The sequence below is a fragment of the Stylophora pistillata genome, chromosome 14 (assembly GCF_964205215.1).
Source record: "Stylophora pistillata chromosome 14, jaStyPist1.2, whole genome shotgun sequence".
NCBI classification, from domain to species: Eukaryota; Metazoa; Cnidaria; class Anthozoa; order Scleractinia; family Pocilloporidae; genus Stylophora; species Stylophora pistillata.
Genome location: NC_142532.1, coordinates 5,114,343 through 5,175,290, shown reverse-complemented (window position 1 = coordinate 5,175,290; position 60,948 = coordinate 5,114,343). Strand labels below are relative to the sequence as shown.

General features: G+C 37.6%; 8 protein-coding genes and 2 pseudogenes across 9 annotated transcripts in view; 3 read left to right on the top strand and 7 right to left on the bottom strand.

Annotated features, from left to right (window-relative positions):
• Positions 1-1,603: 1,603 nt before the first annotated feature.
• LOC111327606 (alpha-2B adrenergic receptor-like) lies at positions 1,604-3,312 on the bottom strand. Its single transcript, XM_022931824.2, has one exon. The coding sequence runs from the start codon at positions 3,133-3,135 to the stop codon at positions 2,251-2,253; it is 885 nt and encodes a 294-aa protein (XP_022787559.2). The 5' UTR covers positions 3,136-3,312; the 3' UTR covers positions 1,604-2,250.
• A 2,717-nt stretch (positions 3,313-6,029) lies between these two features.
• LOC148716200 (melanocyte-stimulating hormone receptor-like) lies at positions 6,030-7,424 on the top strand. Its single transcript, XM_088745527.1, has one exon. The coding sequence runs from the start codon at positions 6,104-6,106 to the stop codon at positions 7,007-7,009; it is 906 nt and encodes a 301-aa protein (XP_088601653.1). The 5' UTR covers positions 6,030-6,103; the 3' UTR covers positions 7,010-7,424.
• Positions 7,425-8,634: 1,210 nt separating this feature from the next.
• Positions 8,635-11,280, bottom strand: LOC111319922 (melanocyte-stimulating hormone receptor-like; annotated as a pseudogene).
• Positions 11,281-12,234: 954 nt separating this feature from the next.
• Positions 12,235-14,509, bottom strand: LOC148716199 (melanocyte-stimulating hormone receptor-like). Its single transcript, XM_088745528.1, has one exon. It carries the CDS (start codon positions 14,396-14,398, stop codon positions 13,499-13,501), a length of 900 nt encoding a protein of 299 aa, XP_088601654.1. The 5' UTR covers positions 14,399-14,509; the 3' UTR covers positions 12,235-13,498.
• A 4,912-nt stretch (positions 14,510-19,421) lies between these two features.
• Positions 19,422-21,129, top strand: LOC148716198 (melanocyte-stimulating hormone receptor-like). The gene has a single exon (XM_088746018.1). It carries the CDS (start codon positions 20,033-20,035, stop codon positions 20,936-20,938), a length of 906 nt encoding a protein of 301 aa, XP_088602144.1. The 5' UTR covers positions 19,422-20,032; the 3' UTR covers positions 20,939-21,129.
• Positions 21,130-26,831: 5,702 nt separating this feature from the next.
• Positions 26,832-29,434, bottom strand: LOC148716197 (melanocyte-stimulating hormone receptor-like). Its single transcript, XM_088746036.1, has one exon. The coding sequence runs from the start codon at positions 29,357-29,359 to the stop codon at positions 28,454-28,456; it is 906 nt and encodes a 301-aa protein (XP_088602162.1). The 5' UTR covers positions 29,360-29,434; the 3' UTR covers positions 26,832-28,453.
• Positions 29,435-34,924: 5,490 nt separating this feature from the next.
• LOC148716196 (histamine H2 receptor-like) lies at positions 34,925-37,945 on the bottom strand. Its single transcript, XM_088745897.1, has one exon. It carries the CDS (start codon positions 36,912-36,914, stop codon positions 36,006-36,008), a length of 909 nt encoding a protein of 302 aa, XP_088602023.1. The 5' UTR covers positions 36,915-37,945; the 3' UTR covers positions 34,925-36,005.
• Positions 37,946-48,297: 10,352 nt separating this feature from the next.
• On the top strand, positions 48,298-50,750 carry LOC148716195 (melanocyte-stimulating hormone receptor-like). The gene has a single exon (XM_088744417.1). It carries the CDS (start codon positions 48,396-48,398, stop codon positions 49,320-49,322), a length of 927 nt encoding a protein of 308 aa, XP_088600543.1. The 5' UTR covers positions 48,298-48,395; the 3' UTR covers positions 49,323-50,750.
• A 786-nt stretch (positions 50,751-51,536) lies between these two features.
• On the bottom strand, positions 51,537-58,461 carry LOC111327599 (uncharacterized). Its single transcript, XM_088744419.1, has 7 exons — positions 57,765-58,461; positions 57,627-57,679; positions 56,972-57,044; positions 56,716-56,869; positions 55,416-55,553; positions 53,236-54,232; positions 51,537-52,416 (listed from the first exon to the last, which is right to left on the bottom strand). The coding sequence occupies exons 1-7, from the start codon at positions 58,018-58,020 to the stop codon at positions 51,706-51,708; spliced, it is 2,382 nt and encodes a 793-aa protein (XP_088600545.1). The 5' UTR covers positions 58,021-58,461; the 3' UTR covers positions 51,537-51,705.
• Positions 58,462-58,578: 117 nt separating this feature from the next.
• LOC111327598 (uncharacterized) overlaps positions 58,579-60,948 on the bottom strand; it is a 6,444-nt pseudogene continuing 4,074 nt past the window's right edge. Inside the window, exon 6 of the transcript XR_015995124.1 lies at positions 58,579-60,483. The product of XR_015995124.1 is annotated as an uncharacterized LOC111327598 (transcript). The remainder of the gene's footprint in view (positions 60,484-60,948) is intronic.

Genomic DNA, 60,948 nt, shown 5'->3' with positions numbered 1-60,948 from the left:
GATATTTTAAGGTATTTTAAGCGCCACAGATAATTTTTTTTTTTTTGAGTTCAGTAGTTTAGAAGTGCTCTATCATAATGTAATTAAATGAAAGCAAATCGATTGGTAATACATGACGGTGTTGGGGTCTGTGGGCTGGGTGGAGTTGTAAGCGACGTCATTTATTTCTTCATCGCAAAAAAAAAGTAGAATGAGGGTGAAATAAAAGATTTTCGAGGAAATGAGGGGCATTCCGGTGCTCATATTAGTAATTAGATGATAACAATATAAGACTGTCTAGAATTTTTTAGCATACCGTGTGGCATCAAGACATAGAAAATTTAGCTTTTATCCGGTTGAATGTCACCTTTCTATAAACAAATTTCTTGAAGGGAAGTACGTTTTACGGCCTCTTCGAAACATTCATTAGACTGTGGAGATTATTCAATGTCAACTGTTAACAATCTGTCATGCGCAGTACAGTCCCTCTTAAAAACTCTTCATTACGTGGCTTTTCATGAGCGATATAATTACCTAAAGGAAAGTAAACTTTTACAGTTAAATAAAAAAATATAGTGATAGCAAGGAGAGAATTTAATAAAGTTAAGAGACTGAAATGAGTGATTTAACCTCAGATACAGGCAGTTTCTAGCTGTTTGATGAACAATATATTGAATGCTATAAGAAGCTATACCGGCAGAGTGCAGTAAGAATTAGAGGCCATTCTAAAGCCCACACTTGTTTGTTTATCTGTCGTCAAATTACACACCAGAAGCATCTTAAGTTTTCAAATTTGAATAAAATGCTTTGCATCCACAAAAATTGGAAACATTACAGATTTGTCGATAGAGATGAACTTTCAAAGGCAAGCTGAGTTACTAAGGTAAGAATTAGGTGTAATCACTATGAGTTTTAATTTGCTAGAATGAGAAGAAGGGTGTGTTTTGGCACACTTTGTAATAAGAAAAAAATCTTGTCGCTCTTTGCAATAATGAACCATCATACTAAGTAACAAATTGTCGCAATTTGTAATAAGGAAGTTGTCTCTCTTTGTAATAATGGACCATCGCACTTTGTCACAAGATATTAAGCTGTCTTTGATACTTTGTAGGCAACACTTGTCGCTCTATTTAATAAACTTGATATAGATGGACGGAAGCTCGTGATCAAGTAAAGTACGCACTTGAATTGCCTAATGAAAGCTATCATTCCTAACAGTTATAATAATAGTAATAACATTAAATATAATTATAACACTGAAAATGATAACAATATGAATAACAATGCGACAGAACAATGAGAAAAAGTCATTACTGTTTGAAAATTATGCTTCAGACGTCATTAATCCTCTCGTTGAATTGCTGACAGGCTTTAATACCGCACGTGGGGGGGGGGGGGACTGAATTTTAAAAATGCCGTCATGACTAGAATTAGAAGGAAGACATTTAGTTCGCGTCATGCTATACCCCTTTCAAGGTTATAAACAGGTGCCTGCGAGTTGGGTATCGGCGAACCTAATAGTCTTGATGATATCCAATTCCCACATGTATGCCATATCATAGCTAGCCTATCAGATGATCCCAAACTCCACTATTTAAACAGTTAATTGCCTCACTCGGCCATGGATATAAATATATGTCTATATATTCAAATTTTTTTCAGAAATTAAACTTTCTTCTGTCAGCATCAAATCTCAATTTTTCTAAAAACATTTCCAACATGCAAATGCAAAGGAATTTTCAGAGGGAAAAAGGAAAAAAATTGCAAAGAGGTATCAACACTAAAAAAAGAAACTGCTAGATAAAGAATGTCAGATAAAGAGAACGCAATATCTAGCCAAGAACATTCAATTATTCGGTTTATTTGTTTATACAGCATTAGTTGGTAATACCGCGCGTGGGCATTTGCTTTGGGAATTCTTAATAACACCTTTTCTATTCCTTATCGTGATAAATCTTCTAAGTGTTTAGGGTATAAATGAATGGAAAATACTCGACCGTCTATCATTATCGACCGTCTATCTATAACCAGATGCCGTGACCCTTTCTTATTTTACAACCCTTTTTTATTTTACAACATGTCTCCATGTGGGGATCGAACTGTCCCCTCGACCATTATCGCCCTTAGCGGTTCATGAATAACTCTTTGATGTTTGTCTTTGTTTCCAAAGTATAATTTCAGTGTTCCTTCTATTCAGAGTACGTTATCTTGATGCACAGGGACTTAAATAATTTACTCTTATGAGGATTGAACTGTTTTAATTCTTCCGTTTTAGGACTGTTTACCCAATATCTTCTGCACTGTTTTTGTCACTGCTTTACGTAACGCGCCAATCCGCCAGCAGAACAAAACCGGGTTAATAGACGAATTCATGAAAACTGCAGTCGTTGCGAAACCCCAAGCACTATCCCAGTTTTCAGTTACGAGATACAAGGTCATAGCAATAGACATTGGCATATAAAAAACAACCATGACGATAAAGAACACGAACGAATTTAACGCGCTGGTCTTCAGCTGTTTGAAGTTAGAGAGATTTTCTGTGGTTGAAGCTTGCACCGCTTGCTGTAGAGTACTGATCTGAAGTTTTTGACGTTTGACTATTCTATAGATCCCAATGTAGGCGACAATTGATATCAATAAAAATAATCCCACACCAAGAGCTATGAGGAAGAAATACACTAGTGGATTTAAATAATAAACACCTGAAAGAAGGAATATTAAAAACCAAATTATTGCTATCGCGTGTACAGTTCTAGACTTTGTTACAAGAGATGGATAACGCATATGGAAGTGAAGGGCCAAAAATCGGTCCACACTGATGGTCGTTATGGTGCAAAGAGAAATCCCACATGCGGCAAAGGACACCGTGAACCACAGACTATCCAAAAGCTCTTTCCTTGTGAGTACAGATGCTATATAAAGAGGTTGAATTAACGTGCCAACTAAGAGATCGGAAACCGCCAGGCTACAGAGAAGCAAAATGGACGATGAACGAAGTGACGGTGTTTTCAAGATAGCAACGAGTACCAATGCGTTGCCAAATATGGAGAGAATCATCAATGGGACATTTAAAGCACAGTTTACGATGACGGTAATTTCGGGTTGTGAGGAGTTTTTTGCGACTTGTGAACCATAAAATCCTGCACCACTGGGCATGTTTGAGTCTTGGAGATCGCTGTTCTATTTCATGTCTTACTGTGCTCTAGTGAAAAGGAACTAATGCTTATCATTCATCTTTCGAACTCAATTTGGAGTGTTTTCTTGTAATATCACTCTGTCAAGTTTTATGACATTTGATATCTTTTTATGGCATTTGATATCTATTTATGGCAAAGGCGAAAAAAGTTGAGTGCCAGCGCAATATGCACTTCGAAAGCAAACCTTCATATCAATGTTTTGTTTCTCTGAATCTATTTTCTTTTAATAGCATTAAAATCTAACATTTCGTTTATAAACAGCTTACATTTTATTTAAAATGCATTTTTACACCTGGATTCCTTTCAAGATTTCGCCGTAAATGTCAGCAATTTTCTAATAGAATTATGACAATAGCAACAACCATTTGACAGAAACTGTAAGCCACACTGATTCAAGCGTACGATATGTTTCGTAATTAATTACTGTTTATTCAAGTCTATCACGAACTGCGATTTTTAACAGCAAATTTTATTACTTGCTTGTACCCATCAAAAGAATAGAAAATGACCAGAAATGAATTCTATTTAAGTAAGTCGGAATTGATTTTTAATATAACCACATTCTTGGTAAAGCTGGGTGGGAAACAGATCATTAAGATGATATCATAAAGTGATCACCGAATCACGTTCGAAAGAAGAGTTCCTCACCAATCCGCGTGATGGGAAGAGACAAGCCTTTCTTTTCATGCGAAGCCATGAGAAAATAAATATAACAATATTTTAAGATTTGAAGGACACCCTCTATAAATGCATCACATTTTGTTAAGTGGCATTAAAAAAAATGGTCTTATGTAGGCTTATCATCACTCTCATTGAACAATCAAACACTGAATCTCATCGTCCTGCGTGCAGTGAAGTTTCCTCTTTGATAACACAAACATTGTCAAATCTGATCACGTTTCAATGACATCTCAGCCGACATACTCACTTAGAGATCGAGTAATTTACACGATATTTGTTGTTGCAATTTCAAAAAATACATGTGATTTGGCTTTTCCGGAAGATTTTTATTCCAAATTACGATTTTTGTGAGCAGGCCATGCTAAATCTCTGTGTATGTCGATATTATAAAATACGCAGGTTTCCCTATGACGTCACACCATATGATAAACATACTTTCGATAGCTAGGCTCGCACCAGGATATTGTGAGCGTTTGACAAGACAATTAAAAGTAGCCACAAATTATGACCAGAACTGGTTGATGCTCAGGATCTGAAAATTTGATTCGAAATTCAGTCCCGGTCCAACCAGTTTGATTGCGCAATGATGGTGCAGTTTCATTTTTCAAAAGTCATACGAAAGGATGTAGTCATACTGAATACGGAAAGACAAATTTTACTTTTCTCGACTAACTGAAAACTGGGATAGGACTTCGAGTTTCCCTAAAAATGCAAAAAAAGAACTCGGCCAATATCCGGTCATCTTGACCTCACGCTTGGTTAATAACGCATACATACAGCCCGATCTTCAGAAGAATATATTACTAAGTATGGATACATCATTTTACCATGTTTTTATCTAATCATCATCATCATAATTTTTTTTCGCCTCTAAAAATTTTGGTTATAGCCAGAGAACAATGTCAATTAGTATGAGTCAATGAACTTTTTATTTGAAGAAAAAAGCTGCAAACGAAGGTACGGGGCCTAATCAAATGCATCTTTTTTCCTTTTTCTTTTTTTTTTTTTTTTTTCAAAATCTTTCTTTACAGTTTTGCTTTCTTTGTATCACATCTTTTATTATTTCTCTAAGGGCTGAAGAAATTTTTAATCCTTCTATCATAATTATTGAAACTTATCTTTACATTTGTGACATTAAAAGACTTGGATCCCACTATTAGAAGGTTAAAGAGGCAGGTGGGAAATGTCGAATTTGTAAACGAAAAAGAACTATTACAAATTTCCTCTTGTAAAGGGAACGCATAGATGGCAAAGAACGCATTGATGATGTCATTCCGCTATATTTTTTTGTATTATCGATGATTTCGTTAACAACTGGTCTCTTTCCTAATGTAAACATTGAATTTAGGATGCTGGTACTAAAGCTTAAATTTACCAACGCCTATATATATTGCAGATGTTCACCTGCAAAGGAAATGATTAACCACAAAGAACGCATCGACAATATCAGTTATATTAATTTTGTACTACTGGTGATGAACTAGCCTCTGTCCGTTCGTGAACGTTGAAATTTGTTTTTTCTGTCATTCAATTTTTCCAAGCTGTTATCCGATGGCCTCACAAAATTTTAGACATGTTAAAATGACGTTAAGACCACTTTTCACATGGTTCTTAAACAATATTTACCAGTCACTTTTGTTATGCTAAAAAAGTCAATGGCAGTAATAGGGAGCTAAGGTGCAAAATAAAAAAAAAAGCTTATAATTACCAAAACATATTGAACACCGACTCTCACGGGAAAAAAACACAAGGGTTGTTCGCTTGATTCAGATCGAGGATGTGACTGCTCTTCGCGTCTTGAGAAAAATGTAAACACCTGGAAGTTCATATATCTGAATTTTCTGTCGTGTGAATAATACTTTGAACTGGGAAGAGTGAACACACAGGGACCAGCAGCCGACAAATAATAAGAAAAAATTATTATTTATTCTTTTTGTCTTCCTATGTAAAAGGAAGGGAAAACATCTTTTCAGAAAAATAATTCGTTACTTTAAGACCCAAATATTAGGGCTTCAGCAAAGATCAACTTATCGTCGAAGTGCCAGGGCTTTCCGTCACCTTATTCACAAGCTAATTAGCATTTTGCTCAAGACAAAATCATGGACTTAATTGAAAATGAATAATTTTTCCATGATGTTTCAGTCATTTAAGCGCCATCTTTGATTTATTTTTGGCAGTGTAAGCTTTCGTTGAATCCAGATGGTCAATTTTTCTGTTAAAGATCGAGTAAAACAACTTCGTCAAAGATGAACAACGGAAACTTGAGCATCGCTAGGAATTCAGCTGACAAGAGAGTCCAATTTCAAGCGAACGCATCGTCATATGGAAATATAGTAGTTATAAACTGCGTTATAAACGGGCCAATGATGCTTGTCTCCATTCTAGGAAACTGTTTGGTCTCCATCGCCATATGGAAGACATCGTTTCTTCGATCTCCTTCCACAATGTTCCTATTCAGTTTGGCTATTTCTGACCTACTGGTTGGTTTAATAGTTCAACCAGTTTATATCGCCAATTCACTAACAAACGTATATTTTCTAGAAATCCTTACAGCCTTGATGGCGTTTGCTGCATGCGGCGTCTCGCTCGGCACAATGGCCGCCATTAGCCTTGATCGTTTCTTGGCCCTCCATTATCATTTACGATACAACGCATTGATGACTTCGTTTCGTGCTACATTGGCGTTATTGAGCACATGGGTGACAACTTTCCTTCTATCGTGCTTGATATTTTGGGACTCTTCGATTTACCTAGCTGCTACAGCCATTTTAATAAGTGCGTATCTGATAACCTCTGCTAATTTTTACGCTAGAATTTATCACATTGTTCTCAGGAATCGCGCGCGGATTCAGCATCAAGAACCTGGCAATCAAGAGCTTTCAGTCGGACAACTGTCTCGTCAGAAATGTTTAATCAGAAGCGCCTTCAGCACGTTTGTATTTTATATCTGTACTGTTATGTGTTATTTACCAAGATTTATATCGTTACCACTCACAGATCCTAGCACTTACAAGAACACAGCTTGGGTCATGACAGATACCTTGATATTTTTTAACTCAGCTTTAAATCCTCTTTTATATTGCTGGCATCTACCTGATCTCCGCGCTGCAGTTTTTAAAGTAGGGAGGGAGTTTTTCGGTATGAAAAACTAATGGAAAAAGATCATAACAATTCTGCTTTGGATGCATTCGCAAAGTGATGAAGACTGCAAAAAAAGGTGTCGTTGATTCTGAACTAAATTTTTTTTACTTAACTATTAATTCATTCATTTTTTTATGATATACTATAGTAAATTTTACATCCCAAAATAACGCAATATAGACGAGGCAAGGAAGGGTTGATGAGGAAGATATAATCCCTTAAAACAAATGTGTGAGGGCAAAACCACTTTGCTTTCAGGTGCAGAAAGTATCCCTTAAGCATTTTTTTGCTGTCGCTACGGTGGCAGTCTGCACAATTTTGAAGTGTATCGTTCCACTAAGGTTTTTGGCTCATTCTTTCATTCTGTAAAATGTCGAAATTGTTTTGGAAACAGAACCAACCAAAAATAAAACAAAGTGAGAACGATTTGGGCTACTATATTCCGTTTAGGATGTATCTATGAAAAGTTACTCTCACCTGTCTTATTTGTCAAATGGTGAGATCGAATAAGTTTGAATCATATGCGTGGCCAGTCCACCATCTCGACTTCGTCGAAATCTATGGTAAACATCACACATTTCGACTTGAATTTCTCATGGCCGAAGTAAACGCTACTAACAAGGCGCGTTTTTTGGAACGGAAGACACACCTAAAGCTACTTTCAATGACTAGTTTGTTATTTACTCCAACACCAAGTCTTTTTTTCAGCCATTTGTTCCGCTAACTTATCTGCTCTTCAAGGGCAGAGAGAGAGAGAAAGATCTACAAAGATGACACTTTTAGTTGTTATACGTTCGAGATCCACACGAAAGATTGGTGCTTACACACAAATAATTTAAACTTCGACTGAGTTTATTCTACTGAAAACTCCGTCTTTCATTAAAATCTTCGCCGTAAATGTATGCATGCATGCTTAGCTAGTCAACTTCATTCGTACCACACCCGCTGGCTGATGCATACTCAAAGATTGGAAGGGTGGAATAGTTGCTCAGCACGTGCGTTTTAAAACTAGATGCATTTCTCAGCTGTCGTCAACAAACAGCGACGTGAAGTCACCACAATACTCCTTGTCTAGAAGCGTTTTCACCGAATTGAAGAGAAATTATCAAAGTCTCCATGTGGAGTAAATGTTACTCATACGCTACCCTTAAGTCCAGGCGTTCCGCCGCAAGAAACGACAAACGAGTCCGCAAAAATCTAACTAAAAATGTACATTCATTTTTATTAAGTGGTTTTTCTTTCACAAATGCTTAAGAACGATAGTCCGTCAATATCGGACCGGGTTAAACAGGCAGGTCCACCGAATTTGGCTAAAAGTTGGCATATAAACGTGGTTAAGGGTTCTGATCACGAAATGGATATTTTAAGATTGAAATTTATTTGCGCGGGAAATTACGACTCATGATCATTTGGAGCCCTTCTGGGACATGGAAACGAGGGTGACTAAGAGCAATTTTTCAATGCCTGGGCTTCCATTGCTTTCTCATTTTTGTACCTTCTTTCATTATTGAGGAAATCTGCAATTCTTCCTCTGTGCATTGAAAAGTAAATTTCATACGTTATATACATTCGACTAGTGGTAAAACACGTGTTCCTAAAAAAGTCGCCAAAACAGCGTTAAAAGAGCTGTGCAGTATAAGTTTAAAAAAAGGTATTTAATATGTCATTTTTTATAACAACGTTCAAACTTAAGAACATACTAAGCTTATACCCAGGCTGAGATTCTGTTAAGAACGTACAACACAGATAAAGTATAAATAAAGGGAACAGAAATGATAGTGCATCACAGCAACAATACATGTTGATAGGTTTTTCGGCCACGTCCACATTTATTTATTGAAATCCCATAGTATTCATGATATTTCAAACGATAGTATTTTTTTAAGTATTTCATAATATACTAATGGTATTTCGTAGTATAGTATGATGACTAAAGTAATTCAGTAATTATCTGTAAAAATTGTCTGTTTAAAAGAAAGGTATTCGTACATGGCACGAAAAAACACAGACTTGAATCTTTGTGAGACTGTTTGAACTTTCATCTACTCTTATCTCTTTGATTCTTGAGTACATCTGTTGAATGTTGTTGATGATGGTGTGACTATGACTACCGCCATTCACAAATGAAGAATTCTTCGCTGGTAAAACTACCTATGATGCATGCTAATGTTTTAGGATTTATCATTTTCAGCCATTGTTGTGGAGACTGGTATAAGTTTAAGAAAAGGGAAACACAATTAGTTTCATTTTCATCAAGCCGGTGTGCAAAAGAAACAATTATTCCCTGAAATGGTGATTAACAATGGAAGATATTTACCCAGCGGCCAAGAAGCAATTAAATATCTACTATTTTCGCTGACACTCTATGGGAGTTAATCATTAATTTTTATGCACCATACGGGTGAATAACTAGCGGACCCAAAAATTACTTTCTTTCGGATTATATCCCAACATATGGTTGTAGATTCAACATTTCGCTATCTCGTGGATAAGAATGACTTCCTTATGCTATTGTTTGGACACTCCTGGCGCTATCTCTTCCACTGGGCTTTTTTCATGTCTTCAAACAATACTGCAGATCATCTGATATTCCATTTTCTATTTCATCTCCTCTCTGTTTTTTAATGCACAGTTCATCGAGATAATTTCATTTTTTAGAAAACAGTGGTGAAATGGGCGTTTTGGAGCCCTATGAATACCAGATGGTGGATAACACCTGGCTAATTGATTCCGAACTAACCGCGTGCGTAAAAAGCACTACTTATTTGTGTGGTACACATTCAAGCGCGAAGGCGATCCATTTAGTCAAGAGGGAGAAACACGATACCTCTCTGCCTTTTCTCCTTAAAAACTCTTAGTTCCTACGCGACGCTCCACATAAAATTTGTCCCACTGTTTTAGTTACTGCGATCCTAAGCTCTTTTAAGCGCCAACAATATATAACTGGATTGACAGAAGAGTTTAAAAACATAACAGTATCCGCAAGTTCCCACTCCTTCGACCAGAGCTTTCTAGAAATGACATTTAGTGAAAGAGAAACGAGTACTGGCAAGTAGCACACAATGATTGCAAAGTAGAACACAAAAGTGTTCATAGCGCTCCTTTTTAAACGAAGCATGTTCGTGTCATTGAGATCCAAGTTTTCCATTGCTTGTTGCTGAACATGAATCTGCATTTGATGCTGTCGAACTACTCGAAAGATCCGATAGTAAGAGTAAGTGGATATATATGAAGATGCAAACACAAATGGCGAAGGATATTCCCAGGAAAAAATAGTACCTTTTCCAGAAGTAGAATCCCGATAAAAGACCCACGCTAAGCCATATCAAGCCTGATATGTACAAAGCCCTTTGAATTGTGATTAGAGACGGGTATCTCATATGGTAATGAAGAGCAGCGAATCTATCTACACTCACCGCAGTTACTGTACAGAGCGAAACACCACACATGGTAAAATTGCATGATTTCTTCAAGGCGAGATCCGTTAAAAATTTTAAACTGTCCAGCTATGTAAAGAGGCTGTACCACAAGTCCAACAAGCAAGTCTGATAGAGCCAAACTGCAAAGCAAGATCGTAGATGGCGAGCGGAGCGAAGGAGTTGTTAAGATAGTCCCAAAAACTAAAGCGTTTCCCATGATGGCACTCAGCATCAACGGAGCATTTAGGATCCCGTTGACAAAAGCAATCGTGTTGGGATTATTACTTTCTTCAAATTTTGATGTCTCATTCTCCGCTGGTGTATTGGTCGTATTCATAGCTGGCAGCTTTATGAAATATCGAACTTCGAAAAGTTGTCTCTGAATTTTAATTTGTGTCTTTCATAACCTCGTAATTTTAAAGAACTTGGCGGCGTGTGGCACTGAAATATAAAGTTTATAGGCGAAAATCAATCAGTCATCTACACATGAAAATTGTGACATGTAAAATGACACGAGCTTACATTGTGCAGGCGAAGATCTTCAATTACCATAAATTACAGCTTGCTTCAATTTTACTCTTTGTTTTCCGTCAGGAAACAAAACATAGCTCAAAGGTTTACAGATTAATCTGTTTTAATTGCATGACATAAACCAAACGCTTGCGGTTAGATTTTGCGTTAAAGAAATCACACGCTTACAAGTTTTAACCAAACGATAAGAGACTTGTTTGGCTAACGCCCCCTCTGTTTAATCTTAGTCGAAATTTGAATGCAAACAAAAGAAAGGGAATATGTCTGCAGGCCGTTTTTCCCCCGTCGAGTTATTGTTTAAAACCCATTAAGAAACGTTCCAAATTTCTCGATAATCACATAATTACCTAATAGGCCAACATATGCTCCTCGGAACTGCCAAACCAAATGCTAATATTCCCTGTAGAAGGAGAAAGCACAAATAGCTACTTCTTACAATGAATATTGTTTTGCATCGAATAGTTTTGTATTCATAGTTTGACGGCGTTGTGTTACAGACGAGTCATGCTACAAAAAATGTCATGTGCATGCAAAAAAAATCAATCTCAACGTCATTAGATAAACAACAGAGTATTTATTACTGGCATAAATTACTTGCGCAGCTGAATATATCATATGGTTTGAAATATAGACCGCTCATTGGTGCTGCAATACGGGCGGTGCTACCCACGCACCTCAAGCCTGCGAGCACTGAAAGCGGACACTATTTATGATCCCTTAAAGACCCTCAGCACGCTCTCGTCGATCATTATTTTGAACAGGCCTGCGGGCCTTGCCATTCGCAATGACAGCTCGCTTACATGTTATCGAAGGCCAGGCTATGAAATCGTCAAGCTAAAAGATGACTGATTTAATGGCGCACATCAAGGTCTGGGAAATCTCACCTTTTAGTATTATCAGAATAAGATGTTAACGGTTTTTTATGAAAGAAAAGGAATTTGAGTGATACTAGGGATAAACTGGAGTACAAGAGGAAGATATTATGCATGAAGAAAAGTAACAGACTTCAGTAATTTCAGTAACCGCCTTCCGGTTAGCTCAATGGATAGAGCACCGGACTGTTGTGCGGGAGGTCGAGGGTTCGAGCCCCTGCCAGACCAACACTCAAGGTTTTAAAATAATTGAGAAGAATATGCTACCTTTCTATAAAATCAAGAAATGATGAGATGTTCTTGTCTTCTCGGATAGGGACGAATAAATGGAGGTCCCATCTCCCGCAGAGTTAGGAGACGTTAATTTCTCACGCACGAGATTACTGTGGCATGGATGTTCTCCCCTGGGGTGGGGTGGGATGGGTGGGTTTGTTGGAGCTTAAACCTCGCAGGCGACCTATGTCCTATTGTTTCTGCTCCAGTACTTTGTACAAATCCTCAAATACTAATACTAACTGTTGTGAGACAATAATGTTCCCTTACGTGAAAATTAGATTAGATGCACTATTTTGGATGATTCACATATCATACATTTGATTTCATTTTAAACATGTTATGTCAAACCAGTTTTAAGTGAATAAAAGTCAGCAGTAGAAAACTGAAAGACTAAATTTTACACAGGTGATCATAATTTTTATTTTCATTGAGCTAACTCTAAGTCAGCAAAAACTTAGTTTAAGCAGCTTCTATCTAGGAAATAGCTTTAAATTTTGCTTGATAAAAGCGACTTTAAAACGTTTTAGCTTTGATACGAATGGGGTCAGCCTTGTTAAGTATACTACGAAGGAAAAAAAAAGAGAAGAACTGGGAACTAGCTTCACCTTAGTCAGGGCAAGTTTTAACTGACGTTAATCATTTTTTTCATATATACTTATAATTAAGTATACAATTAAAGATAGCGGGTAAGTTCTCTTTATGCCGTCATTTTTGTATGTATGTAGAACTTTTTAACATGCATGAACACATCAACTATCCATATTTTGCTTTGCTTGCTTACTATCGGCTTGGCTCGGACTCAGCGAAACTTGAAATTGGTGTCGGACATCTAAATGTGAAAGACAACAGCTCTGCTCTTAATTAATAAAAATGTTATCTCCAGAAGAAAAACGAACAAAAGGGTTGGGATTTTAAGTTAAAGACAAATGATATCTGCCACATACCAACATACGCTAAAGAAAATAACTTCTGAAAGGAGCTTTGACAAACGCCCGCACAGTGAATTTTTCGCACAGTAAATTTTTGCTCTTTTTTTTAAATAAAAAATCTCGTGCTGCACTTGCCCCAGTTCTATTGTCAATGTTAATTCAAGCTAAAATGAACGCTTGACAGTTTAGTTCATAACTGCTTCCCGAATAGCACGTAGACCCCAGCAATAGACGTCACGGAGTAGAGCTGATAAAAACCCAATTTTTGTTTATGAAATAACAAGACAGAAAAATGAAATTAAGAGATTCGCGAATTTTTTTTTAAAGAGATCAATTTACACACGCCTTAAGAGCTTATGTCTTCTTTTTTCTTTTTCTTTTCTTTTGAATACGAAAAGTTAACAGCTACGTCATGTCAAATTCAATCGAAACCAATTGATTACCTGTTCAAATCGTACTTTTACAGTACACGCCTATATATTCATCACATGCACTTGATTGCTGTCCCTGATGAACAGCTTCCTCGCAGTCTGCATAACTGCTTCCCGAAGATCACGTAAACGCCAGCAATACAGGAATGGATTTATGGCCGAGTTCGTAAATATTAAAGTTGTAGCGAAATTCCATTCTTCCGGCCAAGGCCGTTGTGAGATGCCATGACGAGTCAATAAGATATACATAGGAAGATAGCACATGACCAAGATTACATAAAAAACGAAAGTGTTTACAAAGCTCTTTTTCAACCGCAGTATTCGCATGTTTCTGGCAGTGGGAGCTTGCACGGCGTTTAGCTGAACATGAATCTGCTGATGATGTTTCCGAACAACCACAAAAATATAGATATATGAAACTGTCGAAATTATCAGACAAGTTCCTGTCACAATAGCGATCATAAGGTGATACGCAAAACTGTTCCAAAAGAAGAAAAGCGACAACAGAAAATTTACAAGCCCAATGATAGCTATGGCTGTATTGATCCGCAACTTCGTCATTACAGCGGCGTATCGCATGTGAAGGAGTAAGGCCAAGAATCGATCTACACTTATGGCTGTTATGATCAACAAAGAAACTCCGCAAAATGAATATGCGGCCGTGTCCCATAGGATGTCCAAACAACGGTCTCTCGTGAGTTCCTTGGCAATATAACGCAGTTGTGTGATGAGACCCACAAGAAAGTCGGAAACGACGAGACTTAGCAGTATCTGCATTGATGGTGTACGAATACAAGGTGTCCTCATAACAGCAGTCAACACCAAACCGTTACCCAGAATGGATATGAGAAGTAGTGGAGCGTTGAGAATGGTGTTTATGATAACAATGTTTTTATAGCCGAACTGGCCTTCTTGTGAGTGACATACATCACTGTAGCTCATTTTAGCGATAAATCACAAATCCCTCTTGAGAAAGTGCTTCTTCAGTCCAAGTTACAGAACCCTACGCAATGTCTTCTTACTAGGGCGAAATCATGATAGTTTGCATGTTAAGTTTTGATGAGGGATCTTGCCTAATGGGCATTGTGTTTATTCAAGCTAAGGGTGCAGCTGGTTTTCACATTTTTTAGTAAGTGTTCTTTCAATTCTGGATTTCCAAGCCAACGGAAATTCTGAACATTTAAAATAGTTGATTTTTTGGACAATTTCAAAAACAGCTTGAACGAAAAGGAGAAGGTTGAATAATTTTTCTACTTATTGAAATTTGTTGAAATAAACTGTTTTTTGTCCCTTCGTGGCAGAAAATGACTCCTCGGATATGCAATATCTGAAAGAAAAGTATCTGGAAAGCTGTTTATATACCTTGCAGAGAGTTACTTAACAAGGAGTCGCTAATTTACGTGGCATATTCGATAAAGGAACTACAGGGGAAACTCCTAAGTTGTTTCATTTTATGTGGATATGTTCATTCTGACTGTCAGGACGCGAGGAGCATAATGAAAATGGTGGCCAAAAACATCAAAGTTCTACCGCAAGCAATAGCACATTGTCAAAGTTGGAGAAACACATTAAGCTAGCTATCCAATACATATCTTGAGTAGGATCTACCTGAGAGATAATCATGAAAATTCATATCCATCTTTTGTGAAAGTTTTAAAGGATATTGACGCCTCTTTGAACCAAAAGACACACATTTACATTACTCTTCAGACTCCATGCGTGCAATAGTCAGAATGCATTTTTATTTGAGCCAAGATTATTATTTGAGTTAATCTTTTGTCCTTTCACGTTATTAGGATTACACCTTTAAGTTAGAAAAAAAAAACAGTCGTCAAAAACGCATTGATTTGGTATATCCGTTATCAAGAGAACATGTTCTCGGGTTTTTAGTTGACGAGTGTTCTATTTACGCCGAAAAAAAACACATCAAAGCATAATTATCTTTCTGCATAAAATTACCCGTCATTAAGTAAGTGAAGCAAATATTCATGAATATCAAACGACGACAATTTCATTGATTAATTTCGACGGTCGTTTTTATCCCGGAAAATCCGTTATACGGCTAACAGTTTAATCTCCGTTTCTGGGTTTTCTTCTTGTTCTTTTACATGTAATCATCTTCTTTACCTAGATTCCCGCATCTGTCTTGCATCAATTGAACTGAATGAGAACAAACCACTCCTGTGCGGCCAAAACTTGAGACGAGAGAAAAGTGACTATTTATACATGTAAATCATGTCCTGGTAGGTTAGAGTAGAAGTCTAAAACCCTAGAAATTCTCTCTTTGACAACCGAGGAAAAATAATTTATGACATAGATATATGAACGAATTCATCTGTTTTCACAAATTTAAGGGCCAGCGGTCCATCCGCATACTAGGCTTTAGTCCCCTCGCATTAGTAGTTATATTTTGAGTTTTCGCGCGAAAAATGTCTTGTACTTTATCTTCGTATGATCGTTATGCTGCATATTGTGTCCGATTAGATATTTAAATCGTCAGGTATGTTTTACGTTGTCATTTCGCCGTTTTATTTCGTTCTGTTGTCATTTTATCATCGGTAGTTAGCTTTAATCTAACATAATTCTGCTTCAGAAATAACAGGTTACAAATAAATTGTATGGTTCGTGTAACCGTTTTGAAATTTTATCGGTGTGTTCGTTATAGCGTAAGTAAATAAGGCATAGCTACTCGCAATAGTGTTCTAAATGTATGGAGTCTCGTCCCGTCTTATTCTTCAACTTGAACTCAACTGTCTGATCAACTTTTATGTCATAGTAATCTAAGTAATGTTCTAAGTAATGTTTCCAATGTACCTAATTTGGTTTCAGTAAAGAACTTTGAATTTAAGGACATCTCAGTTGATTTTTGTGCGCAAGGAATTATCTTCTTTGAAAGTGAACAAGTCTTCAGGCCTCAAAGATATTCATACTCGTTTTCTAAGAACTGGGGCTGACGTCATTGCCGCACCTCTAACTTACATCTTGAACTTGTCGCTGAGTTCTGCTATCATACCCTGGTCATGGAAATCTGCTACTGTGATACCTCTTCATAAAGATGGTTCTGTCTCTGATCCTAATAATTTCAGACCCATATCCGTCTTACCAGTGGTGATGAAGATTTTCGAGCGAGCAGTTCACAGTCAGATATAACAGCATTTATCATCAAACAAGCTGCTCTCCTCCCATCAATCAGGCTTTAGACCCCAGGCCACTCTACGACGACTTGCCTCTTAGATGTTTCTGATTTCATATTGAAGAATATGGATCAAGGCTGCCTTACTTGTGGTGCGTGTGTTCTTGGATTTGAGCAAGGCGTTCGATTTGATTGATCATTCCATCTTGAAAACTAAACTTGCTCACGTTTGTATAATTGGAAACGCTTTACACTGGATTGATAATAATCTGTCTGGTAGAACTCAGTCTGTCTGCGTTAATGAAACCACCTCTGAGCCCATGGATTTGAACTCTAGTGTACCTCAAGGGTCCGTTTTAGGACCCTTGTTATTCCTTATCTTTATCAACGATCTTCTAAACTGTGTCTAGCAAAGCAAGGTTGTTTTATATGCGGATGACACAGCACTGTTCTTCGCCAACAGGGATGTAAAGATCATCGAACGTGTCCTTCAAGAAAAGCTTAGCTCCTTGAGCAATTGGTTCCGTGATAATGGTCCGATAGTTAACTGCTCCAAGACAAATGTCATGGTGTTGGGCACAAGTCAGCGTCTGGCTAAAGTTAGTAGGCCTGTCCTAAAAATGTCAGAATCATTTCTCCCGGTAAAAGACCTTTCTAAATACTTAGGAGTCATTTTTGATTCGAACTTGAACTGGCATGGACACATTGATACTATAGCTTCGAAAGTTTCTCGTAGACTTGGACTCTTGGGTAGAATTAGAAAATATATTAGCACTGATGTTTGAAAGCAATTGAGTAATTCGATTGTTCAACCATTATACGAGTATTGCGATATTCTATGGTCCAATTCAGATAAAACATATTTGAATAGGCTGTTAAGATTACAAAAACGAGGTGCTCTTATTATCCTTCAGCGTAAGATTGGAGAAGTAAGCTCTGAACAGCTCTTTAAGGAGTTACGTTGGTTACCACTAACTGAGAGTTGGACCTTCCACAAATGTCTTCAAGTTTTCCGCTGCATAAATGGTTCTTGTCCATCCTACTTATTGAATTTGTTTTCTCGTAATTTGGATATACATAGTTATTATACTAGGGGACGTAGTAATATTCATTTGAATAGGATTTCATCTAAATCAGGAAGTAGATCATTTTCTTATGCAGACGTTGAGCTTTTTAATGACTCACCAAATCATGTAAAGAATTCTGAATCGATAAGGAGTTTTACTTCAAACTATTGGTTTGAGAATTGATTGTATGTAATTTTAGCTAGTTGTATTTATACTTAGCTTTTATACTTATTTATTTATTTATTTAATTAATTCAATTTACTTATATGTATATTATAATTTATTCTGTACACAGCTTCAATGTTAATAAGTGACAACTTTTTTAATTCTGTGTACAATTAAGTTATTTATTTATTTATTTAGTTATTTATAGTGGGAACGCTAACTTCTGTATACATAAATTCAGTATAACTAATAACGTTCTCATTTCAAGGACACCTGTGTGTTCCAACTAATTTGTATCAAACTTTATCATTGTGACTGTTCAGTCGCTAATGGGAACCAAGCCAAACAGATCAGCGATAAATATCGGTTAAGCAGCGAGACCGATGTAAAGATGGCCGACTTTGACCGAATGGTGTATGTAGTTTTATTGTAGCGGCTGGCGTGGGCATTTGACTCAGCAACGAAGACAATCCTGAACAAACAGTCCAAGATGAAAAAGCCAATCTCAAGGTTTTATTACCTGTAAGTACACTAAGCTTCATGATTAAATTATAATAAAAGGAGACAGGTATTTATTTCATCAGCTCATAAAAAATCTATCAGCCAAAGAAATTAGCACCGATAAGAGTGAGTCACTTAAGAGAAGTGTAGTCGTTTGTCTCACGATGTGGTCACTTGGGATGTGGATCGCGACATTTCGGCTGCGTACTGCAAGTCTTCTTCGGGCGATGAGGTCGACTGAGTATGCGTCAACTATATGCTGCCGTGCTCAGTTGTGATTGGATAGAATTCCACGGCTGTAATAGGTGCATCTTTTGAATCAGGTTCCCTTTGTGGTCCGCTACCCTACGGCTCTCCTAATGTTAACGTTGTGTTTTCGAAGGGTAAGTCAGTTGGGAATCATCTTGCATAATTGCGAGATCGTGTTATAATTAATTACATTTTTTAAAAAAAAGCATTTAGCTTAGGGCTTTAAGAGAAATATTGCAAAATATTAAAAAATTTAAATCTATCAAGAGGAGTTGTTGTGCAGCTAAACGTAGGTATTAATAGCTTTTCTAAGATACCTGTAAGATTTTTTAAAGTCTTCAACGTAAAGAAAATTCTTTATGATAAAATAAAGGAGTCGATTTGTTCTCCAAAGTCCAACTCACGGCTTTCAAACTAATGAAATGATTTTTTTGTATTATTAAAAATGAGTAATTGAAACTCTACATAGCCCTTGCCTATCAATGAAATATTCAAATTTTGCTATCAAAATATAATTTAACTCCTTGGGTCCCTGACAGTTTCTATTGTCTTCTTCAGCTTACTCAGTTAGAGCAATTTCGTGGTCTCTGGCATGGTCTACCTACCAGATTGTCGACATCGATGATCCTTAACGATAAATAATCAAACGAAGTCTCTGACCAATAAAGTAATTTCAAGATCTCAAAAAAAAAAAAAACAGCTGAATTTTTTATATCAGTCTCTTCGGTTACCTTCGTGCATAACAACATCTCAAATATCTTTATCAATATGTATTCACTCTCGGACAGGTGCCATTTACTGAAAATCTTCCGTTTTTTAACTCAGCACGTAGCTGGCGCTAAATCCAAAGCTTGAAGTTGTTTATTTTCTTTTTAATGTTAGTTTTGACTCTAATAATCGAAGAAGAACGGTCGAAATATTTTTGCTTCAGTTTGTTAGATATTTAACAGGAAAGATTTTCCTATCCTGAAATGCCCTTTCAATATTTTAATCATTTTTAAAATTTTAATTCGACACTAAATATGCAAAATAAGCTTAGGGTAGGCTACAATGATAAATGTTTGTTGAGAGACAAAACATTTAAGTTATAGGTTGACAAGAAACTAATTTAAAACAATTTTCTCTAGGTAAGAGAAGACGCATTTTTCCCTATTTTTTTTTTAGCGAATAGTGGCGGGCGAAAAATTATAGAGACGCATAATTTCCCTGTAGTTACTCCGTGTTAATTGATATGCATTACGTTTGTTTCTATGGAAGGGGAAGACATGATGCAGATCGCTTCCAAAAAGGGAACAAGGAAAAACGTACCATTGAAACGTCAAAATCTGAAAGGGGTATCTTTAACAAGACAACAAAACTAAATTTGCAATTTATGTTAAAAGTATTTTTCTGCAGGCATGGTGAAACGCACCTCAAGAAGCAAAAAGATATATAACGCACTTTTTTTTGGAAATTAACGCGATGATGAATATTACGGCCAACAGAGAGAATAAGACAACAGCTCAATCGACAGTTTTTCATGACCAGACGACTCGCGAAATCATCGCCATCGTGAATTTTCCGTTCCTGCTTGCATCTATTGTGGGAAATGCTTTGGTGCTGGTAGCCATGAAAAAGATTACTTCCCTTCAACCAAACCCATTGACTCTTGTCTGTAGTCTGGCTCTCTCAGATCTACTGGTTGGTTTTGTCGCACAACCGTTTTTCATCGGCGGTATATTAACCAGAAATAATTTTCTACAAAAACTCTCAGGAGTGGTAATAGGCTCGGCATGCTCAGTGACGCTTTGTACGATAACTGCAATAAGTGTGGATCGACTTATGGCTCTCCGTTATCACATGAGATATGGTTCTTTATTTACCAAATCTCGAGTCAGATATACTGTGTTAACGATATGGTTGGTTAACATACTCCTCTCTGCCTCTTATCTCTGGATAGAACACATATATAAATTTATCATGGGTATTGCGACTGTAATCTGTTTAACAATTTCAGCATTCTGCTATATTTTGATATACAGAGTGGTCCGCCTGCATCAATCCCAGATTCTAGCTCAAGAAGTAGCAGTTCACACTTCTTCTTCTCAAAGAGACGGTACAGAGATGAGACGTCTGCGTAGAAGTGCGATAAATACTTTTATGTTTTTCATGTTTTTGATCATTTGTTATTCTCCAATGTATGTAATACTTTTTCTCTATGGATTGTTTATCATAGACTGGAAAATAGAATTCAACTTTTATACTACTTTAATGTTCATGAATTCTTCGATCAATCCATTCTTGTATTGCTGGCGAGTAAGTGAATTACGAAGGGAAGTCGTAAACACTTTAAGACGAATGTTTTGCAAACAGACAGTGGAAAGCTAGAACTTTAAAGATGAGACCCTATCCAGCATCTTCATGCGACGATGCAAACTGATTCATTTATGGAGATCCCGCTTAGGATGGCTCGCCTCTCTCGATGTAAACTCGGAATACAGGTTATATTATGCACTGTTGTCTTTCTTACCGAGCGAAAACGTTTCAATTCCACAGAATAAATAAAATATGTAGATATTTATATGACTCGACTTTAATGGATTTAACCCGGCGGTTTAGGATAATGAGCCAATAATTGCGTCTCGAAATGTTCGGAAAGAAACATATCTTCGGGGCGGATCGTTGAGCAAGAATAGGCCTCACATTTTGTCTGTAAATCTTTTTGCCTTGTAAATTGTACTTTTAGCTTGTGTAATTATTTCTTCCTTAAACCTTTTTTGACAAGTCATTTGACTGAAATATTTCGACGCATTCACTACCCGTCAACACAAATTGTGCTTCTTTTAAATTTTCTATCTTTTCTTGACCCCAACTGAAGAATTCAGAGAACGATGAATTTAAATAAAATAAAAAAAAATTGGTGTTTAAGTAATTATAAAGGGATTCTCGGTTTTTGCGTTTTGGCTACTTCTTTTTTTAGATCGGTTTTTCGGCTTTTGTGCCAAAGAAACTTCGGTTTTGGTGTTCATTGCGGTTTTCGGATTTTCCATCTTTTAGCATTTCATAAATGGGAATTATGTGAATAAGAGTGCTTTTTACAACTTGTAAAACTCTGCATGTGTTTAAACTTAATAAAAAACAAGAGAACATAATATGATGGCAGCGTTTGAATGGGCTGGACATACGGTTCTTGTGTATCGTGCAAACGCGAAAACAAACGTATTTGAAACTCTTGAAAAACATCAGACGTTTGCAATCTAAACCTTCAAAACAATTCGTTAATAGAATTGAATACAAACATTGGGAACCATCGTTATCATTAGAATATAACAAAGATATATTTTTATTCTGACCTCAGTTGTTTACGAATTTGATCATACATTATGATAACGACAGGTGTTCATCTTTGTTTTCAGACTTGAATTCTGAAATTTATCCTAAAATAACAACTTACTGTTTCGTGTATGAGCTTCCAAAGTCAAAGCGCAATAATTGGGATAAAATTGCTGATATAGGTACTCAAGTTTGACATTTTTCGGTTCTTCTCTGAGATACCGCATGTTTCAAGCAGATTGAAGCACCCAAGACTTAATAAACTGTACAATATTGTATCATGGAAACATAAGGGATCGATGGAGAAAAGAAAAGAAAAAAATTTCCTCATAATTGCCAACAGTTTAGCCCAGACTAGGAGTTAAAAACAAAAACAAAAACCTGAACATATATATCCCTGGGCATTGCGTATAGTTTTGAAATTGTTTTTCGTTTTCGTAATGATAAAACTAATACGCATAATCTTTTAAAAGTATGATGAAGTTTGCGCGGCACGAGTCGTTGTCTCCTTGGTAGCTCAAAACAAACAATGAATTCGCAAACTTCAAGTGAAGCTACTTTTTTTTATTTTTTATTTTTTGAAGCACACACGAAAGGGTTTGTCGCAAATGCAAAGCCCCATCTACCGTTACGTGTTCTTTAATATAACATTTTTTTATAAGTAATGATATGTAAATCCGTTTTTTCGTGCAGTGAAATATGTGGAGAAGAAAACATTAATCGTAGTTATAGGATAACCTCTCACTTTCAAGGAATAAAACATTTGCCTAACAGCTGGTTCATGGCCTCCTATGCTAACGGCAGGAGCAATATCAGTCAAGAGTGACTTCGGGATGCCAACTACACGCAGAACAAACAAATCAACAGGCAGAGATAACAAAATGTCCCTGAATAAAGAAAACACATCATTGAAACCAAATCAGAACCTTTAGCTGTAGTTAATCGATGCTGATCTGATCCCGAAGACAACAAGTTTTAAAGGCGAGGGCCACGTACTGAATAGCAATAACTATATTTAGAGGTTATTTCATGGTTGGTGAGCGCGTACGATATTTATTCAGAAGTTGTGTAAAACGAACGAACGAGCGCAGCGAGTGAGTTTGTTTTACACAACGGGTGAATAAAAATCGTACCAGCGAACTAACCGTGAAATAACTTATTCGTTATATACATACCGAGATTCATAAGCGAACAGAACTCAGAGATAAACATATCTTTATTTTCTTTCAAAGGAAAGCAACGAGCGGTCAAGCCGCCGTTCGGGAGTTGCACTGAAATGGCTTCCTTGTAAAATACTTCTTTACATCTAAATTATCAAGCGAAAATGCCGTTAAAAGGCAGAACTAGGTAGAATGAATTAAGACATCCTGAAAATATGTCGAAATAGTTCTATGGAAGTTCAAAATTTGAAATAAAGAAGTGAAAACCCGAAACTCAATTTTTTTGTTTTTGTTTCGCCTTTCAAAACAAGAATTTCGTTGAACAGACCGACATCGTGTTCGGTCTTTTTCTTGGTATTTTCATTTTCCTGTCCGTCTATGAGCTCTTCTACTGATGAATCTAGGCTCTGAAAACGGTTAGTCTGATTTAAAGCCATCTTTCTAAAGAAAAATACGCCTAAGCTCTTAGAAATGTGCTATTTGTCAGTCAAGAGGAGCGGCGAGCGAGCGACACGGTTTTTTTCACCAGTGAAAATAATGATATAGCCAATCAGAGCGTCGATACGTCGTTTTTCACAAGTGAAAAAAAATCGTATGACCAATTAGCTGGCTCCTCTAACGCGAAGAGACTATTTTTTATCTCGATGTTTTTGGCGCGTAAATCTCGGTATGTATATAATTAAATATGAACATCTCTAAATGAGAATAATTTCATCATCTACAGATACCTCTTTAACGAGCTGCAAAGTAGCTGAAATTGCTGACGATTGTCTTGTTCTCGTGTAATAAAGAATTTAGCTATTTTCCCATTAACATGTCACGTTATTTAGATATATTCTAATAAGATACATTTGATTCATCATCTTTTGTCAGCTTTTTTGTGTGGGTACTCGAAAACATTGAAGGGAAAATTAATCTGTTGCACGATCATTACAAGTAAGAGAAGTGGGTCGAATTGTTGAAAAATCAATTCATCTTCAAATTGATCTTTACTGATGTTCATAATTGATAAACTTGATATTTAGACAATCTGCATGGAAATTACTTGACGTTTTATAATTGCAGATGACTACTTCCTCTGTAGAAGCTAACTAAAGTCGAGAGGAGACTACAGTTGATTTATCAAAGTGGACTTTTCAGGATGGCGAGCGATTCGCACTCAGAAACCTTAGTCATCATAAATTGTATTCTGAACCTTCCACTGATTTTACTAAACATCGTGGGAAATGCTTTGGTTCTTATTGCCACTTCAAAGAGCCTTTCGTTTCAACTTCTAGGGAAATGCTCTCCAGTCTAGCAGTTTCAGATCTTCCTGTTGGCATCATCGCTCAAACAATCTTCCTGGCCCACCAGTTTCCGAAGGAGTCCTTTTTTAATAATCTTATTGTTCTGATAGTCTATCCCGTTTGTGGAGTTTCTCTGCGGACAATGACAGCCATAAGCATCGATCGATTTCTGGCCCTTCACTTCCACATGCGATATACAATGTAGGTTACTACAACCCGTGTGAGAATTTCGATTGCCATTATTTGGCTATAGAACTTCTTTTCGTCTGCTTTGTGTTACCTCTTTCCCTTTACATAATTCTTTTTAATGGCTCTGACGACAACCACGGCACCTGCATATTAACTTGTTTACTGGCATATCTCGGGATTTATTTCATTCTCCGCCATCATCAGTTGCAGATTCATGTCCAGCAGCAGTCAGTGGAAAATCAAAATGCAACAGAAAACGTTAACGGTGTCAGTATGGCGCGACTGAAAAACAGTGCTATGAACACTTTCGTATTTTTCATCTTTTTTGTTATTTGTTACCTGCTAATGTACGTTCTGTCAACTTTCGCAGTGGATCAACACAGGCGCAGTGGATCAACACAGGCGCAGTGGATCAACACAGGCGCAGTGTCAACATAGGCGCAGTATCAAAACAGGCGCAGTGGATGATTGAGTACGATTTTTCCATCACAGTAGTGTTCTTTAACTCTGCCATAAATCCATTTATATTTTGCTGGCGTCTTCGAGAGCTTCGAGGAAACGTTTCAAAGACATTGAAAAAGATTTTTAGAGAACAAACAGACATTTACTAAGCTACTGAACATGTATTTTATTATTTAATTAGTTATGCTGTTAATTAAGAAAGTCTTCATGAAAGAAGCGAGACAATTCCATATAACGTCTCTTTGTCTGTTGCTAACTAACTATATAGGTATCTTAAAAAATTCAGTGTAACTAATTAGTATGAAATTTTGAATTAGCTTTTTATGACTAAGATAGATTCCAGGAAAAACAAAATGAAATAGATGTTAAACGGCAGCGAATTGCTATTAAACTTTGCATGAGCATTAAGATCTAGTGCAATTTGGAATTAACTCTAGTCCATTTTAGTCTTAATTGATGCGCTAAGTTAGTTGGAAGCCTGTAGACGCTTCAGTGACAGTTTGTGTCAGGCTGCGAATTTCTATTCAGTTGTCATGTACATAAAAACTCAGAGGCATTTTGGATGATAAGATTCTGACTGCACGGCGTATTCAATTTTTCCTTCAAAATATGAAATTCGCAATGTGTACCAAATGAATACTTTACAGTTATAGCCTACATGTGATGTTTAGTCTGTATATCAAATTGCAGTATAATTCGAAGTATTGTAACACCACAATTATACAATAAAAACACGGTGTCAAAACTTTTTAATATGCCAACTCCGAGATATCTAATTTTCTTACAAAACCCAACTGAGCACATGGTTATTGCGCCATACGTCACGTGATTACAATAGTTACTTAGGGGGTACCCATGAGCAATCGCTTAACGCTATAGCATTATAAAAGAAGCTGCGCAGGTATAAAATGTAAATATTGTGAACAGGGTAATCTGTTTTTTCCAGTACGAATAATGTAAGTACCGTGTGGTTTATTGGGAAGATATTGAATTTATGATTCTTCTTTTAGTTTACAAATTTCCTTATGCTCATGCCCGTTGTATTTCTAAGAACTTTCCACTTACTGTAGGAGGTCGTTTCACTTTGATCTATTAACGACGGTGACGTCGCTGAGTCATCTTCTCTGACTGTGGAACCTTTTTGTCGCTTTTTATTCATCAGTTGACGTTTTCAAAAAAGGCTACGAAGACTGACTCTTTGAAGTAGTTATATATTGAAAAGGTTTAAAATCGACTACATCACAGTTCTGTTTCGAGATGTTCTCTCTTCGGAGGTTAAAAAATAAAATAAAAGGAATCAAGTCAGTGCATACTTAATAAGGTATTTTAAGCGCCACAGATAATTTTTTTTTTTAGCTCAGTAGTTTAGAAGTGCTCTATCATAATGGTAATTAAATGAAAGCAAATCGATTGGTAATACATGACGGTGTTGGGGTGTATGGGCTGGGTGGAGTTGTAAGCGACGTCATTTATTTCTTCATCGCAAAGAAAAAAGTAGAATGAGGGTGAAATAAAAGATTTTCGAGGAAATGAGGGGCATTCCGGTGCTCATATTAGTAATTAGATGATAACAATATAAGACTGTCTAGAATTTTTTAGCATACCGTGTGGCATCAAGACATAGAAAATTTAGCTTTTATCCGGTTGAATGTCACCTTTCTATAAACAAATTTCTTGAAGGGAAGCACGTTTGACGGCCTCTTCGAAACATTCATTAGACTGTGGAGATTATTCAATGTCAACTGTTAACAATCTGTCATGCGCAGTACAGTCCCTCTTAAAAACTCTTCATTACTTGGCTTTTCATGAGCGATATAATTACCTAAAGGAAAGTAAACTTTTACAGTTAAATAAAAAAATATAGTGATAGCAAGGAAAGAATTTAATAAAGTTAAGAGACTGAAATGAGTGATTTAACCTCAGATACAGGCAGTTTCTAGCTGTTTGATGAACAATACATTGAATGCTATAAGAAGCTATACCGGCAGAGTGCAGTAAGAATTAGAGGCCATTCTAAAGCCCACACTTGTTTGTTTATCTGTCGTCAAATTACACACCAGAAGCATCTTAAGTTTTCAAATTTGAATAAAATGCTTTGCATCCACAAAAATTGGAAACATTACAGATTTGTCGATAGAGATGAACTTTCAAAGGCAAGCTGAGTTATTAAGGTAAGAATTAGGTGTAATCACTATGAGTTTTAATTTGCTAGAATGAGAAGAAGGGTGTGTTTTGGCACACTTTGTAATAAGAAAAAAATCTTGTCGCTCTTTGCAATAATGAACCATCATACTAAGTAACAAATTGTCGCAATTTGTAATAAGGAAGTTGTCTCTCTTTGTAATAATGGACCATCGCACTTTGTCACAAGATATTAAGCTGTCTTTGATACTTTGTAGGCAACACTTGTCGCTCTGTTTAATAGACTTGATATAGATGGACGGAAGCTCGTGATCAAGTAAAGTACGCACTTGAATTGCCTAAAGAAAGCTATCATTCCTAACAGTTATAATAATAGTAATAACATTAAATATAATTATAACACTGAAAATGATAACAATATGAATAACAATGCGACAGAACAAGGGGAAAAAGTCATTACTGTTTGAAAATCATACTTTAGACGTCATTAATCCTCTCGTTGAATTGCTGACAGGCTTTAATGCCGCACGTGGGGGGACTGAATTTTAAAAATGCCGTCATAACTAGAATTAGAAAGAAGACATTTAGCTCTCATCATGCTATACCCCTTTCAAGGTTATAAACAGGTGCCTGCGAGTTGGGTATCGGCGAGACCTAATAGTCTTGATGATATCCAATTCCCACATGTCTGCCATATCATAGCTAGCCTATCAGATGATCACAAACTCCACTATTTAAACAGTTAATAGCCTCACTCGGTCATGGATACAAATATATGTCTATATATTCAAATCTCTTTTAGAAATTAAACTTTCGTCTGTCAGCATCAAATCTCAATTTTTCTCCAAAATTTCCAACATAAAAATGCAAAGGAATTTTCAGAGGGAAAAAGGAAAACATTGCAAAGAGGTATCAACACTAAAAAAAGAAACTGCTAGATAAAGAATGTCAAATAAAGAGAACGTAATATCTAGCCGAGAACATTCAATTATTCGGTTTATTTGTTTATACAGCATTAGTTGGTAATGGATATTAAAGCTAGCATTGGGAATTCTTAATAACACCTTTTCTAGTCCCTATGGCGATAAATCTTCAAAGTGTTTAGGGTATAAATGGATGGAAAATACTCGACCGTCTATCATTCTTGCGTTTTTATAACCAGATGCCGTGACCCTTTCTTAATTACAACCCATTTTTATTTTACAACATGTCTCCGATCGATTTCAAATTTTTAATATATCTGGGTTCTTTGGCATTACTAAGCCAGCTTTTCATACGTCTTGTCGGCTCAATTAGGAGCCAAATTGTCTAGCAAAAGTTACTGATTTGTGCTAATCGGTGGTACTTATGAATAACATCCTTTTAGCCGTCTTTACAGCGGCAACTCGAAGTTCGCGAATACGCCAGCAAAACAAAATTGGATTTAGGGACGAGTTCATAAACGCAAAGGTAGTCGAGATGGTCCATTCCGTTTTCCAGGGTGAATAAGAAATTCCAAAAAGAAATAATAAAACGTACGCTGGAAGGTAACATACCATCATGAAGATATAGAAAACGAACGTGTTCAAAGCGCTTTCTTTTAATCGCAATTTTTCCGTGCGATTATGAATGATACGACTCTGCGCAGCTTGTTCTTGAGAGCGGATCTGCAATCGATGGCGTTGGACGATTTGATAAATTTTAATGTAACAAAGCGAAGATATCGCAAGACAAACACCGGTAAATATTGCGGAAAGTAGGTGAAATAGAACCTTATCCCATAGGCGAAGTCCTGAACTAGTCAAGATAAACAACCAAATCGCCACAATAGAATAGATCACTCGGGATTCCGTCACAAGGTTTGCATATCTCAAGTGATATTGCAGTGCAATCAGACGATCCATGCTTACGGCTGTTATGGTTGCGAGAGAAATACCACATAAAGCGAATCCTATCATCGAAGAAAGATCGTAAAGAACTTGGTTTTCCTTTATGAGCTCATCTGCAATGTACAAAGGCTGAGCGACAAGACCTACGAGAAGGTCTGCAATAGCAAGACTACAGACCATAATCATTGGCGGAGAACGAATCGAAAGAGTCCTTATGATGGCGGCAAGAACCAACGTGTTTCCCAGAATTGATATAACCATTAATGGCGCATTTAGAGCACAGTTCACAACGACAAACGGCTTGGAGAGAAACCTATCTACGTTGAGGCTTTCTGATCCGTTTTTTGTGACTCTAGTAATATTTGCCATCTTCAAGTCATCTGTCTTCGCAATAATATAATGTTATTTCAAAATTGAGACAGCGAATCTACTACGTTAGGAGCGTTGGCGTGCAATTAAAATGAGAACATACACGGTAAATTAACTCTTGCGTCAATAGAATCGATTATAGGTTAATTCGTTTGGGTAAATTTGCATAAGATTAGCGATTGGCTAACTTCGAGATAAACAGATATCACTTCTAACTTAATCTCCAATCATTTTTAAGTCTATTGTCGAAAACAAAGACACAAGCTTAGGACTTGTAGCAGATGATCCTGTATCAGATGATCTAAACCAGTGGTTCTCTTCAGTGTAGATAAAGGATAATTTTACCACATTTTAGGGTTTATTTATTTGTTTACACAACATTATTCGGTAATGAAAATTAAAATTGGCTGTGAGAATTTTTACAACACCCATTTTTCCTGGGTTTGGCGAGTAATCTTAAGCGCGTCTTGGTAAGTACGTAAGTATATGCTAAATACTTGTTCGTCACCCACTCTGCCGTTTTTGTGTGGCTTACACAAACTGTGTAGCCATATTATGGCACGATCGGATCTATTTATTTACTTATTTATTTATTTATTTTTCCACGAGAGTCAAGCGCCTGTCACGGGGTCTAGTGTCGTACGGCGCAATAGTCTGGGTCAGCCATCTTGGTTGTAAGCGTAGTCTCGAGTTTTTTTCAGGCGATCATATCACGAGTTAGTTCTCACACAAACCAACACATCCAGACCCGACTTATGTTATACGTGCAGCTTGTGCAAGAACTTTTACGCTCTTAAAAGACAACATTTAACTGCTTGAATCTTCGGTACGGGTTGTACTACACTGAAACGAGTCACTGCACTCTCGCAAGCCAACAACTATCGGTTTGATATATCCGTGCGGGCTGCACCACTGACTGTCTGAAAGCGTTTGAAAGATTCTGAGGCCACCCTAAAGTGCCATAAAGAGAAATAAGTTGTATTGTAGTTGCATTCTCCTTGCTCTGTTGAGAATTCACGGAGGCATATTTCAAAACAACAAAAGTAACTATGGGAATCTCCATTAAACCGATATGTACCGGTCAAGGATTGGCTCTCATAAGCAGTTCGTGAAAACAAAGGATGTTTTATCACGTTTTAAGGATCATTTTTGGAGTTAAATGCTTATGATGTTCAATTCAAATGTATTTACTTGCCAGTATTAAAACAAGTTGTTGGACAACACAAAATGTGGAATGATGTGATGTTTTGGTTTTCACAAATGACTACAATGCCCGATTTTCCATGGCTTATAGGAACCTAGTAGTTTAATGTTACAACTGAAATGTTGTTAGTATTTTGTTTTCAAAGTAATGCCCTGAATTACTCAGACCTTAAAATTTCGTGACTTCCTGCACCCTTGGCAGTCTTCTAAATTCTACTCATGATAGTTCAGGTAAGCATTGATATTTAAAGTTGGAAGCAATACTTGTGTATTAGGCCTTTATTTGGTAGACTACAACTTCTTTTCCGTTACTTGTTTGGTTTTGGTTAATTTATCACAATACTGATATACATGGAATTAAAATTACACTCTTACTTTTTTCATGTATCACTAGTACAAAAGTGATAACTTTTGGTGAGTATATAAGTCGTCCCCGCGAATAATTGAATAATCGTCCCCGCAAATAATTGAATCAAGACAATTCAAAAACTTTATCCCTGATTATTTTTTTGATGACATGGCGTTGGTTCCTTGGGACATAATTGAGCACATAGACAATCCTATAAGGGCATGGGAGATGTGGAAACATTCTTTTTTAACAGTGGCCAACCTTCATGCACCAGTTAGGAAAAAGAGAGTTAGAAACACTAAAGCTCCCTGACTCACTCCTGAAATCTTGCTATTAATACGGGAAAGAGATAGAATAAAGCGAATCGCCACTATCACTGATGATCAGTCGAAATGGGCAGAGTACAGACGGCTTAAGAATCGAGTCAACCATTCTTTTAAGGCTTCCAAGAAGGATTAGTATCATTCTTACTTTGAGGATAACGTTGGGAAAGCAAAGGCAATTTGGAATGGAATTAATACACTACTATCGAGTCAGAAAAACTTTGCTCAGGCGACAAAATATAAATATTGGTGAAGCGGAGATAACTGACCCCCATGAGCTCAGTAACGCATTTAACAGCTAGGTATTTTACCGGGATAGGCCCAAGCTTAGCGTCTCAAATTAATCCCCCTCGGGTCAGCTTTCGTGATTTTGTTGAATCTCGTGACATTACCTTCGAGCTAAAATTCCTTACTGTTGATGAACTGTGTAAACTTGTGAATGATATCCCTGTGGGCAAGGCTGATGGACTTGATGGGATCCCAACTTCCCTCCTAAAGTTATCGTTCACATTCATTGCATCTTCTTTGACTCGTATATTTAATTTAGTTTTTTCCACTGGAATCATTCTCAACGACTGGAAGTGTGCTAGAGTAACTCCAATTCACAAAGTTGACTCGAGGGTTGATCCAGCAAACTACAAGCCTATTTCTATACTTTCTGTAATAGCTAAGCTCTTTGAAAAAACAATTTTCAATCAGGTATACTCCTATTTAAATGTGAATAACCTACTTTCTAAATATCAGTCTGGCTTTAGACCCATGCACTCTACTCTGACGGCTCTCATTGATATCTCAGACACTTGGTATCTCAACATCGACAATGGTTTGACGAATGCCATTCTGTTTATAGATTTAAAAAAGGCATTCGACACTATTGACCATGAGATCTTTTGTCAAAGCTGGAGTTGTATGGGTTTAGGGGTGTAAGCCTTAACCTTTTTCGAGACTACCTCACTGACAGAATTCAGGTCACAGTTATTAATAATGTAAATTCTGAAACTAGTCGCATACGTTGTGGGGTGCCCCAAGGTACAATCCTCGGGCCCCTTCTATTTCTATTATAAAATAATGACCTTCCCAACTGTGACCTTCTGTCAGATGTGAGGATGTACACCGATGACACTAATCTCACGTTTGCCTCCAATGACCCTGAAGAGCTGTTTTCATCCCTGACCCACGATCTGAGCAATCTGAAACAATGGCTTGACTCTAACCGTTTAAGTCTTAACGTCCTGAAGACGAAGTGTCTGTTTACAGGCACAAGGTACAAAATCTCTTCGCTCCCTAGTGAACATTGTATTTACCTTGATAGACACTTAATTGAAAGAGTCAATAGTTGCAAATGTCTTGGTGTTCAGGTGGATCAAACACTCTCATGGGAAGCCCATATCTCCAAGGTCGCCAGTAAAATTGCTAAAGTACTTGCTGCCCTTAGGCGGCTAAGACCGATATGTCCCCAAGGTACCCTGGTCACAATTTATAAGTCACTGGTTCTTCCACATTTCGATTATTGCAGCGCTGTGTGGGGATGTATCGGAAATGGCCTCAGACAAAAACTGGAGAAACTACAAAACAGGGCGGCACGTATAATAACAGGGTCTGGTTGGGATGTCAGATCTACCCAGATTCTTCGTGCCCTCAAATGAGAAAGCCTCACTGACAGACGTGCAAAACAATTGAAATCTTTAATGTTTAAAACTGCTAATAACCTTGTACCCGAATACCTGTCTGAAAAATTCACCCGCGTAAATACCATCCACTGGCATAATTTACGGGGCGCCCAACACAACTTGTTTATTCAGCGGCCAAATACTGAGGCCCTCAAAAAGAGTTTTCGTTATAGGGGTGCAGCAGCATGGAACAGTCTGTCAGTTGAGGCTAAGCAAGCCACTAGCTTAAATAGCTCTTACTCTTCTATTGTATAATATTAATAGCTTACTTTAAGATTTCTTCTTAATAGATTGTAGTTTTTGAGTCATAGTTGTAAAGTATTAGGTACTACATGTTGAGGGTTAATAAGCGCGGCTCTTTTGAAGACCACTTTTCTTTTAGTGATAAGGATTCCGTGATTAAATAAATAAAGTGATTGAAATAAAGTGATTGATAACTCATAGACACAACCATCAGTAGAAGAGATAGTCTAGTGTGTAAAAAAATTCGAAAAGAAAGGGTAACACAACGAGCCTATCTGTAATAAACAAAGGCTGATCGACAAGTCCTTCGAAAAGGTCTGCAATGGCAAGACCACAGAGCGTAATCATTGACAGAGAACGAATCCACAGAGTCCTTATAATGCTGGCAAGAACCAGGGTGTCACCCAAAATTAATGTAAGCATTAATGGCGCATTCAGAGCAAATTTCACAACGACGAACGGTTTGGTGAGAAAACTGACTATAAGTTGTGCTGTTCTGATCCGCGATTGTGACGTTAGTGGTATTTTTCCATCTTCGAGTCATCTTTCACAACACTAATGTCATTTCAGCATCAAGAGAACGAGCCTGTTAGGTTAGGTGTGTTCGAGTGCGTTTACAAAACATACACAGAATGTTTACTTGTTCGAACGATTGGCAAACTTTGAGGTAAACAGATATCCTCCTCACTTACAATTTTCGTTCTGAGGTCCAAAAAGTAAAACGGCAATTGTTGGACCTCTTGTTAATAATCTTGCATAGAACAATCTAAAACAGTTGTTCTCGTCAGTGTTTGTGTATGATTGTTAGATACATTTTGGAAATAATTTTCCCCCAAGTGAATGGTATATCTTGTTGTGTATATTAAAAAGACGTCAAGAAGTGGGGAACGGAGAAACACCGCCACGTCTCGTGTTTCTCCTTAAACACTTCTTCCGTGCTCTAACCGCTTCCTGCGTGCTTTACAACAGAACAGAGCACAGTCAAGGCTCTATTCGTTAAACAGAACATTTAAAGAAATATCATTTGTAGTTGAATGGTAATTAGAATACGTAAAAACATTTACAACAAAAACAAACAGTTCGTTTTCAGAGCCGGAAGGACTAACCATTATTATTTATAACATAGCTAACGCAAAGCGCGCGCTCTGATTGGTCAATTTAGCGTCCCCCATTTGCCCATGGGTGTATGCTGCTGACGTGAGCAAATGCAAAGACTATTTTTCCGCGAGCGCTTGTTTTTTTCTGGTCACGTAAGATTTGTTAAATAAAAGGGAACTCCTTAGCTACAATGTATCAATGTTATGTTATAAAACAAATGGTAAACACCACAGCGTACACTATTGAGTTATGGATGCACTTGGGAGGTTTGCTAAGCACTCAAGAAGCTAGAGTCGCTCTCGGCTATTGCCTCGAGCGACTCTTACGCTTCTTTCGTGCTTAGCAACCTCCCGCGTGCATCCATAACTCAATAGTGTACGCTGTGGTGTTTACCATATGTTAAATCGCCTACCTCCATGAATTAAGTGAACTCTAATTAATTTTCAAGAGAAGTCGAAATAGCTGTGAAAACATTGACCATGCATACTGTCAGTACGAATAGCATAACGTCTTCTTATCACGTTTCCAGAAATGAGTTATTCTATGAATTCCAGGAAAAATGACGAAAGATTATTATCGGGTAAAACAAGGCCAAGACTGAATTGAAAACATTTATATATCTTTTCAGTCAAAAGTACCTCTGAAAAAAGGTAGATTGTACCTCAAAAACAAATCGATATTAGCATATATATTAACTTGGTCATTTTGTATGCGTTTTAAAATCTTACAAAAAACATATTCCTGCATAACTGCTTGGAAATAAGCTATCCCCTGAATATGGGGGAACATTATATATTTTCGCCTAAATAATTAAAGGGAAGAGCAAACATTTTCAACTTTATGTTTGATGACAATAGACAACCTATCTAACACCTGCTTTTTCTAAAGGCAAACGACAAATTATTCTAAGTAAACTTAAACAAACCCAGGAGAAAAATACCGATTGCAATTTGAATTTTTTGGTTAGATCAATAGATCTCGTAATTTTTTTAATGACGAGAATCAGTTGATGGGAACTTTGCATGCAGGAAATTCATTTGGCGAACATATCAATAGCCTCGAATTACTTATTCATACTTTTTGTTATGAGAATTGGTAAAAAATTGAAAACCTTGCCAAAATTACCAATTCAATTGGTATGAATGAGGCACGTATATAGCTTTATCAATCTTAGTTTGAAAACATCAGTCTCTTATGTTGTCTGCGCGCAATGGGTAATTATAATTCTTACTCAATAAACTGGCCCAACCTCTCGTTTCCATATAATCACCAAGTTTTGAGACCCCTCGTCTCCGTCGGAAAGTCAAATAGTCTGATAGTCTAAAAAATAGATCCACCGCCGTTAAGTCAAAGCAAATTCTTGGGTCGTGAGTGCTATTTAGGACGTTATCTCTGCCATTTCGATGAGACTTAACAAGTTCGCCTTGACCGTCCTTGACTGCTTACGCAAGAACGTCACAGTTTTTGCTTCTCTTTTCTTTTCTTTTAAGGAAGACCGCAAGCCTGATTTCCCACAGAGACATTAGTTGCTTTCTATAAAGCAACTAATGAGTAAATAAATGAAAATCAGAACATATATTCCATAAAAAACATTACGGTATTTCAGAGACATTGACTCAAGATTTTGAGGGAATTTTTCGGTTTTTACTTTCAACAGCTGCTGTTTTTATTCGAGCTTATTGAAATTCCTCTTCTTCCCTTTTTTTTTTTTTGTCCTGTGCAGTGTTTTTTCTTTCAAAGACGATGAACATCAATAGCTTTCAGTCGCTTTTTCTACGCAATATCTTTCTCAGTGTGTTCAGAACTGCAGTGCGAAGCTCTCGAATACGGCAACAATACAAAACTGGGTTCACAGATGAATTCATGAATACCACAGTGGTCGAAAAACTCCATTGTGCTTGCCATTTCTGCTTAAATACTCCAGTCAGTGTAACAAACACAAAAAATGGGAAATAGCACAGAATTAGAGCGATGTAGAACAAGAAAGTGTTAACGGCGCTTCTTCTCAAACGCAAGATGTTATTTCCACTTCTGAGGCCAGGTTCTACCATGTTTTGCTGTGAGTGAATTTGTCTTTGGTGTCTACGAACTATGCGGTATATACCAACGTACGAAAAGGTGGATATAATGAAACAAATGACCACGGTAGATCCCACAAATAGGCGATGTAGACGCTTATTCCAAAAATAAAGCCCAATAGTTGGGATACTAAAGAGCCAAATGATTGCAGCGGTACACATGATGCGGGATTTAGTGACCAAAGTAAAATATCGTAAATGGAAGTGAAGGGCGAGAAAACGGTCTAGACTAATAGCTGTTATCGTCAGAAAAGAAGCTCCGCAGACAGAATGGCCTATGCTTGACTCCAGGAGAAGTAAAATAGATTTTCTCGAAAGTTGCTGCCCGATGTAAAGCGGTTGCACAACTAGTCCAACGAGAAAGTCAGAAAGCGCGAGGCTGGACACCATTATCATTGAAGTAGAGGAGCGAATGAAAGGAGTTCTTGCAATGGAAAGCATCACCAAAGCGTTTCCTAAAATGGATACAAGCATCAAAGGAACGTTCAGCCCACAGTTTATGATGACAAGTACTGTTTCAGAATTACCAGGTTCTCCACTAAAGAAACGATGATCTGCCGATCCATTGTTTCCTCTGCTGATGTTGTTCATTTTTAATCAACCGTTTCAAACCTGTTGGATCGAAAAAGCCGTTGAATAGCCCAGTTTAATCATCAGGTTACTTACTGAGCTTTGGCGATGCACCCCGTTGCGAAGCAAGCAGCAAAAAAAAAAGAGTAAATGAAAAATAAAAAATAAAAACTGGGCGCCTTTCTCCCCTAAACCAAAGCCATTCTTTAAAAAAAAATAAATATACGGTGTATTTTGTTTAACAGTCATTCGCTGACGCTGAGCATACCAACTGTTTTATACAACTTCAAACAAGGCTTTTCTGACAGCAGACCAAAAAATTAGCGGAAATTTGATTATGAAGAGAATTTCTTTTCATCTTGGAGTTAGCCAATCAAAATGCATGAGAGACTTTGTTCATTTATATGATACAGACCACGCATCATTTCTGACACGCTTTTCTTACCATTTAATCTGCTTGATGTCACTGAAAAAATAACAAGACTTTCTAATGAATAGAAAAATAACCTTTAACTTGACAAATTTATTCCACTAACGATTTTACGCGAATAGTTATAACTGTATTAGGAGAATATTAGGAAGCCGCTATGTCACATATGGAGACGGTAATCTAAAAAAAAAATAATCTGTGAAAGCAATGATTTTAAAATGAAATTCTTCACCCACGGAAGAGGCGGGCGCCTTTGTCTATGTTAATTCAGCCAAACACAATTCCTAAGCAGGTGTAAATGCTTCCATTCCCGACCCTGTGGTTAGTTATAAGAGAACTTTTTGTTTTGTCTTTTTGATTTTTGAATGCATACAAAAGACAGCCAAATCTAGTTAAGTTGCAACCCGCACAACTTTGGACGGGGTTGTTGAGAATCTTAAATCTTAGGGTACTTAGCGTTTTCTTGAGTTGACATCTCTTCTGTGATACTGAAGCAGTAAACTTTCATCCGAAAACGCGGCCTTATATCCCGTGACATGGTCGCGTATAAACACGAATTTAATTTTCAAAATAACATCCCACACTAGTTTGCTGCACCCACTCGCACTTATCAACATGAGAAGCTAATTCTGTATCAATAGGTGGAATTCTATTGTTCGTTTCACTACAAAGATATCATTTAGTTGTTTTTGAGAAGATAATTCTACAGCACATTTCAAGAGCACCGGATGTACCGAAGTCGTCACCTGCAAGCATACTTAGCCAAGGAAAGGGTACTTCAAACTCCGCTCTCTTAATGAAAAATGTACTCCTCTAAGAAAAAAAGAGTTGCATTCTATATTGGTAACCCAACAAAGTAAAGAAAATCATCGTGAAAATAAAATCGCTATGTCGATAAACCCGGGTACCGTAAGAATATATTCATCTTCTAATCTACGTGAAGATGCAAGTAGTACACTCATTGCGCTCGGCGAAGTCGTCATATTTTTAAAACGAGATAAATTCTGGTGTTTGCTTTGTATCTGTGTAAGGAATGATTCAATACCTCAAAACAAGCCTCCTCACAATATTAAACCAGAAGCACTAAATGATAATTACACACTGCAATGTTTATCATTAAATTGAGAAAAAATATTTTAGGAAGTAATGATAAAAGGGATGAAGTGAAATCATCTGAAAAAATATCTAAAAAAAACTCTGAAATTCTCCTTCTCAGACAAATGCTTAAATATGTTATCAAGAAAACCGCATACCCGTTCGTCAAGTAAACAATTGTTATAACAAGGTCAAATTTCAAATATGTGGCAGGCTCCCAGTGTTTAAATAAAAACCAGAATTTACATTCAAAAACAAAGAAGAAAGGTCAATCACATTTGCAGGAGTATATTTTTTATGTAACTTGACCATAATGTCTCGGATTGAGTGCACTGGATAGCGCCGGAGAAGACAAATCATGTTTAGGAGCACATATATGATTCCAATTTTTGCAATCTTTACTCCAAGCGCCTGTTAGAAAATTAAGGTTGGTAATTTGACAGGTTAGAAAGGAATAAATATTACCTCTATTCCACAGTTTTTACAAGGGTAATAGTAGTTTGCAAAAGTTGCAATTCGTGAGTAACCGCAGCCCAGTTAGCCAAATGGATTGAGCGCTGGACTGTTGTGCGGGAGGTCGAGCCCCGGTCGGACCAACACTCAAGGTCTTAAAATAATTGAGAAGAATTCGCTACCTTTCTATAACATCAAGAAATGGTTAGATATTCTAGTCTTCCCGGATAGGGACGAATAAATGGAGGTCCCATCTCCTGCAGGGTTGGAGGTAGGAGACGTTAATTTCCCACGCACGAGATTACTGTGTGGTGGATGTCTTCCCCTGGGGTGGGATGGTTGGGTTTACTGGACCCGCAGTAATTGGCGCAAAGCTGTTGCGGTGTCCCTGCTTGTCGGCGAATCTAATAAATTAAATTAGTGATTCGTTTTGCTATATCTTTAAAAGGTACTATTGCATCAGTATAACTTATGCGGAACAACACGAAAACTCTTTATTGTTGTTTATCTTTTGTGATTAGTTAAAAGTAAGTTATCAATAATATATCACTACACCCTCGCTATCGTAATCTGTTATGCAAATATCTATCAGGCTGCTTAGTCATATATCAGATTGATGTGACCAATTTTTTTGGATGATATTGACAGAAATAAAACAGTTTTCTTCTGTTTTTATGTGGTATATTTTACTATAACGCAGTATATACCAAAAGAAAACTACTCACTTTAGTATGAGTGAAAGTGGTGGATATCTACGGAGCCGCGAAGGGGCAAGGTAAATATTCACCACTACTCACCGACACTGAGGTGAAAAATTGCTAATTATAACACTACAAACATTTATAATACTGGATCAGTATTGTTAAGCACCATACACCCTGTGTGGTAGACCACACAGGTCATCACTGCTTTTCGCACGCATTGATTAGATGGTTTGGAAAAGAATAGCTAGTGTTGTCCTCCTCTGAGCGAGTGAAGAGATAAAAGCGCTCGTCAACAATTTGAGTAATAAATAGAGGAATTATGGGTCGTGTATGCATTATATACAACAAAGTGGTGGGAACATGGCAACGTGAAATACACGGGTGGATTATATTAAAATGAGTCATGATCACAACAAATTGAAATTCTCTTGGCAACGCAGCTGGAACCCTTTTCATTACACTTAAAAAAAAATCAATTGAAATAAGAAAAAGCAAGTAAACAGTTACCTTTGATGAATGTTTATTGGATGCAGAAAGGTGCTAAAAGCTCATAATAAAAATTATACAAATTTGCTCCTTATGCAGGAAATTAAATCTGTGCCTCAAAAACTAAGGGCATGTCCACTGTTTAGCTTTTTTGATGCTGGTAGGGATTAATGTCACTGCAAAAGATGAGTCATGATCAGTAAAGTAAGAACGGATGTAAAATTTTTTAAATATCTAATCGAAGAAAAAGGAAAGGCGAAGCGATCAGATTATTATGTAGTGCCTACGCCCCAGCAGTAATTTACGACTAAATCACGACTAAGGGTATTTATCATCAAGAGGTAAGATCGACCACCAAGCCCGAAGGACTTATCCCTTTGACAAGCTACATCGATTAAGAATCGGAAAAGGAGTGAGGAAGTTCCATCTCTATAACTGAATCGAATCAATGGTTATTTGAACTGACAGAAAAATGAAAAACAGTCTTTTAAAAAACGAGTCATTGAGAAATTATCCTGAGAGAGAAGCCGAAAATTTCACCGTTGTGGTCGCAAACTGCTCTATTACAGCCATCTTGATGTTGATATCATTTACTGGAAATTCATTTATAGTTTCAATTATATTGAAGAATCCGTCACTCCGTTCACCCTCCATGATTTTGATATTTGGTTTGGCATTATCAGACCTTTTTCTTGGGCTTCAGTATTACCCAGCCTCTTTACTTTGCAAAAGAATTGTCAGACTCTCATTCGCTTACAAATGCATGTTACTTCTTTCTCTACAATTGCTGTGGAGTTTCTCTTTGGACAATGACAGCCATTAGTTTGGATCGATTCGCTGCTCTTTACTTTCACCTGAGACATGCCCCCTTGGTTACCACAACTCGTGCTGCCCGTGCATCGGGAACAACATGGTTTGTTATTTATCTCTCTTCAAGAACTTTCTTAGACAATCGATGCGACGTGGTGGCGGTACTGGGATTCTCTATCGTGAATTGCTCAGTGTATTATTAATACATGGGAAGGAAAACAAATCTTTTGAATTTTCAGAGTGGATTGTTAAAGTGCTTGGTCGCTCTTTGAGACTGATGATAGTGTATCGCCCTCCGTATTCATCGCTGCACCCCATCTCTTCCTCCGTTTTCTTTGACGAATTTTCACAGCTTTTAGAGAACATTGTTCTGTGCCCCGAGCCCATTCTCATCTCTGGAGATTTTAATTTTCATATGGATGATATGCCTAACAGCGAGACCAAGAAATTCATGGAGTTACTGGAAACCTTTAGTCTTACGCAGCATGTGTTTGGTTCAACTCATTTATCAGGCCATACTCTGGATTTAATTTTCACTCGTTCATCAGATAAAATCATCTCTGCCAGTCCGCAGGCTATTTTTGTACTCTCCGATCACTATTTCATTCACTGCCCTACTGCGTTTCCTCGACCAGCTCGATCAGTCAAAGAAGTGACCTTTCGCAAGCTTAAAAATATTGATGTCGCTGCTTTTTCCTCTGATATTTCCACCTCGGCGCTCAATAAAAATGATGTCTGGAATAGCATAAACACATTCTCGTACTGCTATAATTCGACGCTTGCTGACATTCTTAACAAGCACGCCCCGCTTAAAACCATAACAGTGATCGACCGTCCCAAGGTCCTCTGGTTTAATGACGAAATTAAAATACTAAAGTGCAAACGCCATGGCCTTGAGAAGAAAGCTATCACGAATAATCTTCCTAATGACTGGAATAATTATCACAGGGTGCGCAATCAGTACTCTGCACACCTTAAATCTACACGTGTCAACTACTACTCTAATCTGATCGATCAATGTGCGGGTGATTCTCAAAAACAAACAACTGTTCCATGCGGTTAAGTCATTGTCCAAAGAACCTCTTGGGACGTGCTTGCCTGAGCATGACAATGCTACCAATCTCGCAAATGAGTTTGTTTCCTTCTTTGTTACAAAATCGAGCTAATCAAAGAAGATCTAAACAAGATTCTCGTCCCAGAAGCCCGACTATTAGCAGTAAATCCTGTCGAGAAATTACACCACTTTTCAGCTGTATCCGTTGAAGACGTCTCCAAAATTATCTGTGAAACCATTAATGCTTCTTGTCAACTTGATCCTATTCCAACATGGCTACTAAAGTCTTGTCTTGATGCACCAGTCCCTTCCATAACCGAGATGGTCAACATGTCTCTTCTTACTGGTCTCGTCCCTGATAACTGGAAAACTGCCCTTGTTATTCCCCTACTCAAAAAGCCCGGCCTTGATTTGGTTATTAAAAATTTTCGCCCTGTTAGTAATCTTCTTTTTATCTCTAACGTTGCAAAAAAGGCTGTACTTCAGCAACTGCTTGACCACTGTGAAAATTATGCACCTCTTCCTAAATTCCAATCCGGTTTCCGTAAGTTTCACTCGACAGAAACTGCTTTGCTGAAAGTTTAGAATGATATGCTGTTACATATGGACAATCAGGAAGTAACACTGCTAGCGCTTTTAGACCTTAGTGCTGCGTTTGACACGATCGAGCATTCCATTCTCCTAAACGTCCTCGAACGAGATTTTGGAGTTAATGGAACCGCCTTAAAATGGTTTGATTCGTTTCTATCTGATCGCAAAACAGCGTGTTCTAATCAGTGGCAAGACGTCTGACGATTTTATTCTTAATTGTGGGGTTCCTCAAGGCAGCTGTATGGGGCCTGTTCTTTTTACTCTCTATGTTTCCCGCCTTTTTCATACTATCTCTCATCACCTTCCCTCCGCCCTTAGTTATGCAGATGACACTCAGCTCTACTTCTCCTTTCGACCTATGTTCCTGGAATCTCAAGTTGAAGCCATTAAAGTTCTGGGCCCAGTTGTTCGAAGGCTAATTAGCACTAACCCAAGGTTAAATTCTAATCAGGGTTTCTTTAATCCTTTGTTTAAAAGTCTTTTTTGGGATAATATTCCTTACACTTTTTAGAGCATCCAATCACCAAGTTGTAGACAAAAAGAATTCCACTGAATTTCCTTTTAAAGCTTTCAGATCTGAAATCAGATTTTACAGTAACCCTGGGTTATCTTAACACAGCTTTGAACAACCCGGCCCTGGTCTAGGTTGTTCAAAGCTGTGTTAAGATAACCCAGGGTTACTGTAAAATCTGATTTCAGATCTGAAAGCTTTAAAAAGAAATTCAGAATTCTTTTTGTCTACAACTTGGTGATTGGATGCTTTAAAAAGTGTAAGGAATATTATCCCAAAAAAGACTTTGAACAAAGGATTAAAGAAACCCTGATTACAATTTAACGTTGGGTTAGTGCTAATCAGCCTTCGAACAACTCGGCCCTGGAGAGCTGTATCGCTGAAGTGCGCTCTTGGTTTATATCCAATCGCCTAATGATTGATGACATAAAAACAGAGTTTCTTATTGCAGTAAATGGTTTGAACCCGGGGGTAACATGTGAAGGTGTAGTCTGATCGTCCGGGTGAGTGTAGTCCTGAGAAGGACTGTTGTCGGTGGCAGTGACTGACGTTTCGACAACCTGTGCGGAAGTCATCATCAGAGTCAAGTGAGTGATTGTCGGCTCCCGCCGTCAGCTGGCAAAGACGACAATCGATTCTATCGTCGTTGGTGAATCTAGCATTAAACCCTCAGGAAGCGTTCGAAATCTTGGATCATGGTTCGTTGCCCAAATGTATATGAATATACATATAGGCAAGACCTGTAGTGAAGCTTTTCACGGTCTGTATAAAATAAAGGCTGATAGTTTCGAAAGAAACTGTTTGGGGCTGCGTCGGTGGGAGTAACGAAATAATTTGGATATATCAACAAAGTTGAAATGGTAAATTGGCCACCGTAACGATTACAAAAGCTGACGTTTCGAGCGTTAGCCCTTCGTCGGAGCAAATAGAGGAATTGTGGGTTGTGTGTGCTTTTAAAGGCAGAAAATGGAGCTACGTTATTGGTGGGTGCATGGCAACGAGAAAAACATGAATAAATTAGTGGAATGAAAAGCGTTCGTTGATCCCTGTGGGATTTAGACTGCCGGTTTGAAAGATGAGCTTTTGTTCAAGATTTTTACGGCTTTCCGTGCCACCTAAGTGTAAGGAAAGACCGCAGATTGCCATATGTTGCTTAGAATGATTGGGTAAATTAAAATGTCTAGCGACTGGTTTCGATGTGTCCTTGTCATTCTTTTCCACGTCTCGAAGGTGTTCTCGGAATCGGTCACCTAGTCTTCTGCCTGTTTCGCCGATGTATATCTTTTTGCAATAAGTGCAAGTTATGCAATAGATTATATTGGCGGAGGTGCACGTGAAGTGATCGGTGATCTTACTGGATCGTTTAGGTCCCGAAATTTTATCAGTGTTGTGAATGAAAGGACATTAAAATAAGACAGATTAGGAAATTCCTCGATGTTAACACGACAAAAACATTAAGTGTTAACATTGAATATTAAGTGTAACCAGCTCATACAAAACACAGCCCAACTTGTGATTATAACTAGAATCTGTTAAGGTATTACACGGTATCGCACTTGCTTATAAAGCAATTTTAACATTTCGATTGTGTTTAAAGACATTCGGGATTACATTGGTTTGCTTTATTTCGCTCTTTGACGACACCGCGGAAATACGCTTTGGTGATGTCACTGTGGTCAGTGGTAATCAACTTTAGGCTGCCAAGCGCCTTTATGTGTTTGTAGACCGAGTTCGATGAAAACATCGGCCTTTTGCGTGGTTTTAAGTTGGAAAATATCCATTATACTTTTCCTTGTTCATATATTTGATCCTTTTAATGGGTTTTTACTACTAAAACTACGTCTTAACCAATAGCGGTGCAGGGGAGTCATTTTGTTTGGAGTTGTGTGCTATTTGTTGACTTTAGCTGGCCGTCATTACGAAGCGCGATGGTGGTTCTTCAGTCGCCCTCGCCTTCAAAATTGTCAAAAACAGCGATAGTTATCCAGAGAAAGCAGGAGATTAATTCTGTAAGATACTTTTCCAGCGAGGCTGAAGACTGGTTGGATTTTTAAGTAGCATAAAGCGATATTAGCATAAAGCGATACCGGTAATTATTGTGTTGTGAAAATATTCACACTCACTTTGCGCCGACCTGTGGTGCCTTTTCATTTTGGAAATCATTCGCTTGGATGAGAATTTTACCTTTATAGACTGAGTTTTTGCCATTTCACCTTTCGGATTTTCTGTGCCTTTAAGAACGGGTGTCCGTAATCAAAATATGAAAACATTTGTTCATTTCATATACTTGCAGTTTTAACAAGAAGTTATCTCTCGTGAACAAAATAACGCTTGTTTAGTTAATATAATGGTGATGTTTACAAAGGGAGCGGAAATCGAAGAAATTGTGAATTGTTTGCTGCGCCAAGGCTCGACAAAGATTATATAGGCGATTGATTGAGGGCGCTGAAAATACGTAATATTTGAGACTGTCCAACATGATCGGTTCATCTACAATTTATCTTAAGTCTTTATTGATAGCAATTGATTGTAGATCTCTATTACATGTCTTTAGTACGTTTGCTTGTACCTGTTGCTACAACTGCTACTTTAATTTCCCAAACAGCTCTATTTGTTTTATACGAAAGTATTTTCAATGAAACCCACTTTTTTATTATTAGTATTATTTTTTATGACTCAGTCATTTGAAACTTTTAAAGGCACATGTATGTTTACCTGAAGTATATTCCACTATCTTGCATGTGCATTGCATTGATTTATGCAAATAATCAACTACTCTTCTTCTTCCATTCATTTTTTTACATTAGCTTTGCTTTGCTTTACATGGTTTCTATGTGCTTAAGGAATCATACACATCACACGCTCTGAACATAGTAGAGGGAACTTCTAACTATGCTCTGAACCACTGTAAGGATAATTATGATCCCCATCAGTAATATTACATCGTATTCTCATTGAACATCATTAAGAAACATTCCTATTTGACTTGTAACCATTTTTTCAAGGTGGCAGCATATATGTATATTGCTGAAACTAGTTGAGAATTTCTTATTAACTACAACTAGTGTAGCCATACCAGTGCTCCCCTCTTCAGTAATAAGTTGGGAAAAAGACATCTGTATGGTGTTATCATTTGTTCATGTTTGGGAATATGTCATCCCTGATTTTTATTTGACTAGATAGACACAGCAGTACACAGGCTAATTACAAGCTTTTGGTTTCTCCTCATGACTTGGTGTTAACTGGGAATTGAGAGCTGACTTAATCTAAACAATTTTCTCCTGAACATTTTTAACGAACAACTTTGACTTCAGAAATACTTCTGATACTTTCCCACTGACATTTCTAATTTGGAAAATTAATCAACATAATCATTATGTTCTTTACACCTCCATGAACACCCAATAAGAGTTCTTCTTTTTTAACTCAGCAGGCAGCTTCTGAATGTAAGAACTCAAGTTTGGAAAATAGTTGATTCATTCAAGGCTGTTGCAATAATCTGTAATAAATATCTCTCCAAGTAGTCGTGTTCTTTATATAATCTGAGTTTAGCTGGTTGATACCTTTTCGTTGTTGCTGTCAGTGACAGGTGTTGTTGTTGCTGTTGCTGTTTGTGCAATTGCTCAATCAGCTAATCCATAACTTTTGTAGTTTTAGATTATCCTTGCACTGGTAGAAATTTGGCCAAACGTTTGTCAACCTTCAGTTTGGAGATTTGACATATGATGTAAGGTCCTCTACTCGTATACCGTACGTATGTTTCACGCGATGACGTTCTTTGTAATTAGCTCCTTCAAATTGCCAACAGTCCATTACAGCGCAGCTTGCTCGATTCTCAGTTAACACCTCAAAGTTCTGAATATTTTTTTCCCAGTTGTTGATGAAGTAGCGCTGTTTTGACGAGCTAGAAATCCCGCATCTACTTACTTGTACGCGAATTCTATGCTCGAGGGGAAATGATATCCTTGTTTTGAACCTCTCTCCTTATTGTTTTTCTAGTTTTAAGTACTTGAATAACTTTCTTGGGGACAGACAGGTATTTTTGTTTTCAAAGAAAAGAACCCTAATATCTCTAAAACTTCAATCAAAGCAAATTCATTGTTAAGAATTTTCACACATAGCTCCAAAATTAAACAGCCTTGCTTTTTAACAACATCTATTAATTCAATTTTTTGTTGCAGATTTTCAAACAGAACTCCCAAAGTCAAATCCTTTAGTTTTTATAACATCAATTAAAACTAATCTATTGTCACGGATTTTCAAATAGAACTCCCAAACTCAAAAGACCTTATGTTTTCTTTTTCAAAATAATAAAAAGCTGATTGCGATCCCTCCAATTTGATAGCGACTTTTGTTTTATTTGGCGACGATTCCAAAGTGATTTCCATGTAAACATATGTAAAATTGAATTTCAGCATTGTGGGAAAACAAATAAACTCGTCAAGCTTTTCATCATGACATGGCGGTACTGACCTTTAGAGCCTTTGACGTAAATACTGTAATTCTCGAGATTTATTAATGTTTGTGTTTCGATTTTGTCTTTGACCTTTTAGCTCTGTCAATTTTTAAGCTCCAAAAGTGGGCAGGATCATTTTAACAGAAATCCAAATGAAGAAAATCTTTACTTATAAAGATAAAAATCTTATGAAAATGCTCGCAAGAAAGCAGGATGGCAAAAAGGCAACGCGAGGCATTTGTGAATGGAGGTCTTATCTTACTTCGATTCGAGCCACGCTAGTTCTCTCTTACCAAAAGAAAAGATCTTTGAGCTTTTGGATTAGCATTGTTTGCTATTTTCTGTCGCTTTTTTTACTTATACTGGTGGTGTTTGTTTGTTTTTGTTTTCGCTTTCTTCATGCTATTTATTAATCAGAAGACTTTCACTCACCCGCTGGCGTGTGTCACAGGGTTACTAGGCAACGACGCCGAGTTTTCAAAATTGTTACATGACGTGACCACTTCAATTCCGGACAGCCTGGAGAGAGAAAAAGTCCAACCTCCAAAATTCACTTTCGAAAGTTACATTCATGAGTGCGTATGCTAATTTTATTATTGGACCTCGTTAGTTTAATGCAGCCGCAGGTAAAACATTTACCTGTAAATGCTTTAAGATATGATAACATCTGAAATAATAACAGCGTGCCGAATTATTCACTTGTCCTTAGGATGCAATATTTAATTTTGTCCTATCTTCCTAAAAGGTTTGTCATCTACAAACGCACATAAAATTAACATTTCAATTGAAACTGAAATTGCAAGTATTATGATTTCACACTATGAATAGATTCAGCTTTGAACTACATCAGCTATTAAAAGAAAACGGAGGAAAACTTTGAAATATCGTTCACCAAAGAGGAAGCCTCCTGGAATGAAAGGCAACGTCTTTAACACCTTCAGAGGATCAGCATATGATCAAGGTGTAGATGATGACAAAGAAACCTCAACTGTTCCTTCAACTATCGTCATAGCAAACTGTTTTCTCAATTTTCCACTCATGCTGATTTCAATTGTTGGAAACTCCTTAGTCTTAGCAGCCATTCTGAAGACACCTTCGCTTCGTTCGCCTTCCATAATTTTCCTGTGTGGTCTCGCTGTTTCAGATCTTGTCGTGGGTCTGATAGTCCAACCGATCTTTGTCGCCAAAGAGCTCAAATCTTCATACTTTTTACAGCGATTGACGAAAATTTTGGGTGTCACTCTCTGCGGGATTTCATTCGCCACCACGTCAGCGATAAGCTTGGACAGATTTTTGGCCCTAAGATATCACATGAAATACAACGCGCTGATTACCACATCGCGTGCAAAATCTACTTTAGTATTCATTTGGCTTGTTAACTCAGTATCATTCGCAGGTTTTCACATTTGGTATAAAAGTGAACAACTTTACATATGTTATGGATTGGTAGTTGTTTACATTATGATTTCTACTATCGCTTATAGCTGCATTTATCGTACAGCCCAACGACACCAACTCGAGATCCGTGCTCAACAACAAGCAACGGGAATTTTAAATACGTGTATTCAAAGTACTTCAAACGTGCTAATAGTAACTCGCACCGTTGTAAACACTTTCATATTTTACGCCTGTACAGTTTTTTGCTATTTGCCGTGGATCATATTTCAGCTTCTTTACCATGATGGTCCATTATTGGCAAATCCTCACAAAGGCTGGGTTTTCGCAGCAACGTTGGTTTTTGCGAACTCAGCCATCAATCCGGTACTGTACTGCTGGCGTCTTCGTAGACTTCGACTGGCAACTTCAAAGTTATTAAGAAAATTTGAATTACGTATATAGAGAGGGGAAAATATCGACAACATAAGAAGACTGACCCTGGAAAGCTGGTTTACTAACTTAGAACAGACTCCCCTAAACAGATGTCAACAACTACCCGCTCCATACAAACGACTCATTCACGACATAAACATCACAAACGACCGAAAAAGAACGACCTAACTTTACCGACAGATCGAAACAGACCAATCACGACCGACTTACGTCACTTGAGTCTTACAGCCAATAACATCACGGCAAAACCAACCGATCATTTCACACGAACTGGAATAAGAACATTCTACTGACAACAATCATTCACTTGACTCTGATGATGACTTCCGCACAGGTTGTCTAAACGTCAGTCACTACCACCGACAACAGTCCTTCTCAGGACTACACTCACCCGGACGATCAGACTTCACCTTCACACGTTACCCCCGGGTTCAGGCCATTTACTGCATAAGAAAACGTAAGAACTCTTTTTAAAAGAAAAAATTACATTTAAATTTCCAGGGTGCTAAATTTGTAAAAAGGCGTGCTTTTTTGTAAACTTGTTAAGATTTCTGAGCATTTCTTGATCAAAATATCACTTCAACGCAACAGCCTCTGGCAAAAATGATAGATTTAAAGATATCAGTAGGGCACATAGCGAATCCAAGAACCACATCCTGTTCCAAGAGGAAGATTTAAAGAATAGCGAAAGTTTTTACTTATAACACTTGAAACTTGGATGAGATCGTAGCAAAGATTGATAGCCGAAAGTAATTTATTTCTAGTGCAGTGTATGTAATTCATGTAATATAAGATTTTTTTAGTGCATAAATTTGATGGAACATGAATGGTTAACACATTACAATTAGGATTTGATAGTTAGCTTCACGCTTGTCTATCTTTTAACCAAACCTTTTATGATTCAAATTCACAAATGCATCTCATAAAAACCGCAGTTGTATATTTATTTTTCTTTTTACATCATGATAGAATACAGCTCGTAAAAAACAAAGTATGCTTCCAGTAACTTAATAGTATTGGAATCGAAAGTATGGCCATTAAATGTGATCTAAAACGCATGAAAGCTTAAGATGAAATTAGACACTGAATTTAAACAATGCTCCTTCAAATGCTTCACAAAGACGACCGCAATCATGTCCTCGACATTCTTGTTTGTCTTTCTCCGCTGCTGATTTCCCCCAAGGTTTATGTTTAACAGCTATTGTTTTGGAAGAATTTTAAATCTGGTTCTCTAGAATCGAATTTAGCAGACGTAACTGCATGCAGTAAAAGTTATAATTTCTTAACGCCAGGGGAACATTAACAAATTAAAGAATGAATTGATACGCATATGTATGTTGCGTTTAAAACCTTCTCTTTGTGCAACTTCCAAACGTCCGCCTTATTTACCTTAACCTGATATTTTGTATAACAAAACATTGTAAAAATAAAATAGAGAAATTCAATAGAAACTTTGCGTCAAAATTCATTTTCCCTTATTATTCTAAGGAGAATTTTTATCATAAAGAGATCGTAGATGAAATATTCAAATTAGGGTAGAAATTCACATAATTATGCAACTGATTTTAACTTGATTACTTCAAACGGACAGCAAGATATTGATTATGACGTTAGCATGACTCCCTAATGGGTGCATTCAGGTAGTTTTCATGGTGATTATCTTTCAAAATGTAATGAGGGCAGGAATAGGAAGGTGTGAGGTAAGTTATTTTGACAAATCAAATCTTTAACAAAAGCCCGCTGGCTGGTGACTTTCCCTGCTTTGTAGATGTACAGTAATGGAAAGAGCCTGGAATTATTGGTTCGAAGTGAGTGTGTATTGCACAGCTAGTGATTGTCGTTCAATTTTTCGTTTTTGGCTTTCAACTCTGAGCTTGAATCCCATTCAGTTGCACGAGACTTCCTGTCTGCTCAGTTCTAGGTGAAAACTAAACCTTTTTCTAATCGAAATTCTCCATAATTCATACAAAGTCCACGGTCCTCGTGCTTTATGATAATCACATGGTTGTGCGTGCTATGCGACAGGTGAAAGTGCGAAAGTGTGACTGTCACATAGTGTAACAACATCAATAGCGGCTCTTTCCAGGACTACCCTCAACCAGCTGACCAAACTGCAAGATCAGCCGAGGGTTTCTAGAGACTGAATTACACAGATATTTGAATAATACTAATGAAAACAAACTTTTAGCTTCTAGTTTTATTAAAAGTGTATTAAAGCCTCTGAAATGGGTCACATCTCTCCACAAAACACACAAATAGATAATATATTAATATAATATAGAATGTTTAATAGGTTAAAAGTATATTAGATTTTGTATGATAATCTGTCCTTACCATAATAACATTGAATATATCTCAATAAAAATGTATGATTTCTGCTCATTTAGTACTACTATGATGCACGGAAATAGATTGCTTCACAAGTAACCAGTTGGAGTAAAACGGGAAAATAGGTCATTTTATCTTCACCAAGCATTGCCATAGCCCCTTTTCTAACCATTTCATTGTCTTCAAGAGAAACATGGACAAGATAACGATAAACAGCAGTCAGAAGCCTGGTGCCTAGTTCCTTTTCCAAGTACACGCGCAAGGCCTCCATATGAGAATAAATCGAATCATTGGAGGAAACGCTGTCGAGATGTAATGTTTTGCCGCCATGCTTGAACTTCCATTGTGACGTCGAGAATGAATCATCTCTTTCAGTTTTATGGGTCACTGCCTCAGGCACCGTTTGAACCACAGTTTCAAAGTTTCGATCGTTCAAGTCAGTTTGCTCGTTTGTAACTGAACTCAAGCGTCTTTCAGATTTTAAAATTGTGCCCTCGTTTCCATCGTTGTCCTGATTACTGAAGTCCTTTTCCTTTGTGTTTGCACTATAACAGAACCGACGCTCATCGATATCCGGGATTTCAAACACAGAAGGTTTCCTTTCTTTGCACACTGTGTACGTACTTTTACTTGATTCGTTTTTCTGTCCAAATATTTCTTTTGCTTCCTTGCTCATGGGTAGACTTTCGATATTCCTGGACTGAATTTGTCTCAAGGCCCCGGATGAGGCACAACGCTTTGCTTTAACTTGAGCATTCGAAAACATTGAGCTTCTCTACAAAGAAAATAAAGAAAAGGAAATTTTTAACATTAACACGTTACACCCTACATTAGTATGCATATTCTCCATCCCGTTTTTTATACAGTTACGAAGGTGCTGAAAAGGAGAATTTGTTTAACAGTCAAGAGCTTCTTTGGTCAATGATTATTTCCCTTATTCTCGTGACCTTGATGTGTGATTCAGGGGTGATATTCCAAGGAGAATTTAACTGCTAATCAATATAAGGGGTCAGAGGGCTAGGTAAGGCTAGAGACTGATGTTCGTGATCGACTTAACGCACCCACCGACCGGCGGGCATTTGTGAAGAACTCGATAAAAACCAGATAATTATTTTTCATAATTCAAACTAATTCCCCTTTATTACACGACTCGGGCAGTCAGAGGGCCAATAACTAAAATCAACCAATCAAAATGCTCTATTACCGGTCAATATTCTCTAAGTATTGGACCGGGCACTGTCCCGAATGGTCCCGAATGATACCGCACTTGTGCCCCTTTGAACTTCAGTCGTATAATAAATCTCTTATTAACCAAGCTTGCTCGGGACCGTACTGGAAGAATATCGGCCCTCTGTCTCTTTTGTACGGACCTCGCTGCGCTCGGTCCGTACTGTCTAGACCTCGGGCCGACATTCTCACAGCCGGCCCTCGCGCTTGGTTAATAAGATAAATGTCTTGACCGAGTTGACTAACGAACTTATGCCGGTAAATTTTGGGCATCAAATTTTCATCATTGCTGCGTGTCAGCAACTAAGCTTTACAACTACATTTTTAAAATGAATTTTTAACAAACTGCAAAATTGATTCGACTTACGTTTTCTTTATCTTCCTCGTTAGTTTCGAGATTAGTCGTGAGTCTGCGATGCCTTTGCATGAACGGCCTGCGGTTTCTATCATGAGTAGTTACAGCGGACTGATTTCTCCTTTTTCTGCACATGTCCTCATCGCTTTTCGACTGGTCCATTTCCATTACGGGCTCAGTTTTCCTCTTTTGAGTAATAGAATTAACCCTGCTTCTACAATTAACTGCCTTACTCGATCCTCTTTCTTTGACATCCCGCGGTTTCGTGCCAATGCATCGGTCTGGTTTTCGGTCAGCAACTGTTGTTGATTCACTAACAGAAAAGACATCGTCTTCTGGAGCAGAATGGTTTACAAATAATGCTCCACTGGAATGAATCCGAACCTTGGAAATTTTGTTCCTGGGCTCTGAAGGTGTAAAAATATGTTCGGAGTGCCGTCGTTGTAGTGCATGCGCTAGTCTAATCAGGTTGTACTTCCTTGCGTCAACAGGGAGTCTGGTAACGACATTTTCCCGCGCGTTTGGTGTGTTGCCGTTGACGCTTGGAGGCTGATGCATTTTGGACGCGTTATTTGTATCTGGAAGTTCCTGCTTCTTTGGTGCGTCGACTCTGGCCGGCTCATTTTCTCGCGGTCTAAGTGTCCTAGCAGAGGAAAGTCCTTGTTTCCTAGAAGAGATCTGTTGAGGTTGTTTTAATACCTGACTTTGCTTCATTTGAATTTCTTCGCCTTGATGTAATGAATAAGATTCCTCAGCCACATTCACTTTAAGACATTTTTTCTCTGTTTTTCCTGGGCTTAAAATCTGAGAACATTCGTGCGTTGATCTTGAGGTAATTTCGGTGATGTCCGAGGCAACGCTATTCATTCTGTCCCTCTCACACTGAAGGAACTTCTTCACGTACGGCTGCATGGCGGGGACATAAAGCAATTGCTTCGCAGAGGGCCTGTCGTCGGGGTTCTTTTGAAGAAGAACAGAAACCAAGTCCTCTAAAAGTGGCCCATAGTGTCTGCAAGAGAATCATCTCTGTCTGTAAACTCGTATCTCTTCCGTAAAAAAAGAAACAATTTCCTAATTGGCCGCGACTGTTCGAAGGTTGTATAACACTATCCACGTGCGCAGCACGTTATGCCAACACTTATCCGCTGGGTAGCGATTTTTCCGTTGGATAGTATTATCTGCACTTTAAACAACTGGGCCCTAATGATAAATACTTGACGATCCATCCGTCAAATTAATACGTTTATCGTAATTTGCATATGAAAAGGAAATCAGCTACTTCTACTCCGTATACTTTGAAGAGTCGAGTGAAACCAGATTTCACCGAGATTATTGACCTATAAACAAGGAAATACTATAAAAAAAGGTCACCCGTATCGTGTTATGCAGATAACGATCATATTAATAAGTCAGCAAATGATACTATAGAGTCTTGATTTAGTTCTGTCACTTTACATGGCTAACAGATAAAACTTAGGCGTTTTACGACTAACGGCTAACCCTATTGAGACCCTCACATACCTTATGGTCAGTTTGTCTTTCTATCAACACCTTATATTTAACAATTATTCGCCGAAGGCGAGGTGAATATCGTCGAATAATCCCCGAGACGAAGTCGAGGGGATTATTTGACAATATTCACCGAACCCGAGGCGAATGATTGTTTTAGCGGGGTATAATTTCAGAGCTGAACAACAGAGAAATTTCTAAAATCATAATATTTTAGTAACATTTAGTAACATTTTATTTGAACATTTTATGAAAATCGCGTGGAGCGGTTTAGATAGCCTCATAAAAGGAACCGCTCGAACAATCAGATTGCTGGAAACTCTTTGCTCAGCTCTGAAATTATATTAAATACTATACATATATATATATATATATATATATAACTGCAGACAGTGCACACTGTTTCGACCTATGTGGGTCTCATCAGTGCAGTGCAGACACTGGGCCAAGCTCTGGAATAAACCATTGCCTGGGCGCTACACTTGTGGGACCAAGTGCAGACACGTTGCCATGCGAGAGTGCTCAAATCACAACTAAGGTGATGAGTATATATATATACTCAAGTTTATCTTTGTGTAAGAGAGAAATCAAAACTAAGTTTGCTAATTTTAGCCTAGCTTATTGCTGACTGCGAATGCCCTTAGGCACAGAAAATATGACATAATTGTTTTTAGGCTCCTTACCGAGGAACTGGTGGGTATTGTCCTTGTAGAATCTTGATAACAAGCGAAGAGAAGTTGTTTGCATTGAACGCATGTTTAAGTGTAACCAGCTCATACAAAACACAGCCCAACGACCACATATCACTCTTGTGATTATAACTAGAATCTGTCAAGGTATTACACGGTATCGCACTTGCTTATGTAGCAATTTTAACATTTCGATTGTGTCTAAAGACATCCGGGATTACATTGGTTTGCTTTACTTCGCTCTTTGACTGGTCCAAAAAACTCGCGCCAACCTCTCTACCAATCAGAAGAGAAACCAATCCCGAGTTGGTCGCCTGCGTTTTCCCGCGCTTTAGGCTGTTTTATTAGTTTTACTCTCCTTGGATTGGCCGTTGTAATTGAATTGGTTTTAGTTTTACGACACTCTTAAAGAGCTCTCGATCAGCTGCATCTGTTAATTAGTTAATTTGGTTGGGCGGGGGACGTTAAAGAAGCCACTCACGAGATTACCGTGATGTGGTCTGGCCTGTTTACTGGTAATTGGGGGAAGGGGGCATCCGTTAGAATCACCTTTATTTAATTGTAAACTGCTTAGCAGTCTGGTAAAGTTCCCCGCACAGTGTTGTAAAGCTCCATGAGCTCAGGATATGAGCGCTAGACAAATAAAAGTTATTCTGGCAGTTAAAACGTCTGGATGCCAGAACCTATATACACGAAAGCTGGGCGTCCCCAAAAAAAAAAAAAAAAACTTCTGGAAAAAAAAAAAAAACCCTAGTGCCTAGTCCCTAATGTCTTAAAAACTCAACAAAATAACACATGGCTAAGATGAAGTCTTCAACTCATGACTTTCAAAGATCTTGCAATCTTGAGTGAACTGCTGACTACAGACTTCTGCATTCTGCAGTTATTTATATTATTATTATTATTGTTATTATTATTATTATTATTAAATATTTTTGAGCCAAAATATAAACACAAGTTTTATTATCAATTATAAGGTAATGAACATAAGACGCCTCGTCTGATTGGTCAATACAGTTTCCAAGCGGATGCTTTATCAGGTTATAGAGCCCTCGTGTAACTAGTTATGTCGTAAAAGCAATAGAACGCATTTTTCCGGGCTCTAAAACGTGACGAAGCCACTTGGGATGTTGCAAGATCACTCGGAAAGCTTATAGATCAGTCGCCATCCGGCTCGTGATTTATCGCGTTATAGAGCCCGGAAGAAGCTGTTCTATTGTCTAATTAAACAGTTATTACGAGTCATGTAACTTTGATTTCTACTTTAAGTCTTTTAAGTCTGAACGAAGGATACGGTTTCTTTTGACAGATCTCTGGTGACAGATAATACGGTGTCCCCACTGTGGTCTGCGCATGATCCAGAGTACTGTTCAACATCCGGGCAATGCCGAAATCTCCTAGCTTAATGACGTCATCTTTACCAAGGAAGATATTTTGTGTCTTAAGATCTGAGACGTAAATTTTGAGTTATAGAATATCTAACAAATCAATGTCGCGTAGAGATTTGGAGAGGAAATATAAAACATTTTGGGCTAACTTAACGTGCATACCTCTGTGGAGAATATTTTGTCCATGAATATACTTGAGGGCGAAGCAAAGCTGTGTAAACCATTCAAGAATTTGCTGCAGACACAAGAATAGAGACAAAAATTATTCTAATTCCAAGATATATAGGATTTTCAAATCCCTCGAAATAACGTTGTTGTCGGTAGCAACACAATATGCTAGCTCGATCTCACACTAAAGGATTTTCTAATAAGACTCAAATATCTATTGCAGATTTTTAGAATAATTAGTCTTATTGATTGAAACATTCAAATATTGGAGAGATTTCTGTATAATCCCATATCATTCTAAATGAACGACGCCTCTGTCTCCGAGGTAATCTGTTGTTTTCGCCAATGTTTTCTCTCTCCGTTAGCTGTATGCTAATAGAGTGCGTGGCTGGGCAGAAATCTTGCCCAGATGTTTAATGAAAGGAAAACTGTCTCAACCAAAGCAAAATTAATTTTCCTAAACTCATGAATGATTACCGTCTTTGTTGATCTGATTTTATTGCATGCCTTGATGCATTTTAATCTTCGGAGTACATTTAATTTCTTTAATTAACTCTAAGACAGCCTTCATACGTAATTCAAATCTAAGTTTTAGGGTAATTTCAATAGTGGCAGTTTTCTTTCAATTGTTTATGTTCGTAAGACCTACTGTTTCCGGGAAATGCATTCCATTCCTATCTCTGATTCTAGTGTAGAGATCTCCTGAAATGCAAGATAATTAAATTGCTTTAACAGCTGAACTGCAACATTAAAAACGCAAAATATACGCTAAATTTTTCCCACGTACCTTTTTCCGCAAATTCCATTGCGATACACAATTTTCCTAGAGCTACGAATGCTTCCTTGTAACGCACAATATTCTTATGCTTAAGCTTGGACAAAATCTTCGCTTCGTTCAATGCAAGATGACGATCGTGCTCCGACATTTCGGAGACGCCCAATTCCTTCAGTGCATACTTCCTTTGGCTCACGATGGATTCCACCAACCATGCTTGACCAAATGTTCCCGAACCAATTTGTTTGATTTTGCTGTAACGTTCCATGCTGAAAATCTTGTAAAAATTGCTGCTCAAAACTCGCTTGACTACGCCCCTTCTCGACTACAAATAACAGCCTTGCAGAGTTACTCCGACACTTTATGTAAATCTCAAATACTAGTACTGGGGCCAAATACCTTCGATATTTTTTGTGTGACAACAAAGAAAAGCAAACGTCTTTTTCGTGCTATCGAGAGAGCGCAAAGTTTCTCACAATTAACTTTTCTGCGTGTATTCGGGTTTGCTGTACTTCAGGTATTGTTTCCCAGTGTTAGAATTTCTTTTGCACCTTTTGTGTTTTTTTTTGTTTTTGTTTTGCTGTTTTTGCGTAATTGTTTACCTTATGCAGTACTACTTTTACATTTAACACAAAACAATATTGTTGTAGACAGCGAAGGAATCCTTTGCTAGCATTAGTTCATCAAAATACAGGTAAAGAAGAGCCCTGGTATTTCTAGTCAGCCAATGACCGTCGAATTTGCTCTAACAAAGCTTAAAAAACTGTTGATGTCTAACAAAAGTACCTAATTGGAAGATAATTACACATACAAAACGCTGGACGAATAGCCTTCATCCTTTTTATTGTATGGAATGTACCCTTAAGATGCCAAATTACAACAATATCATTTTTTCTCAAGAAACTGAAATCAAACAAATATTTTTAATATCTGGAAACGGCAACTAGAAACGCTCTTTACGGGTGACCTCTCAATTATCACAGAGGAATGAATTTTTTTTTTCGGTCCTATCGTAGAAATAACTCAGAAGTATGTTTCAGTATAGTCACCGTGGTTTAAATTCGCTTCTATCGAATTAATTTCATTCCCTTCCCCACCCCTTCCCAGGCAATACCCCGCGTAATATCGTAACAAGTCCTTCCACGTCCAAGTTGTTCAGTGAAAGTTGCAGGACCTGAGCACAAGATTTTAACCCGTGTTCACGAGCTTTGTCAACTAATGAGGCACAAAACAGCAATTGTGACTTGTTTACTCCAAATGCATGCTGCTGAAGGCCACTTAAATTTTTTTTTTCTTATTTCGCCCACCCTTCTTTTGGCATTTTCTTCAGATCTTCTTTTGAGATCACTTAGATTTTTGTTTTCGAAAAGTGTTCTGCTTGTTGTTGTTTTTTTTTTGTTTTGCTTTGTTTTGTTTTGTTTTTTCGTGCGTTTTCTGTAATATTTTATCTGATTGTTTTGTTTGTATTTTTTAAACCGACGCCATTTATCAAGTTCAATACCTGGAAAATTCATCGCAGTCTTAAAACTGACATGCAAGTTAAAAAAATTCATTCACTCTCTTTTTATTTTGCCTTTTTGATGCCCCCCCTCCCCCTTTTTGGGGGAAGGGGGGCATTTGGTCGAATGTTATTACAATGGGGTCTATTTACTGGTGCAAGATTTTTTACAAACAAATATCATGGTTATCTGTACTCATTTAAAAAACTCTTTCCAATCGCCATAGTTGCCATTATTGTCATCGTCATCATTATCACTACCATCGTCATCCTCATCTTCGTCGCCATCAACGTCATTATCATATCTGACACCATTATCATCTGCACCATCGGGCACTTTCTCGTTCTTAGGCTCCTCATACAGGATCCTTACACAATGGGGCTGATTTTGTAGGTCCATAAATTGCCACCCGAAGTGATTCCCACCCGGTAAAAGTACATTTATCCTTTTATAATACGCGAATTTGTATTTCGAGCCATGATCTTGCCAGTCAGACCAGATCTTGTCAAGGAAAGCGTGGTGAGACCAGAACTCCGGCGCGCTTGCAGATTCATCCTCCGACATTGTTCCGCCAACTGCGTTGTGTAGATCATTGTGCATGTACCTTCGGACACCAGATTCAAATTTGCGAAATTTGCTCCATGGGAGTTTGTTTAGGTCCTTAACGTACTCCTCACTCGGTAAATAATATCTGTGGTCGAATCTTCTTCACAGACGTTCAGAAAATAGCCACTCCGGTAGAGACCATTTTCCAGCCTGGAAAGGTCCATTTCGGACACAACTGTTTCGAGATCCACCCTCACCGTCACCGCCAAGGCCGTGAGTTCCTGGATTCCAGATATCCCGTATGTCCGTGGCACGCCATAGGCGATTGCGCGACACAGCTCGTGCCCAGTTCCAATATGGCACGGTCACGCGACAATCGACGTGACGCAGAAGGTTCTCAAAGATGAAAAGGTACCAGCGATGCCAAGGAAAGAAAAATGGCCTCTCGTGAATGACATCGAAAAATTTAGGATGAAGTCTAGTAATTAGATCATAGGTCTTTTTATAAGGTTCCTTAGTGGAGACTACTTTAAGGGTCCCCACGTAGCGGCGCCGCTCTTCGAGGGGCATTTCCATGAAGTCCTTTCGTATTCTGTAGCAATTGGTAAATGATCCTTTTTTACAAAAGCAGCGCCGATTACATTCATCGTAAGCGAATCCCTCTGTTGAGCAGCTACGGTTCAATCCTGAAAAAAAAAAAAGAGCTGCAATGTTTCCGAAATGATCGAGCTAGTTGCAGAGTTATAATTTTCCATTTAACAATTATTCGCCGACGGTGAGGTGAATATCGTCGAATAATCCCCGAGACGAAGTCGAGGGGATTATTCGACAATATTCACCGAACCTGACGCGAATAATTGTTTTAGTATAATTTCAGAGCGGAACAACAGAGAAATTTCTAAATCATAATATTTTAGTAGCAACTATTAACATTTTATTTGAACATTTTATATAAACCGTGTGGAGCGGTTTATATAGCGTCATATAGACCACTTTCATAAATGGCTGCCGGATTAATATTCTTTTGTTTAAATTCGAATTTGCCCGAGTGGCCTCGCTTGAGATAATGTATTCTTTTGAATTTTGTACTGGAGAATGAGGCCACCCATGCAAATTTAATTATATGTAAACAAAAGAATTTTATTCCGGCA

Bases quoted from the DNA above. Each gene is read 5' to 3' on its own strand.
- LOC111327606 (XM_022931824.2), bottom strand. From the start codon at position 3,135: ATGCCCAGTGGTGCAGGATTTTATGGTTCACAAGTCGCAAAAAACTCC.
- LOC148716200 (XM_088745527.1), top strand. From the start codon at position 6,104: ATGAACAACGGAAACTTGAGCATCGCTAGGAATTCAGCTGACAAGAGA.
- LOC148716199 (XM_088745528.1), bottom strand. From the start codon at position 14,398: ATGAGCTACAGTGATGTATGTCACTCACAAGAAGGCCAGTTCGGCTAT.
- LOC148716198 (XM_088746018.1), top strand. From the start codon at position 20,033: ATGATGAATATTACGGCCAACAGAGAGAATAAGACAACAGCTCAATCG.
- LOC148716197 (XM_088746036.1), bottom strand. From the start codon at position 29,359: ATGGCAAATATTACTAGAGTCACAAAAAACGGATCAGAAAGCCTCAAC.
- LOC148716196 (XM_088745897.1), bottom strand. From the start codon at position 36,914: ATGAACAACATCAGCAGAGGAAACAATGGATCGGCAGATCATCGTTTC.
- LOC148716195 (XM_088744417.1), top strand. From the start codon at position 48,396: ATGAAAGGCAACGTCTTTAACACCTTCAGAGGATCAGCATATGATCAA.
- LOC111327599 (XM_088744419.1), bottom strand. From the start codon at position 58,020: ATGGAACGTTACAGCAAAATCAAACAAATTGGTTCGGGAACATTTGGT. The intron at 56,870-56,971 runs GTATGCACGTTA...TTTACGTCTCAG, and splicing joins ACAAAATATTCTCCACAGAG to ATCTTAAGACACAAAATATC. The intron at 55,554-56,715 runs GTATCCTTCGTT...GACAGATTCTAG, and splicing joins GAGATCTGTCAAAAGAAACC to TTATAATCACAAGAGTGATA.